This window comes from Prinia subflava, chromosome 26, assembly GCF_021018805.1.
Source record: "Prinia subflava isolate CZ2003 ecotype Zambia chromosome 26, Cam_Psub_1.2, whole genome shotgun sequence".
Taxonomy (NCBI): domain Eukaryota; kingdom Metazoa; phylum Chordata; class Aves; order Passeriformes; family Cisticolidae; genus Prinia; species Prinia subflava.
The window spans coordinates 1,936,203-2,006,361 of NC_086272.1; the positions used below are offsets into that span (position 1 = coordinate 1,936,203).

Below are 70,159 nucleotides of genomic sequence, written 5' to 3' on the forward strand. Positions count from 1 at the left end.
ACTGTTCAAACCTGTTCTGGACTGAAAAGCCAAAAAAACATCAGGAGCTCACACCTGTGACCCATCAGTGCCTGAGATGCAACATTTTCCAGTGCAAAAAGTCTGATAAGAGACTGAGCAAACCGAGCTATACCTCACAAAAAAAGATTATCTCTGAATTTGCTATCTCTTCAAAACAATGAAATGTTCCATTGTTTAATAGTATTCATTTTTCCATGTTTGTGAGTACTTTGCTTATTAAATAAATAGATTTTTCCATTTTTCTTGAAAGCAACTTTTGTCTCCCAAACCACAGAGGGGAGGGGCTACTTGAATTTGCATTCTAAAAAGAGCCCTTCAGAAATTTCCTCCCTAAATCTGCCCTAAACCAAAAAAATGTAGTCAGCAAGACTTTGCTTCTGCCTAGATCTATTGATATATTGCCAAAGAGAGAAGAGAAAAGAAAAATCCACTCTTGGATGTCTCAGGATTCTAAATCTATTTTTATGAGCCTTAAACATTACAGCTCTTTGCACCATGGAAATTTCAAAAGATCCTAACTGTGAAAAAGGCATATTGTGTGGCTCTACGCAGATATTTACTATATATGATATGCTAGGTAGAAAAGTGATGCTGTATTAACATTTGAATAATATAGTGAATGTAGTTTTGTAATTAACAGTGAGCTTTAGTAATTAAAATAGAAGCTATGTGTGTGAGATATTCTTTTTAGCTCAAGAAAGAGAGAAGAAATTCTTTGCACAGAGATAACAGTTACAAGAACTCCTAAATCTTCTAGTGAAGAAGAATTTATGGCTTCCTTATCAACAGAAGCAACCTCTTCAAGGACTTAAACCAGACTCGCAGATGCTAAAGAATTGAAAGACAAGTAACAGCTGAAAACGATTGTTTTAAATAAAATATGCATAGTCATGAGGAGGTTCCTGAAAAAGAGAGAGATTTCTCTCTAGGTGCCCTTCTCCTGACTAGCCTTTGTCTGGAAGTGGGAGGGGCTGTGGCCCGGGCTACCTTCTTTTGCTATTATTGTCTCATAAATTGTCCTACTCTAAATTGTTTAACTTTTATTATTGTATTTGTATTACTTTTTTTTTAATAACCATTTTTATTTTTATTAAATTTCCAAAAATCCCAAAAGCGAGTGATTGGTGTTTATTACACTAACCCACCATTTTTCCTCCTCACGTGGCTATTCTAAACCCAAAGTTTTCCTTTCCATGAATATCTTTAACCAGTAAGAACCTTCTTAGGCTTCTTCTTACGTCTCCCCTTTGTCAGGGAAGACACAAGAACTCCTGTGGCTCAGGAACTGAATGCATTCCTAAGGAGCACGTGGGTGAAACCCTGCTGTCCTGGCAATGCTGATCTGTAAAACTGACGCTGTCTGGAGCTGCAGCTTGGAGCTCCTGGCAGGAGCTGTGGGGACAGGGGGGTGCCAGGGCAAGTGCCAGGGCCAGCAGGGAGCTGGGATGGGGGCAGAGCCAGGGGAAGGGCTCTCCCAGAGCCCCTGGAATGTTGGGGCTTGGACCCTGGCAACCGTCAACAGCCCACGGAATGTTTGGGATTTGGACTCTGCAGCTGCCATCAGCTCTTGGACGTTGAGGTTTGGACCTTGCAAAGACCAAAGACCCTTGGACATCAGGGTTTGGACCTTGCAAAGGCCAAAGACCCTTGGACATCAGGGTTTGGACCTTGCAAAGGCCAAAGACCCTTGGACATCAGGGTTTGGACCTTGCAAAGGTCAAAGACCCTTGGACATCAGGGTTTGGATCAGAAAAGGCCAGTGGCCTTTGGACATTGGGGTTTGGACTCAGCAAAGGCCAGTGGCCTTTGGACATTGGGGTTTGGACTCAGCAAAGGCCAGTGGCCTTTGGACATTGACTTTTAACCTTGCTGCTGCCAACAACCCCTGGATATTGGCACTTGCCATGGCCCACGCTGCTCATGCCAAGGCGCAGATGGAGACCACCCCCTCAGCAGAGTTTTGCCTTCAGGGGAGCAGTGTCTCTGCTTGCTGCTTTCCCCAGCTCTCTGGGGCCTTCTTCCCTGCTCCTTCTTGGTCATTTGTGCTCTTTTCTTGCCTGTTCCTGCAGACCCCGAGAGAAAAGCTTGCTGCCAGGCAGGACTCAAGCAATCTCCAGCTAGCAGGCATCAAAGAGGAAATGAATCGCTTCCTTGAGCAGAGGGAGGCTCTGCAAAAGCAGGTGAGTGGAACAGCAGTGGCACCGCAGCCATCCAGCAGGTGCTCTGTGCCCTTCTGGCCTTGCCATGGCAGAGCAGCAGCTCAGGGGGTGATCCCTGGGGCTGCCTCACGCTGTGAGCGTGGCAGCTGCTCTGAAGGACACTTAGGGATCTGCTGGATCTCAGCTGCTGCCCTGGACAGCAGGGTTGGTCCTCTGGGCTCTTGAGCAGCAAGCACCAGCATGGATTTCTGCTGGCCCCTTCCTGCTGGCCTGGCTTTTGAGGTGCTTTTCCAGGTGCCCTTGGTGACCCAACGAGAGTTCAAAACAAGTTGTCCATATCCAGTGTGAGCCTGGTCCTTTCAGGACAGGGACATGTGGGAACTGACAGTGCTCAGATTTTAGGCTTTGGGCACTTGCTAAAAAGACAAGAGAGCAACTCTCTCATTCTGGCCTGGGAAAATCCAAAGGAGGAACCCAAACAATCCTTGGGAGGTGAAAAACAGTTAGCAGGTGGTGTTTTTCTAACCTGTTCAGTGGCAAAGATGTTTACAAAGAGGTGTAGGCTCTAAATGACCGGTCATTTTCATTGTACCAAAACACTGCATAAAAAGAGGGTTTTGAAGAACCAAGATTGCTCTCCACTTGCTGTAATAAGCTGAGAGTCGTGTCGTTATTATCGTGCCACCCTTAAAACAATAATGACGGGGACAAATGGAAAGTTGTCCTTTGCCTTTGCTCACAGTGTCTGCTGTGGCTGACAGGGACAGGCTGTAGCCTCTGACTGCTTTGCTCTGTTTGACTTGAGGTGGAAGAGTTGACAGCTCGGCTGGCAGCCTTCAGAGAGTGCCAGAAACCGATTGTGCACAAAGCTCAGCAAGATGGCAGTGAGGCTCTGGAGAGGGAAAAAGGCAGGTAAATGAAATCCTGTGGGACGCTGCCTTGTGATGAATGGATTCCCTCTCTCTGAGCTTTGCACCTGCCAGCATTTCCTGAGTGGCAGAGTTCTGAACTGTCCGTGCTGATGTGTTTCATTCCCTGGAGGTTGTGCTTCATTTCTTTGGAGCCCTCAGTTTCCCTGATGTAATAAACGCCAATCACTCGCTTTTGAAATTTATGAAAATTTAATAAAATTAAGAAATGGTTATATAAAAAATAGTAATACAAATATAATAATAAAGGTTAAACAATTTAGAGTTAGGACAAATTATGAGACAATAATAGCAAAGAGTTACAGCCCGGGCTGGGTCCCCTCTCCATAAACAAAAGTCAGCAGGAGAAGGACAACATTAAAAGAGAATTTACCCCTTAAGAGGAGTCACCCCATGATTATGCATATTTTGTTTAACACAAGAGATTTTGCCTGGTACTTGTCAAAAACTTTCTGCTAATCCCCCAGGCACCTTTGAGTCTAAGTCAGGCTTGAAGAGGTTGTTTCTGTTGATTAGGAAGCCATAAATCTCTTTCCTCTGGAAAATTTAGGGGTTTCTGCAATTGTTTTCTCTGTGCAAAGAATTTCCTGGTTATCTTCTCTTTCTCTTGAGCTAAAAAATCTCACACGCATAGGTTTTTTTTATTTTTGATTACTAAAGCTTAATGTTAATTACAAAACTCCATTCACTATATTATTCAAATGTTAATACTTAATACTTTAATAACTTTTCAATCTAGCATAATACATAAATATCTGCATAGAGCCATATAATATGCCTTTTTCACACCTGAGGACAAAGGCTTTTGGAGTAGCTCTTTCCCTCTAAGGGCTGTTGTGTTGTTAGGTTGGTGTCTTAACCCTGCCCAAGCTGCAGTGTAAGGAGCTGGACACATCCATCAGCTCCACCTTGGGTCTGGTACCTCGAACCCTTTGGGAGCTGGGTCAGCCTGGCATCCTGATTGCTTTGCTGGGCAGAACAATCTTAAACCTGTGATCTCTGATCTGAGCCAGATTCCCCTCTGAGGAGCCCAAGGGACACCAAAGTCTCTCCTGGCCATCTGTTGCCTTGCTCTGCAGGCCAACTCTAACTCTGAAGGGGAAGGAATGGAGCCTCAGAAACCTGGAAGGAAACAACCTGGCCTGGGTCAAGCAGGTGTCTCAGCTCCATTCTGCTTTTCACCGGGGTGAGCAGCTCCTCTCAGACCGCATAGGAGAACTGCAGGAGCTCAGCACCCAGGTAACCTGTGCAGGGCATCCTCTTCTCCAGGGACACACAACACCACCTTCGGCTGCAGCTTGGAGCCCCAAGTGCTTCCTTCTGCCAGCAGCATCCACTGCTGCCGTGTCCTGCCTGGGGCTGCTGCTGCGCCCTGGGGCCAAGGCTGGCTCTGGTGTCTTCTGATGAGGTTTTTCCCCGTTCTCTCCTGCAACAGGAACTCTCAGAGGAGAAGCAGGGGCAGACTCCTTTGGAGCTCCTCCATCCCTCTTAGCAGTGGAGTTGGTGCCTGGGCTGGGCACTGAGCAATGTGGGGAACACAGGCGTGGTTATGGCAGGCTGGGGAGGGCTCTTCCAGCACAGCCAGTCCATCCCGTGTTTGAGCTGCCCCACCAAGGATGCCCATTGCCTCCCTTGCTTTGTTTGGTCTTTGTCCCCGTTGGAATCCTTGGCTTTGCCCCTTCTGTGTCCAGTGTGGTTTTTTGTTGCTGTAGGACACGAAATGAACCACACAGATGCCGTGAATTCTCAGAAGGCTGGAAAAAGGTGTTTATTCAAAATGTGATTTCTTTATCTGCTATTTACAGAGACCAATATGATTGGGTGGCAAAGTAAACACCTCTTCAACCACACTGGTCAAGCCAGAGGGCCATCAAGAAATCCCTCCTCTAAAAGGAAGGAATAACATAGATATAGTTAGCAAAACATTTCTTTTTGTGTAGAGCAAAGCACCTGGGAAATTTCACAAACCAAAACATCTCAGACATGAAATCTACAGTTTTTTGCTTGAAGTCATTTCTCCCCCATTCCTCACCCTCCTGCTGCTCTGCTGCCCCAGCAGCAGCCCTGCCCCTGAGGCTGTGTGCATCCCTGTTGCAGATCCGCTCCCTGCAGGAAGCAGTGCAGCAGAAGGATGCTGCCCAGGCAACTCAAGAGGAGCAGCTGCTGCAGGAGCTGCAGGAGTCCCGGGCAGGCGAACGGCGCTGCAGGGACGCGGTGCAGCTGCTGCAGGCCGAGGTCTCGGAGCTGCGTCTGAGGCTCCGCAGCTCCGAGGACAGAGCAGAGGCCTTGGCCACACAGCGCCAGCAGGCCAGCGGTGCCCACCGCACAGCCCAGTGCCAGCTGGACAGACTGCTCCTGGCTGTCCACCGCATGGTCAGGGACAGCAGCCACTTGGTCACTCGCAGCTCAGGCAAGCGTGGCAGGGCTGGGCTGGCAGAGGTGCAGAGGCTGTGGGAGAGCAGGGGGAGTGACCAGCGGCCATGGTCAGCCTGGGGTGACAGGCTCAGCCTTTCAGCCTTTAGGCTGGCCCCAGCCTTGGCGAGTCCTGGCAGCCTGACAGCCCTGCAGGGTCACAGGTCTGTGTTTGGACAGGGAGAAATGATCAGCACCAGGAGGGAAAAGGGCCCGAGCCCTGTCGAGCCACAGGGCCCGTGCAGCTGTCCCTGGGGCAGTGCTGGCACCAGTGGTCATCAAATGAATGATGTGACACAGGCCCTGCTGCAAGGGCGGCTCTGGGACAGTGACAAAGGCACTGCCACCCTCTGGCCAGGAAGAGGCTTGGTCTGTTGTACACCCTGGCACTGAATCTTGAACCAGAACGGCTTCTCTTTTCAGAAGAGGGTCATGTTGTGGGCCTAACTGCTTCTCAGGCCAGGGATGACCCCGCAGAGCTCACGGTGGACACAGTGGAAGCAGCCCTGCAAGACCTGTGGCAGCACCTGGAGCATTCCCAGAAGGACCTGGTAACGTGTGCCCAGTGCACCCAGAAATCCTGTCCCACTGCTGGGCAGGCAGAGCACCAATGCCAGCCTGGGTGGCAGTCCTTGGAGGGGGTTTGCCGGGGGAGGCAGGAGGATCAGAGTCATATCTACCACTTCTGTCCAGCTGCCCTCTCCCACCTGGGCGATTTCTGCCTTAGTGTTTGTAGCCCTTTGTCTCCTGCCAGCAGTGGCCCCGTGAGGTGATTCTGCTCCTCTTACCTCTCCCAGAATGATGCAAGGAAGAAGATTCAGGCCTTGAAGCTGCAGCTGAGCACGACGCAGGCTCAGAGGGACTATTTGTGTGCCTGCAATCAGGAGCTGCAAAAACAGCTGGCTGAAAGACAGGAAGGTACAGCCTCTCCTCTCCTCTCCTCTCCTCTCCTCTCCTCTCCTCTCCTCTCCTCTCCTCTCCTCTCCTCTCCTCTCCTCTCCTCTCCTCTCCTCTCCTCTCCTCTCCTCTCCTCTCCTCTCCTCTCCTCTCCTCTCCTCTCCTCTCCTCTCCTCTCCTCTCCTCTCCTCTCCTCTCCTCTCCTCTCTCTCCTCTCCCACTGCCCCATTTCTCACCACTGGGGATCTCTGGTGCCACGCAGAGCAAAACTGCAGTGCCCTGAGATGGCGGAGGAGAAAAACCACCAGCAGACTTATCCCAAGCAGGGCCACTGAAAGCTTTTTTTGGAGGCAGACCCCGTGGCTGGCAGTGCACCTGGCTGTGCCACCAGTGAGCACCTGCAGAGCTGCTGCCTTTCAGGTGCCATGCCTCTGCCAAGGAACTGCAGCTGGACGATTCCTTGCCTTGACTCCTTCAAACTCCAGGCCAGCCCAGAGCCTCCAGGCTCTTGGCTCTCTGTGCCAGGGCTGGACAGGCTCCCCCCAGCTCCTCTCTCTCTCTTTGACTGCCTGCTCTGCATAAGCCTAAAAGCAAACACACTTTCCTCTTCCTCTCAACCCTGCCCTTTTCATTTGTTTTTTTTTCCTCTGCCCAGAAGTTTCCCTCATTCCTGTCAGCTGTGGGAGCCCTTGTGGGCTCAGGGCCCGGCAAACACAGCCAGGCAGAGATGCAGGATGCACATCAGTTTGCCTTTGCTTTGCTTTGCCCCTTCTCCCCCCTCCCTGGTGCAGCCATAGAGAGGGCAGAACGCAAGAACTCTCTAGAAACTGCCCTGAGGGAAGAGGCCACTGCAAGAAAGGAAGAGGCCATGACCCTTCACCAGGAGGTGGCATGTCTGCAGAGCAAACTGGAGAGCACGGAGAAGGAAAGGAAGGATGTGCTGGTGAGAGTGGCAGATACCATGAGGGGCCATTTCTTTGCTGTTTGGGGGCCTTCTCTCACTCTCTCCAAGGAGCTCCTTTCTCCAGTTACACTTTCCTCACTGCATTCTTTGGAACAGGGAGGAAAAGATGTCACAGCCGTGTCAAACCCAGTCAGGCCTGAGGCTGCTGACTTGCCTCCCTGCTGGAGCTTTCTGCCCTTGGAGCTGCAGCTCTCAGTGCCCACACCTGCAGCTCTGTTCCTCCCCAAAGGAACACCTGAGCAAGGCTCCAAGAGGTTGGGGAAGGGCAGGAAGGGACCTGGGACAGGCTGAGGGAGCTGGCAAAGATGCAGCAACAAGGGGGGCCCGGGAAAGATCTGCAGCATCCCGAGAGGCAGGGAGAGGAGGGGCAGCCCGTGCTGAAAAGCAAAGAGAGACACAATCACTGACTCTTCTTCTCCCTGTTTTGGAGCACGAACGGGACAGTCTGCAGGCAAATCAAGAAAAACTGGAGTGTCGGATCCAACTTCTGGAAGAATCAGTCACAGCCTCTGAAACCCGAGCAAACTCAGCCATGGAAAGGAATTGTGCCCTTCAAGAAGAACTCCAGACCATCATATCCATCTTTCAAATTAAAAAAGAAAAACTGGAATCACAGGAAAAGGAAATGGAGATGCTCCAGCAAGAGGCAGCAGAGGCCAAAGCTTTGCAGGGCCATCTCGCTGGCATGACTGCCGACCTGTCAGAAAGGGAGAGGGAAATCAGGTTGTACCAGGAGCAGATAAGAATGCTGGAAAAGAAGAATTCAATGCAAGCATCTTCCTTGAAAAGGAAGGAATTAAACCAAATGAGAAGAGAAGCTGAGAGGGAAGCCATGAAGGAAGAGCTGGAGCTTGTGGCTGCTACTTTGAAGCAGAGGGAAAATGGAGAACTTGAATGGAGAAAGAAGGCTCAAGCCCTGAGTGCTGCCCTTGCCAAGAGTGAAATGTCCAAAGGGAGTCTAAGGAAAAAATCAATCATCCTGCAGAGAACAGCTCCCGGCAGGGACACGGACCAGAGCTGTCTGCAGGTAGGCACTGGGATTGATCTTCAATCCACTCAAATGCCCCTGAAGGATTCCAGTGCTATTTCCCATCCAGAGGTGGGAATATATATCCCTGTCAGTCCATGGCCTGCTTGGGCAAAGCAGCCTTGTCTGGCTGACTCCAGCCAGTGGCCACTGGCCTGCAGGAAGGTTTCCTGGCACACCCGCAACGACTGACACAGCTCTGGAGCTTGCTGCTAAAATCAGCTCCACTCCAAGAGCTGGGCATGGGGAGCTGCTTCTCCCGTGCCTGGGCAAGGGCAGGCAACACGTGGTGGTTTGGATTTGGTGCAGGAAGGAACGCAGCAGCTGAGCCCAGTGATGGACTGAACTGAGCAGAGCTTTGTCCCCAGGGCTGAACAGCAGCTGCACTGCTGGTGCTCGCAGCATGCCTCCAGAGAGGGAGAGTTCTGAGGGACAGTTTTGTGATGCTTTCAAAGAATGGAGTCATCTCTGTTGCGGTGTGCGTTTTCCAGGACGCACAAGGCAGCATCGGGATGCGACACATTTCCCCCCGGGGAGACATTTCCTCCCCGCTCTGGACTTCGGTGGTCTCGGCAGTTGCTTTTGGGGCTCAGAGGTGTATCAGAGGCGAGACAGGTCTTGGGGTAAACTAAGGAGATTTATTACAGGTATAACTGAAGCATAACAACTAAAAGCTGGACCCCAAAGACAGGGAGCACATGGTCCCACCGTGGGTTTTATAGACGGGGCGATACAAAGCAAACAACCAATGAAAATGCACTCAGGGAAGAGTCTAGGGCAGGGAATACAGAACTAAATCCAATGGGAATAGCAAAAGCAGTGTAATGATATGAAACAGCAAATGATATATCAAGTTAGGGAAGATTGGCAAGGAAGGTTCTAGAAACAGAGGCAGGGACACAGAGAAATGACACATAACATGTATAATTTAAATCATAACACACAAATGAAATATAAAGCTAGCTTGAAAACTTAAAGCAGAAAATCCACACCACAACACATCTCCTCTCTGAATACCCAGCAGACTCCTGGAGCAGAAGGGGAGCGGCTGTCACAGCACTCAAGGAAAGGCCTGGAATGTGTGCTGAGTCTGCTTGCATCACCAGAAAAGAAGACAGAGTGGAGGGAACTCAACGCTGAGCCCAGCAGGAATCTTGGGCAGGTAAAATGGGCTTTCCCTGCCTCTGCAAAGCCTCAGGCTCCTCTGCAACACGACACTTTTCCCCAAGCAGCACTTTGAGGTGCTCTGCTTGTTTCCTTCCCTCTCCCTCTCCCCACTGAGGGCATCTCGGATTCTTGTCTCCGAGATTCGGTGGTAAAGTGTCTTTTGCCCTCTGAAACACCTGGCACCAGAAGCAGAAGAAGAGTCAGGAGTTGCCAGTTCTGGTTTTCCAAGGTTGTTTATTCTTTCTCATCTCACAGTTCTCTCTGTGCTCTGCCAAGGTTCCTGCTGCAGCAGAGAACTCGTGGCAGCTCCCCTCTGGTCAGGAGGTCTAACCCTTTTGTACCATTCCTCTGACCCAAACATGGTCCACAATGCATTCTCTATTTACAACTAATTGCCAATACCTATCACCTACCCTAACCATGTCACTCTAAACCAATCCCTTGTGACCCTGCACTGCAGAAGATGGAGGGCAAGAACAAGAAGGAAGAAGAACAGGTCCACGCCCTGATTCCTCCATCTTGGCTCTCCAGTCTCCATTCTAAGAAATCCCAAATTCTGCCTTTTCACCCTGTGATAAACCAACTACTACTCATTTCACACTCTTGAGACTTGTAATTCCTCTTTCACTCTGTGCCAAGGTTTCCAACCCCCTTGTAGAGGTTCCAAACCTCCTGCTCGGGTCCCAGACCCCTCTGCTGGGGTCCCAGACCCTCCAGGGTAGTCAGAGAGATGCCCTGGACTCTGACATGGGCACACACTTGTATTTTCTCTCTCTTGGCCTTCACAAATGCACTTCACTGTGGTGCCTCCCTCCTCGCCCCACACTTGACTCTCTTTCAGAGCCCACAGCAAGAGCTTCATGCCCCCAATGTCCTCTGGTGCAATTAAGGGTCTCTGAAGAGACATCTCCTTGCCTTGACATCCAGGGGTCCTTTTGCTCCATGTGACCCCTTCTCCCACCCTGTGTGCAGGCAGAACATCAGTGGAGGAGCTGGAAGGGCTGTAGGCGTCGGGAGAGTTTGCTCTCTGTGCGTGGGGCTTCCAAGGAGCTCGAGTAGAAGAGTTCTTCAGAGCCTTGGGTAAGCAGCAGCCTCCTGCTGAGGCACAGCCTGTGGAGAAGGGGTCAGTGCGCTGAGATCTGCTCAGGGCCAGTCTGGGAGCCTCTTCCTTCCCCTCCGACATGGACAAAGGGTTTGCCAGGGCTGGAGTGGGGGCTGTGTGGGGGCACAGCCTGTGCCGTGGGGCTGCGGGTGCTCCTCAAGTGTGGGCTTGTCTGAGCTGGGCCTCTGGGCCTCTTTCAGGTGTGCCCACTGCATCTGCAGCTGGCCCAAGACCAACAGCACCAGCAGGAGGACGTGGAGAGCTGTGCAGGGACCAGCCAGGAGCTCTCCTCTTCCTCACCACCTGCCAGCCATCATTCTGGAATAAAGAGTTTTTCAGCAGAAGATTAGATTCAGTTTTTCACTGGCACAATGAGGCTCCGGCGAGCTGTTGTGCGATTTCACCGCTCGAGGCCAGAGCTTGTCCCTGAGACAAGAAATGGGAATTTGAGGTGTCACCAAACTGCTTCTGGTCCGAGTTTTCCAGGAGAGAATGGGGAAAACCTCATCAGGAGACACCAGAGCCAGCCTTGGCCTCAGGGTGCAGCAGCAGCCCTGGGCAGGACATGGCAGCAGTGGATGCTGCTGGCAGAGGGAAGCACTTGGGGCTCCAAGCTGCAGCTGAAGGTGGTGTTGTGTGTCCCTGGAGAAGAGGATGCCCTGCACAGGTTACCTGGGTGCTGAGCTCCTGCAGTTCTGTGCTCGGAGTGGAGCTGCTCAGGAGCCTGCTGAGGAGCAGAAGGGAGCTGAGAGGCCTGGCTGATCTGTCACGGTGTCCCTCCAGCTGCTGAGGGTACCAGAGCTCCAGACCACCCACTCGTGGAACCAAGGGGCCACCGTGACACTGCGGGCTCTTGTGGAAGAAAGGGGCCACAGTGACACAGCAGGGAAAAAAAATGGGCCCAGGAGACTCTGGTCATGCTGTGGAACCTCATGGAACCAAGGGGCCTTTGTATCATAGTGGAGCTCTTTCAAACCAAGGAGATCATTGTGACATGATGGAAGATGATTGAACCAACAGGCAAGGCTGCATGGAGGCAAGGATTCCATTATGACTCTGACAAACCAAGGATTCCACTGTGACACTGACAAACCAAGGATTCCACTGTGACACTGAAAATCCAAGGATTCCATTGTGACTCTGACAAACCAAGGATTTCACTGTGACACTGAAAATCCAAGGATTCCATTGTGTCACTGAAGATCCAAGGATTCCATTGTGACTCTGACAAACCAAGGATTCCACTGTGACACTGAAAATCCAAGGATTCCACTGTGACACTGAAAATCCAAGGATTCCATTGTGTCACTGAAAATCCAAGGATTTCATTGTGTCACTGACAAACCAAGGATTCCACTGTGACACTGACAAGCCAAGGATTCCCAGCTCTACCCCTTTATAAATAAGAGTGTGTTCCCTGCTGCCAGTGACTGCCAGCACTTAGGAAAGACTCACACTTTTCACTCACAGTTTATGGTATAACATAAATTATTAATTTTATAATCATAAATCTATAATTAATATTAATAATTATTATTAAATTAATGTTAATTTATTAATATTAAATCATGACAGGTTAAGGTCCAAGGAGTGTCAGTGATAGTATCTGAGTGTAAAATTGCACTCAAATGAATACAGAGACAAGCTCTAATCCCCAATGAAACAATTAGTGTGCATCAAGTACGATTCTTACCCAACAGACATCCTTATAGGGAAGAAGAGAGGTTCAGCCCCTTGACTGATGCCAGCAGTTATCGAGGAGTCTTCCCTGACTTTTCTCTCATTCTTGATTTTAGTTTTATACTATTTCTTTCTGTTTATGTGGAGCTTGAGTCTGCCTCAAGTCAGACCTACAAATTTGCACAATGGTGCAGTCGATACAATCACTCCATGTATGAATGGCTGCATAATCTGATCCTTCGGATTTGAAGAAAATCCTGGCCTCAAATTTTACACCTATACCCTCTAAAATCAGCCTTCTCTCCACCTCTAAAATGCTGGAGAGAAGACTGATTTAGTGAGGTTGGAATTTTGTAACTGTTAGGTAGAAATTAATGAGGGATTCCATCTTTACACCCAATGGGAGGGTTTGGCCAGGTACTCTGAGGTGTACGAGGTTCTAACAACCAGACCTGCCTCGGGAGGAAATATAATTTACAGACAGAAGTGAGGAAAGCAGTCAGGACAGGCCATCTATGTTCAACCCTTACTCAGGACCAAATTATTCTGAATCTGACCAAGGTGGACAGGCCACCTACACTTGAAGGGGGACCATATAGGTAAATATATGCTCAATAAATAGCCAAATGCCTCATCATCTAATTACTCATGCACCTGGATGGAAGAATGAGATTCCCACAGCCCCTACCTACTATCCAATAAAACCACAGCCAAGGGAAGGGGCTTGGCAGAATCAGTGGGGAAAGAAGACCCTGTCAAGCCTGGTGCACTCTCAACAGTGTGGGATGACCTCCTGCTGGTGTCGCAGCCTTCGGTGAAATACCACTACTCTGATCATTTTGGTGAGCAAAAATGATGCCCAAATGATCTTCCTGGGTAGAGGAGGGGAAGGCAGACCATATCTGAGACCCCAGTGGGTAGACCTGGCCTTCTGTGACCAGGCTTGGCATGCTGGGGACACGGGGTACAGCTGGTCCCCTGCTCCAGTGGGGTGAGGTGGCCTCCCATCCCAGCAGAGAGAGAGCAGACCTGCTTCCTGTGACCAGACTTGGCCAGTGTGGGATGTAGAAAACGAGTTCCAAGTGTAAGTTCCTACATTTCCAGGGTGATGGGGTTGGTGACCAGTTAATTGCTGGTCATCTTCTTCTCGTGTCCCCTCCTGTTTGTTCAACTCCTTGAATTGCCTCTGCTGTTCCCAAAGATGGCACCTGTGACCATGAAGAGGGAAGTGACATCCAAGCCTTCATGCAAATTAAGAGACATTTAGCGCCATTAAAAGGAAGAAAGCCCTAGGAAAATGAGCCAACATGTATTTAGAGAAATTAGATCACAGTTTTTGCTGAGGAAGGAATAGGACTATCCCTCAGTTCCAGTTTGTAATCTTTACAGTCCCACCTTATGTTCAAAGGAGCAACACTAGAGGAAAGACCCTGGACCTGGAGCGGGCAAAGTGCCTTCCTGTGCACTCCCGTGAGGACAGAAGTCCCAGCTCTGCCGGCAGACAAAGCTGAACCCCTCCTCCTCCTCCGTGTCACCACTGGGAGCGGCGGCAGTGCACGCGACCCCTCGGGCCCCCGCTCGAGCTGACCCTTAATGAAGGGGTTCAGAGGAGCTGCTCTCCTGCCCTCATTCATTTCAGCTGGGACCTCATCCGGGATCAGCCACACCCAAAGAGGACTGAGGATGGGACAGGCACCCACCCTACCGGGCCTCCAGGCACAGCTGGATACACCTGGACCAAGGGACGGCTGGAGAGCGGCGACACGCAGGAGCACCGGACTGTTGGGAGCCCAGGGCATCCCTCTGGTCGCACTGGAGGGTCAGGGACCCTGTCAAAGGGGTCTGCGACCCAGGCAGGGGGGGTTGGAACATGTACAGGGGTTCTGGGATCTGTACAGGGGGGTTGTAGACCTTGGCACAGAGCCCAGAGAGACATGATCTTTGACTTCAGTCCATGGGAGAGACTACCTACATTGCAGGAAGAATTAAAAGTCACCAGGGTGTGAAGTAGATAGCAGTTAGTTTATCACTGGGGGTGAATGTATTTTGGGTGTGTGGGCTTGAGAAGAAAAAATGGAGGATTGGGGACGTGGTCCTGTCCTCCTGCTTCTTCTTCTTGTCCGACATTTCTGCTGTGAAGGTGGCACGTTTGGATAGGGTCAAAGCAGATATGACCTGTCTAAGCATAGGTGTTGGGTATTGGTGATTGATTGTAAATAATGGAAACGCAATATGTAGTATAAGAGGTCAAGACCCTCCCAGGCAGGAGGAGTCCATGTGTGATCCTGCTGCTGCACGGAGCTCCTCAGGGCACGAGAAGAGCTGGAGAGATAAGACCTAATAAACAAAGAGCAAGACCTTGAAAAACTAAAAACCTGAAGACTCCGTGTTTTTCTTTGCATCCTGCTGGCGATGCCTGAAAGGGCAGAGACATTTTACCACCCTGACCTCAGGGGGTTAAACCTGAGACTGGACTGGTGAGTGAGACCGGTGGTGGGAGTAGGAGGCGAGTGAGGTGTGAGTGAGATGGGGGCCGGCAGCTCAGACCCCAAAGCGACTGTGGACCCCTTACTACCGCGGTTCTGGGCTCCTGAGGGGGCTGGCTGGGAATGGGGGGAAGCATCACCGCGAGGCCTGACCAGAGAGAGGCTCGGGACACAGTTCTGTGTTCAGCAGAGCAGGGCAGGAAGAGAACTTTATTTACAAAAACCCACTCTTATACCTTTCCTATGAGGCCTGTGGATTGGAGGATGGAATTCCACCTCTCAATCCACATTTGTCAAGCCAACTGTCAATCACCTTTCTCCTCCCACCTAGAAATATGTAAACAATGAAAGACAGATAGCAAAACATGGCCAGTGTTTACATTAACGAGCGCGAGAAACTGCACGTTTCTCCTTCAACATGAACGCTTGGCAAACCAGGAAAAAACCTCATGGCAACAGGGAAGTGAGAGGAAATAAGGAGTACTCTAGGTGCCTCCAAGGGGGATAAAGAGGGGCGCCCACTGGGTGTGTGGAGGTAACTAGAGAGTGAGTGACACACAGAAAAAGGGGGAGGCCCCTCTCTCAGGGCTTAGCGGCCCAGGCCCTTGCAGAGTGCAAAGAGCCTAGGTGTAGAGGGGGTGGTGTAAGCTTACAGGGTGTCCCCAGGCGCTGCTGGCACCAGGGTCCACGAGGAGCCCGGTCCCCTGGGTCACACCAGATGTGCCGTAAGTGTTGTGTTGGTGCAGTCCTGGGAGGGGGCCGTAAACCTGCCCAGAGCACAGGGGTGGGGGGCCAGGGATCAGACAAGAAGGAAAGAACAGTGGGACCTGAAGTCAAAAATAATTGGAGAAGAATGCATCATGAGGGCAGAGGAAGAGTGTAAGACCTCAGTAGGAAAAACAGCTTGTAAAAGATATTTAATAACAAAAACTTTAGGCCCTAAGTACATTTCCCAAGAACCCAGTCATTACTGGTCCTTTGAGAAGAAAGAGAAAGGGTGCATCTGTCATGAGGGTATGGGCTGCATGAACGTGCTGATAAAGAGATAAATCCCTTTTGGGGAGTAAAGAGAAGTGTCCAAATATTGGGAATGTCCACCAGAAACAAGCGGTACCTTTTGGGAGGCTCCTGAACAATTCTTTGGGATCTGCAGAAATACAGCTTACACCAAACTGCCAGGGGACTGGGCTGGGAGTTGCACCATAGGAATTATTAAACCTGCCTTCTTCTTACTCATAAAGAAATCAGGATCAAATTGGGGAGTTCCAGGATATTACGACCTGAGAAAGACTAACCAGAAAAAGAGAAGCATAGTTGAGATAGGGGGGACCCAAAAGTGGAAAAGTAAAGTATGGACCCTAGAAGAAATCATTGAAACTTATGGGCCTGTCACCTGGGCTCAAGATGGGTCCTGGGGACACCATACCCCGATTTATTTGTTGAATCAGATCATCAGACTCCAAGCAGTACTTGAAAAAGTTTCCAACAGAACAGCCCTCGCCCTTGATCATATATCTATATGGCACCAGCAAAGGGACAGCAGGGACAGGGTGGTGGCACCTGCGAGGGGACAGAAGCAATGGGATGGTGGCACTTGGGAGGACAGTGAGGATGAGGTGGAGGTGCCAGCAGAGGGACGGGGGGACAGGGTGGTGGCACCTGTCAAGGGACAGAGGGGATGGCCCCTGCGGGGGGGATAGTGAGGACGGGGTGGCAGCACCTGCAAGGGGACCGCAGGAACAGGGTAGTGGCACCTACAAGGGGACAGAAGGAATGGGGTGGTGGCAATTGGGGGGGACAGCGAGGAGAAGGTGGTGGCACCTGCGAGGGGACAGTGGGGACAAACACACATGTCCACAAGGCTGGCAGTGTTCTGAGGACACACACGTCTCCCAAGCCTACCTGTGCCCCCAGTGACACAGCTGTCCCCTGTTGTCCCCAGGGCCAGAGCACGGAGCAAGGCCTCCAGCAGGTGGACGCCTTGGTGGCCCTGTACCGTCATGGCTGCCTCTGGTGGGGGCTTCCCTGGCTGCCCGTCCTGCGCCTCTTCCACCCCAGCACCCTCCAGCCACTCCTCAGTGCCTCAGGTAGGACATGGGACACCAGATGGGTCCCCAGGGCCACCCATGAGTGTCACCACACCTGGCACAGAGACCTGGCAGGGCCCAGGCAGTGGCCACCAACCCAATCCCAGCGGTGTCACCACAGCAAGGCCAAATGCCACCCTATAGTGGCCACCAACCTGTCCATGGGATTCCCCAAGGCCACCCAAAGGTGTCACCATGTCCAGCTCTGGTTTTCCCCCAACCCCCATCCTTAGTGGCCATGGGTGCTGGGAGAGGGTCCCCACCCCAGGGTCCCCACCTGAGGGTTAATGGGTGCAGACAGGGTGGCCTCATCCCCAGTGTCCCCACCCAGGGGACCCAATGCCACCCCAGTGAATCCCTGCCCACCCCGTCCTTGTACCCTGCAGCTTTCGTGGTCCCCAAGGACAAAATTTTCTACGGCTTCCTCAAGGCCTGGCTGGGTGAGTGCAGGGGGCTAGGGTGGGGACAGCACCCCTGGGTGCCCTGCAAATGGAGCTGGGTGTCACAGCACCCCTGGGTGGCCCCACAGATGGATCTGGCTGTGTCACAGGGGCAGTGGAGGATGGAAACATCACCCCTGGGTTCCCCCAGGATGGATTTGGGTGTGTCACAGGGGACATGGGAGGTGGGGGACAGGGTCAGACCCCCTGGGTGCCCCCAGGATGGATTCGGGTGTGTCACAAGGGACAGGGGAGGTGGGGGACAGGGTCAGCTCCCCTGGGTGCCCTCGGCGGACCCCGGTGTCCCCTCGCCAGGGGAGGGGCTGCTGCTGAGCGGCGGGCAGCGCTGGGCGTGGCACCGGCGGCTCCTGACGCCCGCCTTCCACGGGGACGTGCTCCGGAATTACCTGGGAATCTTCAACCAGAGCACCCGCATGCTGCTCGTGAGAGATCCGAGATGGGCACGAGTCCCCCACCTCCACCCCAAATCCTGACCTGCACCCCCAACCCTGACCTGCACCCCAAATCCTGACCTGCACCCCAAATCCTGAGTCCCGCACCCACAATTCTGTCCTGCACCCACTGCTGCACTCCGAGTCCCGTCCTGTATCCCAAATCCTGTACTGTCCCACACCCCAAACCCAACTCTGCCCCCTCTCCCACCCCTGTCCCACACCCAAATTCACCCCCTGCCCCCATCCTTTGTCCCTGACCCCCTCCCTGTTCCCTCCCTGACCCAGTCCGTCCCCACAGGCCAAGTGCGAGGCAGCAGCAGCAGCAGCTGGCGGGGGGCCGGTGGAGTTGGAGGTGCTGCAGCCCCTGAGCCTCCTCACCCTGGACACGCTCCAGAAGTGCATCATCAGCCACGAGAGCCACTGCCAGGAGCGAGTGTCACCTGTCCCCACTGACCATCCTGGTGGCTGTGGTGGCCTCACCATGGTCCCTTCTGACCATCACGGTGACCGTATAGGCCCCACCATGGCCCCCACTGGCCATCCTGTGGGCCATGGTGGCCCCGCTGTCATCCCTGTTGGCCATCCTGGTCCCACCATTGCCCCCTGGCCATCCTGCACTTGTCTTCATTGGTCATTCTGGTGGCCCCAATGTCCCCACCATCGTCCCTGTTGGCCATCCTGGTCCCACCATTGTCCCGATTTGGACATCCTGGCCCTGCAATTGTCCCCACTGGTCATTCTGGTGGCCCTAATGTCCCCGCCGTCATCCCTGTTGGCCATCCTGGTCTCACCGTTGCCCCTTGGCCACACCGCAATTGTCCCCATTGGTCATTCTAGTGGCCCAAATGGCCCCAATGTTGGCCATGCTGGTGGCCACGGTGTCCCCCGCTGTCCCCATTTCCTGCAGACGGCCCAGCGAGTACATCCAGGCCATCCTGGAGCTGAGCTCGTTGGTGGTCCAGCACCAGCTCCAGCCACTCCTCCACCCGTGGTGGCTCTACAGCCTCTCCTCTGACAGCCGGCGCTTCGCCCATGCCTGCGCCACCGTCCACGCCTTCACCGCCAACGTGGTGCAGCGCTGGCACCGCACACTCGCCTCCCTGGGCCAGCAGGCCTGGCTGGATGGCCACCTGGGACACAGCATGGACTTCATCGACCTCCTGCTGCTCACCAAGGTGGGGCTGGGATGGTGGCCATGGAGGCCTGAGGGTGGTCAAGAGGGTGGTGGTGGCCATGGGGTGGTGGCCATGGGGCATGAAGGTGGTCAAGAGGGTGGTGGTGGCCATGGAGAGGTAGCCATGGGGAGATGGTGGTCAAGAGGATGGTGGTGGCCGTGGAAGGCTTGGTCATAGACCAGTGGCCAGTGGGGTGCTGGTGGCCACAGGGAGGTTGGGCATAGACTGGTGGCCACAGGAGAACAGTGGTGGCCATGGGCAGCATTGACCATAGAGCTGGTGGCTAGTAGGATGGTGGTGCCTGTAGGGTGGTGGCCATGGGGGTAGAGTGGTGGCCATGAGTGGGATTTGGCCATAGACTGGTGGCCCCAGGTGGCCCGGGGCTCATCTCATCCCCACAGGACGAGAACGGCCACACCCTGTCAGATGAGGACATAGCAGCTGAGGCTGACACCTTCATGTTTGAGGGTGAGCACGAGCTCCCAGGTGCCACTGCAGGGGAGCCACTCCAGTGTCCCCTCACTCTCCCAATGTCCCCACAGGCCACGACACCACGGCCAGTGGCCTGGCATGGCTCTTCTACAACCTGGCCAGCCACCCTGAGCACCAGGAGAGGTGCTGCCAGGAGGTCCAGCAGCTCCTGGCTGGCCAGGACACTGCAGACATTGAATGGTGAGATGTCCCCAGGGCCACCCCTGGCCATGTGGCTCTGGGACACGGTGCCACCCCTGCTTGTCCCCAGGGAGGACCTGTCCCAGCTGCCCTTCACCACCATGTGCATCAAGGAGAGCCTTCGGCTGCACCCTCCTGTCACTGCTGTGTCCGGCACTGCACCGAGGACATCCCCCTGTGTGATGGCCGTGTCATCCCCAAGGGTATGGCATGGTCAGGGTGTCCCCAGTGTCACCACCCACCCTCATCTGCTGTCCCTAAAGTGGCCATTCCCATCCCACCAGGGGTCATCTGCCTGATGAGCATCTACGGGACCCACCACAACCCAGACCTCTGGCCCAAGCCCAAGGTAGGGCCACGCTACGAGGTGTCCCTGTCACCATGGTGGTGACAGCTGTGTCCCCTCGGCATGACGGTGTCGGTGTCCCCCCAGGTGTTCAACCCCCTGAGGTTCAGCCCAGAGAACAGCAAGGGATGGTCCCCATCATCCTTCATCCCCTTCTCTGCTGAGCCCAGGTACGCGCTGCGGAGGGGACAGGAGTGTCCCCAAGTGCCACCCCTGTCCCTGGCTGGGTTCACAGTGGGGTGACAGTGACAGTGGGGCCGTGGTGGCAGGAACTGCATTGGGCAGAGCTTTGCCATGGCTGAGATGAAGGTGGTAGTGGCACTGACCCTGGCCCGGTTTGTGCTGCCGAGGGACGCAGCGAGGCCACCCCCGCGCCGCAAGCCCGAGCTGATCCTGCGTGCCGAGGACGGGATCTGGCTGCTGCTGGAGCCACTGGTGGGACTGGCCTGAGGGACACGGGCCACCAGGACATGGGGACACTCTGCAAGGTATCTGGAGGAAGAGCAGGGAATTAACGGTAGCATGAAGGGGACAGTATCGTGGTGGTGGTGGGGATGTGTTGTCCTTGGTCATGGCAAACCTCATGGCATGGACATGGACACCCACGGACTTGTCCCCTAGGCCACTTGACACCATCCATGGCCACGTCCCTCATGTCCTCATGCATGGCCATACATGCCCATGTCACCATCTGTGTCTGTGACCCCCCATGCCCAATATCCCCATCCACAGCCCTTTCCCCACCCATGTCCATGTCCCAGGCCCCCTGCCCACCATGTCCCCATCCATGTCCTACAATGTCCCCAGCAATGACCCACAATATCTCCAACTGTGTCTTAGATCAAGGTTTTTATTTTTACCCCAGTGTTGGGTGAAAGGATGAAGAACAATGAACAACGAACAATGAACAATGAACAACGAAAGAAAATCAAGGCCACAATAAAAGGATTTATGTGTCCATGCTGGCTGAGTATCCATGTGCTTGGGTGGCTGGAAAGAACCCTTCTTAGAGGAGTTTCCACTCCATTGTCTCCAAAATCTTCATTTTTTGTCCCACTCAGTCACCATTTGGCTCTGGAAGACGCCTGTGGAAGGGTCAGAAAGAATTAGAATCATGGAATGATTTAGGTTGGAAAAGACTCTTAAGACATCCCAGTATTCCTTGATGCCTAGAGAAGAAACAATAGGATGCAAAAGGTGGGATTTCTTGAGGTCAAAAGTAAAAAAATTCACTGTCGCTAATGAATTCCTGACGCTGGTCTACATCCCAATAGATTTTTGTCCTGCTGCGCCCAGGTGCCCCCAGGGGCCCAGGAAGATGTGGAGACCACCAGCCAGCTGTCTTCCCACCATGGATCACCAGGACCGTGGATCCCCAAGGCTCTGCCCAATGGGGCTCACTGGGGATCATCCAATGGGCTCCTCCAACGGGGGATGGAGTTGGAGCAGCGCACAAAGCTCTTCCCGCACGCGGGGCACTTGTAGGGCTTCCCTTCCTGGTGCCTCCATTGCTCTTGGGTCACGGCACAGCTCTGGGACAAGCTCTTCCCACACTCAGGACACTGTTAGGGCCTCTCTCCACTGTGCATCTGCCGGTGGACAAACAGCTTGGAGTGCTGGATGAAGCTCTTCCCACATTCTGAGCACGTGTAGGGGCATTCCCCAGTGTGCACTGTCTGCTGCATGATCAGGCCAGAGCTGTCACAGAAGCTGTTCCCGCTCTCCCCACACACACAGGGTCAGATTCCAGTGCACAGCATCTGGTGGTGTTTGAGGTGGGAGCTCTTCATGAAGCCTTTCCCACATTCTCCACATTTCTAGGGCCGTTCAACAGTGTGGATCCTCCTGTGCTTGTATAAAGTGGAGTTCTCAGTGAAGCTCTTCCCACACTGCCCACACTCATAGGGCTCTTCCCCAGTGTGGATCCTCTTGTGGACGATCAGTCTGGAGCTCGTAGTGAAGCTCTTCCCACACTCCCCACACTCATAGGGCCGTTCCCCAGTGTGGACTCTCTGGTGGATCATCAGGTCAGAGGTGTCTCTGAAGCGCTTCCCACATTTCCCACACTCGTAGCGCCGTTCCCCAGTGTGGATCTTCTGGTGCCGGAGCAGGCCAGAGTTTGTGTAGAAACTCTTCCCACATTCCGAGCACTGGTGCAGCTTCTTGCCATTGTGAAGCTGTTCATGCACCACCAGCTCAGAGCTCTGGCCACATCTCTGGCTGCCTTCCTGGCACAGGGTGGGTCCTTCCTCCTCGGAGCACCCTGGCATGGGTTTGGAGCCCCTCCTCGGGCAGGATCTCCACGCCTTTTCCTCCCCATTGCATTCCTGTGCCATGGGGCTGCTCAAAACAGCCTCTTCCACGAGGTTCTGCTGAGGGGATTTGTCCTCCCTGGCCTCCTTGTCTGGGGGAGGAAGGACAAGGACAGGATGGGATTTGACTCCGTGCCAGAGGGAAGGGCAAGGAGATCCCCCCAGTGCATCCCCGGCAGGACGGCGTCGGCAGCGGGGTTGTCCTGCAGCCGGGGCCAGGCTGGGCTGGGAGATGGAGCAGGAGAGAGGGGAAAAGGGGCACTGACTTCCTCCTCACCTGCCTGGGGGTCCTGGGGCATCCTCCTCTTCCTCACAGCCTTCTCCTCTACCCAGCCAAAGTCTGGCACTGGGAATTCCTGGTGTGGGAAAGACATTCTGTGAGTGCAGTGGCTTTGAAGGTCCTGCTGTTCAAGTCCATCTCCAGAAGTCACCGCCTGTCTGGTGTCCATAAAATCCTCCAAAAATCGAGAAGAAGTCCAAAAACACTCTCTCAGGGCTTCCCTGTTTCCAGTGTCCTTCCTTTGGGGTTACGGGGGTCCCTCTTCTCAGAGCTGCTGGGGGGCCCGTGGGTCCTGGGGATCCCCCCTCTCCCGCCTCCTGCTTCGGCTCGCTCAGGGGGTTTTGGGGCTGCCAGGGCTCATCCTGCCCTGATTCTGACTCGGCTCCCAGCTGTCCCAGGGTCCCCTTCCTCAGCATTCCCCCACTCCAGCCACTCAGCGCTTCTTCCCCCACTCCCCGACAACACTTTCACGCTCGGGGGGCCCGGACCCCCCTCATCTCCAGCCTCCACCACCCCTCCAGGCTGCCGGAGCTGCCCCAGCTCTGCCATCGCCCCGCTCCCCCCTCCGGGCCTCCCGCCCTTCATCCCCGCCTCTCCCGGGATCCCCAAAACCAACGTCCCGCCCCGCCGGCACCGCGCGATCGCTTCGTGGGACCCCAAAATCCCCCCAGGGGCAACTACGGCTCAGCTTTGCACTCCTGCAAGATCTGAAAATATCCCCATCTCCTCCCCCAAACCTCCCAGGAACATGCAAAGATATTTGCGGCGCGATTCTGGAATCTCTTAGCTCCCAACGCCATTCCAAAAAAAAACCCCCAACCTCTCGGGGACCCCCGGACAGATTTGGGGTGAGCTCCCTCTCCCTGGTCACCGGCAATGCTGCGGGGGCCGGAGGTGCGGTGCGCTCTGCGCGTCCCTGGTCGAACTCCGTCGCTCTTTTCCTGTTCCGGCTCCTCCTCCTCCTTTCTCCCTCCTCCTCCTCCTCCTCCTCCTCCACCACCAGCACGACCCCCCTTCCCCCCATTTCCCCGGACCGCGGCCGCTGCAGCACCGGCGTTTGGGTGGGGAGACCCCGCCAGGGATGGGTAGGGGGCTTGGGGACAGTGTGCATCCTTATTATCATTTATTAAAACGCTTAACAGTTTAAGAGGAGTGTGCTTCGTTTCTCCCATTGAACCAGAAGTGTGTGGTAGAGAAATAGGAAAGCGGTGTCAGAGAGAAAAAGCAATGGGAAACACCTCTGGCTTGCAGCTGCCCCCGCAGCGCCCAGCGCTCCCCACTCCCACCCCCCTGTGCCACCCCTGGCAGCCAGGCACCCCCGGGAGCGGAGTTTGGGCTCGGGAGGCAGGGGGACGGCACGGCCGGGTCTGCCCTGGGGGGAGCCCCGAGCCCCCCGCCCATCCCCGGGGGCTCCTGGGGGCTCCCCCTGTTAAAAATAAGACACTTGACACGGCCAATATATGAAGCAGCAATTTAATAATTAATTAATTAACATGGTAAAGTGTGAGCAAAAGGCAGCGCTGGGTACAGTGGTAGGGGTTTTCCCTTCCAACTGCACACCCATTGCTGGATGTGATGATATTTTATTTGCTATATTCATACATATTCATAAACTTTCTCAGCAGTTTCCATTTCTAGTTTTAACATCACAATTCAATACCTAACAGCCATAAATCTATAGATTGTCCTGTATAATTCTATAGACCACTGTGATCTATTCTGATATTTCAATACTCCAGGATGTACTTCCAGGATATGTTTTTCCAGGTGGTGGGATCTGGCTTCCAGATGTGGGGTCCCCCATCTCTATTTTCAAGTCCTTCAATCTCCAATAGTGATGTCCAGTTTCTCTCTCCAGGAGCCATAAATCAGTGAGCTGAAGTCATATCTTCATGTCCAGGATGTTTTCCCAGCTTGTGTGAAGCCTGAGCCCCCTCCTTATTTCCTTCTTTTGTCTAAAAAAAACCTTTTTGCACTCTAAAACTACAGTTTAAAATTCTTTAATACAAAGCAAGCTTCTAAAGTTATAATTAAAGGACACTTATTGCAGAATAGCTTGAGACTTATAATAGATAATTGCAAGCAAAAGATTTATTCAAAAACTTCCTTCTATGCTTTCCTCAGCTGTTTATTAGAACTCATCTTTTATAACTGTCCCATTGCTGTGTTCTACAACTACAATTACACAGATTTTCTTCATTTCCCTGACACGAAACATAACTTTGTATTTCACAGTCCCCACTCTGCTTGTATAAATTTTTATTTATCTTACTTATTCGTGTCTGGGTTTCGAATCTGGCCAAAACTTCAGAAACTTTTCCTTCTTTGTCCTTTTTCTTCAGTTTCATTATTTTGGATATTTTAGATGTTTTCTCAAAATGGCTAAATTCCCCTGTAGCTAGTTCAGGGTCTACAGGCATCACAGCGACCTGCATACCTTGTATTACAGAGTGGATAAGCTGAACAAAGCATGGAATTAAGCAAGGTAAAAACAACAGTCCAGTCAATGAACACAATATTATAAATACTATTTTCTTCCACCAAGCCCCTCTTCCAAACAACTGGTCTCACCATGGAGCTGAAGGATAGAATTCTATTGTTAAACAGGCATTTGTTTGTTACTTAAATATCCTTCAGGGTTTTGTGGCTACCACCGATTTTAGAGAAATTTGTGGTATACATTTTCCTGCAAGGGGTTTCCCCTACCTTTGTCCCAAAAGCTTTCCCTTTCTTGGCTATGCATTCTTGGCCTATCACTACATTTGTCAATACCCATCCTTCTGTCCGCTCTTCAGGTTTTGTAATTCCTGTTCGCTTCTACTTTAAAATTTGTGCTACTTCTAACCCTTCTCCTCTCTAAGGCTATTGCCCTGTCATTTGGGTCCCACCACAAATCCAGCACTTGGAAATATTTAATTCTATTACAATTCATTGCATTAAATCCATAAAAAATTTCTCCAAAAGTGGAAAGGTCTAACTCTGGCAGCTGTTTCTTTAATTTCTCATACAAATTTGGGGAAGCAACTTTAGATTCAGAGTGGGTTTTCAACCCTTCTACTGCTTTCTGCACTAAATTCTCCCCATATTAAACTCCTCCCCCATCAGTGTATCCCCACATACTTGCTTTGGTAAAACATATATATTCTTCTCTTCTTGGACATGTCTGGTAATTACAGCCAGCTCCTCCTCTTGCTCTTAAATTCCTTTACATCCAAAACTCCCTTGCTCTTCACAAACCCTTAACTGACTTTCATCATAACCACCTTTGTTTATATGGGTGTGACCAACAAAGGATACCGTTGTGACTCCTCTCCATTTCACCGCCTGGTGACACGGGTGACAATTGTCAATTGCCATGGCAATGCTTACACACATGATCAGGTATATAATGAGAGGTCCAGTATGACATGCCTTTCCACCCCTCCAACCTATTGGGTTGCTGCCAACAGTTGGGATTTTCATCTTCTTGGTGGCAAAGGCAGAGGTCAATCTGGTCTTGCCCTCTATTTATTCTTACCTGAGAATTGTTGGCAGGCCCACTGAAGCTCTGTGCCACTCCTTTACTTTAGTTCAGTATCTGTCTGGTATCCAATTGTTGTAATCACACTCAATTCTTTCGAATTTTGCTTTTGCTTCTTCCTGCAGATCAATCCCAGCCCGTGTCCCGTGCAACCAGATCCTCCACCAATCCTCATCACCTACTTTGATGTATCCTTTCTCTACTGCAGCCCTTAGTGTTCTATCTGTCTCTTTCTCTATCTCATCCCTACAACTCCAGCAAAGGGTACTAGGGATCCTTGCCCCCACCAAGTTTGTATACCACAATTTCTGACACTCAATGCACCTGAAACAACCCCAGGGAAAACATTTACAGTTTTGGGTAGGACATTTCACTTTCCTTGGAAGGTTTTGATTCTGAAACCTCAGGTACAAGAGTTTCTGAAACATGCATCAATCCTTTTTAAGTCTTATTTTCAGTTCTCTAGGAGCAGATGAGATTTTCCACTGAAGCTCGGCCGGTGCCTCTGTTGGTGGTCCCACTGGTCCTTTAAGCGTGATGTGTGGGTCCAGCCTTTCTCTGCAGTCCAGATGGCTGTATCAGTGGTTAAGGGGTTAAAAATGGGCCTTCCCATTTAGAAGATAAGGTCTCCTCTTTGCAGCTTTTAACCAGCACTCAATCACTTGGTTTTATTTTATGTATGCTAAATCCTAGAGGGGTAGATTGAGCCAATATTCCTTTTCTCTCAACTCTAATACATGTTGTCTAATTGTTTGGATATATTTTCTGAATAGTCATATCTTCAACTATTACTGATGTTTGGGGTATCTCCTGGGAATATGACATTCCATAAAGCATTTCGTATGCTGATAGCCCAGTATCTGCATTAGGAAGTGTTCTTATATTAAGCAATGCTAAAGGTAAACATTTTTTCAGGACATTCTGGTTTCAGTCATTAATTTGGTTAAATGCTGTTTTATAGTTTGGTCCTTCTTTTCTACCTTCACAGAGCTCTGAGGGTGCCAAGGGGGTATGGTATTCTCAGGAAATACCCATGGCTTGTGTTACCCCTTTGATGACACTAGAGGTAAAATGGGAGCCTTAATCAGAATCACTGGCTCGAATAACCCCAAATTGGGGAATAATTTGTTCTAATAGTATTTTAATTACAAATTTGGCCGTGGCCCTTACAGCTGGGTAAGCTTCTACCCAGCGAATTAGTTGATCTACTACTACTAACAGATACTTCCACTTACTGACTTTTGGAAGCTCAGCATAATCCACCTGAACTCTTTCAAGAGGTTCATAGGCTATTTTCTTACCGGCCTCCCCCCGCTGAAGTTTGCCTCATTACCTTTTTGTTGACTCTCTGACAAGTAACACGCTTCTGTGTTACTTGCTTTGCTATTTCAAAAAAAATCCCAATACACCCATCATATTTTTAAAAAATGATCACACAAGGCTCTGGTTCGTCAATGAGTATGCTGATGTAATTGGCTCAAAATCTTTTGTGCATAGGCTTTGGACAAAATTTCCCACCTATCTAAGAGTACTCCTTTTCTTTGTTCTTTCTTAGTATCTAATTTCTTTATAGCTTCTTGGGAGCTATAAAATTTTTTTGGACTTCTCTTTGAACTTTTGTTATAATATTCAACTGAATTGTTTCTTTCAATTCAAAAGCTGCCTCTTTTTGCAGCTTGGTCAGCTATGTTATTTCCTCTTGCTAAATAGCTTGTGTTTCTTTGGTGACCTTTTACATGTGTAACAGCTATTTTTTTCTGGTCTTTTTAATGATACAAGCACTTTAAGTATTAATTCTTGATAGATCAACCATTTTCTTTGGGTATTGATCAAACTTCTCTCTTTCCAAATCTTCCTAAAAGTATGTACAATTCTAAAAGTATACTTTGTATAAACAGTCTCCACTTTGTCTTTTAACAGTTCTAAAGCCTGGTATAATGCATATAACTCCCGGGCTTGTGCGGGCCAGCTGGAACGTAACCTTTTCTTTCTACTATCAACATGTTTCCTCCCTTTACAATTGCATATCCTGACCTCTGCTTCCTTTCTAATACTTTGGAGGAGCTATTGATGAAATATTTCTCCCCTTCAAATAATTTTTTTTTTTTTCAGTTAAATCTGGTCTTACTTTAGTTTGTAATTCAATTAACTCTACAAAATCATGAATCTGTTCTCCAGTTAACTTCTGATATAAAAATTTTGCTTTTTGACTATACTTTTTTTATCTACTGCCTACAATACTTTAATAGCCTTACCAGCTGTCTTACCTCTCCCTTTGTTCTGGGAGAAGGTAAGGCAAGTATGCCCGATACTCATTCAGGGTCCAGTTTCTTTGTTCTTTTACTTAACTAATGACCCAAATACTTCATTTCTGCTTCTACAATTGCAACTTGGACATTGAAGCTTTCAAACCCTTTTTCTCTAAGAAGTGTAATAGCTTAATTGTGGCTTCTCTTGGGCCCCAGGAACTGATCTAGTTTATCAGACATCCCCATTTCCTTTTTAAGGGCTCTCACATCCCCAGTGTTCAGTGGTACTAATACATATCTAATAGCTGTCCTCCCCTTCCCCCCTTGGTATCTTGCTATCAGTACCTTCTTTAATGGATACAACTGGCCCCTTTTGCTCTCATCATCACTGTCCTTGCGCCTTTCTGCCCGAACTGTCTCCCTGCTTCTATGTGCAGGTGCTGAATCTGGAGGACGAGGCAGAGCCACAGGGGCTTGAGGTGCATGCGGTGCCATAGGGGCTTGAGGTGCTGGGGGTGCTGGATTAGGCACCTCTGGTGGGGCAGCTGGTTGTGGTAGATAAGGGGGGAGGTTGTGTAAGTGGCCTCATGGATTCTTCTCCTTTTTTGGTTTTTAAAGCATACAAGGGAGAAGGCCAGGACTTCTGCTATAAAGCAGCATAATCGCTCTCTTGGTTAATTGGATCCTTTTTATTTACACAGGCATTCAGGGCCTGACAGATCCACTCCTCAGATGACCTGTACATTGGCCAGTACAAATTATCAGGTCGTGTAATTTCTTTAGTCTATTCCATCATACAGTATTTTATCATTTTCTCTTTACTTTTTCCTTTCTTGGATTTACATTCATCCTAAAATTTTAACATTAACCCCAGGGGACTGTCCTGTGGTAAAAAGCTCCCTCCTTTCCCAGTACCTTTAGTACTTCTATTTGCCTGTTGGTTTATACCAACCCCTGGGTCCTTGCCTTGGCATTGACCCACCCTAAGAAACGGGTATTCCCTCACTTGCCTCGACCACACTCTTTCTGACTTCAGTAATGAAAGGCCTTCCTATTTTCTCACTTGTCTAGGATTTCTTTAATAAAAAGTCCCTTCAACCAATACCGCTTCCCGCCTCTGATTTACTGTAAAGAAATCCCCCCCAGCTATTGCCGCATCCCGCCCCCGACCTTTTTATATGAAAGAATTCCCTTTACCAACACTCGCTTTGTTCCTTCACCTGCCGCTCCCCTCGCGGAGACACGGAACCGAGGTTAGAAGAACTCCACAATCACTTCGTGGCCAGGCCACGTCTCACACACACACCACTCACACTCTCACTCGTGTGTACCCGTTCTTAGCCCACCTAACCAAGCGATACTTACAGCCTCCTTTTCTCGCCTGGGTCTCTGTGCACGAGTTATTACAGGTGAATTTCACTGCAGCTTTATCCGGGAGCTCAAAATCCTTTGCTCACAATTTACCTCGAGGATCTCCTTCTCCCTGAAAGATTCCCCAGTCACTCAGGGCCACCTGAGGCAAAAGCCTGCAAGGTGGGGCGCCTCCCCGAGATCAGGGGCCTCCCTCAATGGATTGGAGATGCCCGCATTCTCCACCAAATTGTTAAAAATGAGACGCTTGACACGGCCAATATATCAAGCAGCAATTTAATAATTAATTAATTAACATGGTAAAGTGTGAGCAAAGAGGCAGCGCTGGGTACAGTGGTAGGGGTTTTCCCTTCCAACTGCACACCCATTGCTGGGCTTGCTGGTATTTTATTTGCTATATTCATACATATTCATAAACTTTCTCAGCAGTTTCCATTTCTAGTTTTAACGTCACAATTCAATACCTAACAGCCATAAATCTATAGATTGTCCTGTATAATTCTATAGACCATTGTGATCTATTCCGATATTTCAATACTCCAGGATGTACTTCCAGGATATGTTTTTCCAGGTGGTGGGATCTGGCTTCCAGATGTGGGGGTCCCGTCTCTATTTTCAAGTCCTTCAATCTCCAATAGTGATGTCCAGCTTCTCTCTCCAGGAGCCATAAATCAGTGAGCTGAAGTCATATCTTCATGTCCAGGATGTTTTCCCAGCTTGTGTGAAGCCTGAGCCCCCTCCTTATTTCCTTCTTTTGTCTAAAAAAAACCTTTTTGCACTCTAAAACTACAGTTTAAAATTCTTTATACATAGCAAGCTTCTAAAGTTATAATTAAAGGACACTTATTGCAGAATAGCTTGAGACTTATAATAGATAATTGCAAGCAAAAGATTTATTCAAAAACTTCCTTCTATGCTTTCCTCAGCTGTTTATTAGAACTCATCTTTTATAACTGTCCCATTGCTGTGTTCTACAACTACAATTACACAGATTTTCTTCATTTCCCTGACACGAAACATAACTTTGTATTTCACAGTCCCCACTCTGCTTGTATAAATTTTTATTTATCTTACTTATTCGTGTCTGGGTTTCGAATCTGGCCAAAACTTCAGAAACTTTTCCTTCTTTGTCCTTTTTCTTCAGTTTCATTATTTTGGATATTTTAGATGTTTTCTCAAAATGGCTAAATTCCCCTGTAGCTAGTTCAGGGTCTACAGGCATCACAGCGACCTGCATACCTTGTATTACAGAGTGGATAAGCTGAACAAAGCATGGAATTAAGCAAGGTAAAAACAACAGTCCAGTCAATGAACACAATAGTATAAATACTATTTTCTTCCACCAAGCCCCTCTTCCAAACAACTGGTCTCACCATGGAGCTTGAAGGATAGAATTCTATTGTTAAACAGGCATTTGTTGGTTACTTAAATATCCTTCAGGGTTTTGTGGCTACCACCGATTTTAGAGAAATTTGTGGTATACATTTTCCTGCAAGGGGTTTCCCCTACCTTTGTCCCAAAAGCTTTCCCTTTCTTGGCTATGCATTCTTGGCCTATCACTACATTTGTCAATACCCATCCTTCTGTCCGTTCTTCAGGTTTTGTAATTCCTGTTCGCTTCTACTTTAAAATTTGTGCTACTTCTACCCCTTCTCCTCTCTAAGGCTATTGCCCTGTCATTTGGGTCCCACCACAAATCCAGCACTTGGAAATATTTAATTCTATTACAATTCATTGCATTAAATCCATAAACAAATTCTCTAAAAGTGGAAAGGTCTAACTCTGGCAGCTGTTTCTTTAATTTCTCATACAAATTTGGGGAAGCAACTTTAGATTCAGAGTGGGTTTTCAACCCTTCTACTGCTTTCTGCACTAAATTCTCCCCATATTGAACTCCTCCCCCATCAGTGTATCCCCACATACTTGCTTTGGTAAAACATATATATTCTTCTCTTCTTGGACGTGTCTGGTAATTACAGCCAGCTCCTCCTCTTGCTCCTAAATTCCTTGCCATCCAAAATTCTCTTCCTTGCTCTTCACAAACCCTTAACTGACTTTCATCATAACCACCTTTGTTTATATGGGTGTGACCAACAAAGGATACCGTTGTGACTCCTCTCCATTTCACCGCCTGGTGACACGGGTGACAATTGTCAATTGCCATGGCAATGCTTACACACATGATCAGGTATATAACGAGAGGTCCAGTATGACATGCCTTTCCACCCCTCCAACCTATCGGGTTCCTGCCAACAGTTGGGAATTTCATCTTCTTGGTGGCAAAGGCAGAGGTCAATCTGGTCTTGCCCTCTATTTGTTCTTACCTGTGAATTGTTGCCAGGCCCACTGAAGCTTAGCTCTGTGCCACTCCCTTATTTCAATTTGGTATCCGTCTGGTATCCAATTGTTGTAATCACACTCAATTCTTTCCAATTTTGCTTTTGCTTCTTCCTGCAGATCGATCTCAGCCCGTGTCCCGTGCAACCAGGTCTCCTACCAATCCTTATCACCTACTTTGATGTATCCTTTCTCTACTGCAGCCCTTAGTGTTCTATCTGTCTCTTTCTCTCTCATCCCTACAACTCCAGCAAAGGGTACTAGGGATCCTTGCCCCCACCAAGTTTGTATACCACAATTTCTGACACTCAATGCACCTGAAACAACCCCAGGGAAAACATTTACAGTTTTGGGTAGGACATTTCACTTTCCTTGGAAGGTTTTGATTCTGAAACCTCAGGTACAAGAGTTTCTGAAACATGCATCAATCCTTTTTAAGTCTTATTTTCAGTTCTCTAGGAGCAGATGAGATTTTCCACTGAAGCTCGGCCGGTGCCTCTGTTGGTGGTCCCACTGGTCCTTTAAGCGTGATGTGTGGGTCCAGCCTTTCTCTGCAGTCCAGATGGCTGTATCAGTGGTTAAGGGGTTAAAAATGGGCCTTCCCATTTAGAAGATAAGGTCTCCTCTTTGCAGCTTTTAACCAGCACTCAATCACTTGGTTTTATTTTATGTATGCTAAATCCTAGAGGGGTAGATTGAGCCAATATTCCTTTTCTCTCAACTCTAATACTTGTTGTCTAATTGTTTGGATATATTTCTGAATAGTCATATCTTCAACTATTACTGATGTTTGGGGTATCTCCTGGGAATATGACATTCCATAAAGCATTTCGTATGCTGATAGCCCAGTATCTGCATTAGGAAGTGTTCTTATATTAAGCAATGCTAAAGGTAAACATTTTTTCCAGGACATTCTGGTTTCAGTCATTAATTTGGTTAAATGCTGTTTTATAGTTTGGTCCTTCTTTTCTACCTTCACAGAGCTCTGAGGGTGCCAAGGGGGTATGGTATTCTCAGGAAATACCCATGGCTTGTGTTACCCCTTTGATGACACTAGAGGTAAAATGGGAGCCTTAATCAGAATCACTGGCTCGAATAACCCCAAATCGGGGAATAATTTGTTCTAATAGTATTTTAATTACAAATTTGGCCGTGGCCCTTACAGCTGGGTAAGCTTCTAGCCAGTGAATTAGTTGATCTACTACTACTAACAGATACTTCCACTTACTGACATTTGGAAGCTCAGCATAATCCACCTGAACTCTTTCAAAAGGTCTATAGGCTATTTTCTTACCGCCCCCCCCCCCGTTGAAGTTTGCCTCATTACCTTTTTGTTGACTCTCTGACAAGTAACACGCCTCTGCGTTACTTGCTTTGCTATTTCAAAAAAATCCCAATATACCCATTATATTTTAAAAAAATGATCACACAAGGCTCTGGTTCTTCAATGACTATGCTGATGTAATTGGCTCAAAATCTTTTGTGCACAAGCTTTGGACAAAATTTCCCACCTATCTAAGAGTACTCCTTTTCTTTGTTCTTTCTTAGTATCTAATTTCTTTATAGCTTCTTGGGAGCTATAAAATTTTTTTGGACTTCTCTTTGAACTTTTGTTATAATATTCAACTGAATTGTTTCTTTCAATTCAAAAGCTGCCTCTTTTTGCAGCTTGGTCAGCTATGTCATTTCCTCTTGCTAAATAGCTTGTGTTTCTTTGGTGACCTTTTACATGTGTAACAGCTATTTTTTTTTCTGGTCTTTTTCATGATACAAGCACTTTAAGTATTAATTCTTGATAGATCAACCATTTTCTTTGGGTATTGATCAAACTTCTCTCTTTCCAAATCTTCCTAAAAGTATGTACAATTCTAAAAGTATACTTTGTATAAATAGTCTCCACTTTGTCTTTTAACAGTTCTAAAGCCTGGTATAACGCATATAACTCCCGGGCTTGTGCGGGCCAGCTGGAACTTAACCTTTTCCTTTCTACTATCAACATGTTTCCTCCCTTTACAATTGCATATCCTGACCTCTGCTTCCTTTCTAATACTTTGGAGGAGCTATTGATGAAATATTTCTCCCCTTCAGATAATTTTATTTTTTTTTATTTCAGTTAAATCTGGTCGTACTTTAGTTTGTAATTCAATTAACTCTACAAAATCATGAATCTGTTCTCCAGTTAACTTCTGATATACAAATTTTGCTTTTTGACTATACTTTTTTATCTACTGCCTACAATACTTTAATAGCTTTACCAGCTGTCTTATCTCTCCCTTTGTTCTGGGAGAAGGTAAGGCAAGTATGCCCGATACTCATTCGGGGTCCAGTTTCTTTGTTCTTTTACTTAACTAATGACCCAAATACTTCATTTGTGCTTCTACAAATTGCAACTTGGACATTGAAGCTTTCAAACCCTTTTTCTCTAAGAAGTTTAATAGCTTAATTGTGGCTTCTTGGGCCCCAGGAACTGATCTAGGTTATCAGACATCCCCATTTCCTTTTTAAGGGCTCTCACATCCCCAGTGGTCAGTGGTACTGATACATATCTAATAGCTGTCCCCTCCACTCCCCCCGTGGTATCTTACTATCAGTACCTTCCTTAATGGATACAACTGGTCCCTTTTGCTCTCATCATCACTGTCCTTGTGCCTTTCTGCCCGAACTGTCTCCCTGCTTCTACGTGCAGGTGGTGAATCTGGAGGACGAGGCAGAGCCACAGGGGCTTGAGGTGCAAGCGGTGCCATAGGGGCTTGGGGTGCTGGGTTAGGCACCTCTGGTGGGGCAGCTGGTTGTGGTAGATAAGGGGGGAGGTTGTGTAAGTGGCCTCATGGATTCTTCTCCTTTTTGGTTTTTAAAGCATACAGGGGAGAAGGCCAGGACTTGTGCCATAAAGCAGCATAATCGCTCTCTTCTCGGTTAATTGGATCCTTTTTATTTACACAGGCATTTAGGGCCTGACAGATCCACCCCTCAGATGACCCGTACATTGGCCAGTACAAATTATCAGGTCATGTCATTTCTTTAGTCCATTCCATCATACAGTATTTCATCATTTTCTCTTTACTTTTTCCTTTCCTGGATTTACATTCATCTTAAAATTTTAACATTAACCCCAGGGGACTGTCCTGTGGTAAAAAGCTCCCTCCTTTCCCAGTACCTTTAGTACTTCTATTTGCCTGTTGGTTTATACCAACCCCCGGGTCCTTGCCTTGGCATTGACCCACCCTAAGGAACGGGTATTCCCTCACTTGCCTTGACCACACTCTTTCTGACTTCAGTAATGAAAGGCCTTCCTATTTTCTCACTTGTCTAGGATTTCTTTAATAAAAAGTCCCTTCAACCAATACCGCTTCCCGCCTCTGATTTACTGTGAAGAAATCCTCCCCAGCTATTGCCGCATCCCGCCCCCGACCTTTTTATATGAAAGAATTCCCTTTACCAACACTCGCTTTGTTCCTTCACCTGCCGCTCCCCTCGCGGAGACACGGAACCGAGGTTAGAAGAACTCCACAATCACTTCGTGGCCAGGCCACGTCTCACACACACACCACTCACACTCTCACACGTGTGTACCCGTTCTTAGCCCACCTAACCAAGCGATACTTACAGCCTCCTTTTCTCGCCTGCGTCTCTGTGCACGAGTTATTACAGGTGAATTTCACTGCAGCTTTATCCGGGAGCTCACAGTTCCTTTGCTCACAATTTACCTCGAGGATCTCCTTCTCCCTGAAAGATTCCCCAGTCACTCAGGGCCACCTGAGGCAAAAGCCTGCAAGGTGGGGCGCCTCCCCGAGATCAGGGGCCTCCCTCAATGGATTGGAGGTGCCCGCATTCTCCACCAAATTGTTAAAAATAAGACGCTTGACACGGCCAATATATCAAGCAGCAATTTAATAATTTATTAATTATCATGGTAAAGTGTGAGCAAAAGGCAGCGCTGGGTACAGTGGTAGGGGTTTTCCCTTCTGACTGCACACCCATTGCTGGGCTTGCTGGTATTTTATTTGCTATATTCATACATATTCATAAACTTTCTCAGCAGTTTCCATTTCTAGTTTTAACGTCACAATTCAATACCTAACAGCCATAAATCTATAGATTGTCCTGTATAATTCTATAGACCATTGTGATCTATTCCGATATTTCAATACTCCAGGATGTACTTCCAGGATATGTTTTTCCAGGTGGTGGGATCTGGCTTCCAGATGTGGGGGTCCCATCTCTATTTTCAAGTCCATCAATCTCCAATGCTGATGTCCAGTTTCTCTCTCCAGGAGCCATAAATCAGTGAGCTGAAGTCATATCTTCATGTCCAGGATGTTTTCCCAGCTTGTGTGAAGCCTGAGCCCCCTCCTTATTTCCTTCTTTTGTCTAAAAAAACCTTTTTGCACTCTAAAACTACAGTTTAAAATTCTTTAATACAAAGCAAGCTTCTAAAGTTATAATTAAAGGACACATTGCAGAATAGCTTGAGACTTATAATAGATAATTGCAAGCAAAAGATTTATTCAAAAACTTCCTTCTATGCTTTCCTCAGCTGTTTATTAGAACTCATCTTTATAACTGTCTCATTGCTGTGTTCCACAACTACAATTACACAGATTTTCTTCATTTCCCTGACACGAAACATAACTTTGTATTTCACAATCTCTCCACTTTGGGGTCCTGGAGGCCCCCCTGTCAGTGTTGCCCAGGGTCAAGTTTGTATTGGTGTTGGCCCTCTCTGGGCTGCTGTGGCTCCTGAGAATCCAGGAGGTTCCCCTTCTCTGGGCTCACCACTTGGGGATCACAGGTGTCCCTGGGCTCAGCACTATCCAGGGTCCCTCTTTCAGAGTCCTGGGGTATCCATGGGTCCCCCTTGTCCTTGCTCCCAACCTGTCCAGGCTTCTGGAACAGCCCCAGCTCTCGCACTGCCCGTTTCTGCTCCCCCCATTCCCGGGTTTGCCTCCCAGCGCTGCTGGTACCGGGCGATCCCCACGTGTCTCTGGGCTGACAGTGCAGCCCCTGAGCCGGGCAGAGCAAGCCCCACCACGGGGGGACCCTGCATGCCCCGCTCCCTGGGCAGCCGCGCCCAGCCCCGGGCACAGAGCTCCGCCAGCCCCCGCCGCCCCCTCCCCAGGGCCCCCGGGGACCCCCGCAGCCGGGGCCGGGTCTGAGCGAGGCGGCCCCCGAGCCCGGCTGCGTGGCCAGGGGGGCACGGGGAGCCCGGGGCCTCTGTGCCAACGCTTCCCCCGCTCTCCCTCAGCCTTTGCCCGGCCCAGCCCGGCCCCCCGAGCCCCAACAGGCCCCGCACGGCCACGGCCGGGCCGCTCCGCTCCCCTGCGAGCCCGGCCACACGGACCCACCTGCGCCGGGGCCCACGGGCCACCGAGAGCTCCCCGGGCCGCCCGGGCCTGGGCCCCGAGCACAGAGCTCTGCCCGGGGGGCTCCCGGCCCAAGGCGGCGGCTCCGGGCCCGGGCGGCCGCTCCCGGCTCCCACAGCCCGCCCGGGGCCGCCCCGCCCGTGCCGGGGCTGCGCCAGCGCTCCCCGCACCCAAGGGGGTTCAAACTGCCGGGGGCATCTCACAAAAAAACATTGCCCGTATCCCCTCCCAAAACAATAAAATCCCAACCAGCCATCAACCCCCACAAAAAATAATCCAAAACCAAACCCACAAACCAACCCCTTCCACCCTGCCCTCCTGCGCCTTCGCAGGGACCCCGACCCCGCGGGAATGACCCCGGGCCGGGACAAAAAGCTGCTCCCCTGGAGGCGCTTTGAACACCCACCCGCGGCCCGGCCCTGGCACACGGCTCCCGGCAGCTGCCCCGCTGTCCCAGCCGGGCCTTTGCAGCAGGGAGGCTCTGCGGGACCCCCGGGCTGTGCCCCCTCCCAGGCCCTGCCCGCCCCGGGGCTGACCTTCAGCCCGGGCTCTCTCGCTGTCCCGGCTCCTGCAGAGTCCCCGCTCGCAGCTCCTTGGGCCCCTGGGCTCTCCTCTGGGGGTTGGGGAACAGCCGGCAATGCAACCTTGCTCTCTAAAGGAATCATTTTGGTGCTCCCTAGAGAGGCCAGAACTGAAACTTTGTTCCTTTTGCCTGGGTGCAGAGACCATCAGGGCATTTTCTGCACAGAGTTCCAGCCCCCAGCTTTTGTTGAAGGAGCTGCCTACCAATGTCACGCTGCCAGGAGCCTGTCCTTGCTGTCACCTGCTGTGGCTGGGCATGAACAGAGCTCCTGCACTTGCATTTCCAGCTGCTGTGCAACCAAAGCTGAGGGATCTGCAGCTGCCTGAATGCAAAAACTGCAATATGAGCCACTCTCAAGGGGGATATCTCCCCCTGGTGTGCCAGCCCATGGCAATGCTGCCATTCTCTGCTGTTGCTGGGGCGCTCTTGGGTCTGGCTGAGCAGGAAAGGTGACCCTGAGCCAGGAGATTTCTTTGGCTGCAGCAAAGCCTTGGAATGCAAAGACCTTCCTGATGCTGTGCCCTGGGCCAGGATGGAATGAGCCACCAGAGCTGAGCCTAAATTTCTTACAGAATTCACAGAATGACTGGGTAGGATGAGACCTTCAAGATCATCAAATCCAACCCATGCCCCAACACCTCAACTAAACCATGGCTCTGAGTGCCTCATCCAATCTTTTTTTAAACACATCCAGGGATGGTGACTCCACCACCTCCCCAGGCAGACCATTCCAATACTTTATCACTCTCTCTGTGAAAAACTTCTTCCTAATATCCATCCTGTATTTCCCTTGGGGCAGCTGAAGACTGTGTCCTTTTGTTGTGTCAGCTGCTGTCTGGAGAAAGAGACCAAACCCCACCTGACTACAGCTACCCTTCAGGGAACTGTAGAGAGCGATTAGGTCACCTCTGAGTCTCCTTTTCTTCAGGCGAAACAACCACAGCTCCCTCAGCCGTTCTTAACAGGGTTTTTGTTCCAAGCCCCTCACCAGCCTTGTTGCCCTCTCCTGGACGTGCTCAAGCGTCTCAATGTCCTTCCTAAATTGGGGGCCCAGAACTGGACACGGCACTCGAGGTGCAGCCTCACCAGTGCCGAGTACAGGAGAAGAAACACTGCCCTGCTCCTGCTGGCCACACCATTCCTGATCCAGGCCAGGAGCCATTGGCCTTCTTGCCCACCTGCCCACACTGCTGCCTCATGTCCAGCCTGCTGTCCAGCAGTGCCCCAGGTCCCCTTCCCTGGCTGCTGTCCAGCCACTCTGTCCCCAGCCTAGAGTGCTGCAGGAAGTTTTTGTGGCCAAAATGCAGGACTCAGCACTTGCACTTATTAAACTTCATCCTATTGGACTCTGCCCATCCATCCAGTCATTCCAGGTCTCTGCAGAGCCCTCCTACCCTCCAATAGATGGACACACGGTCCAAGCTTAGTGTCAGCTGCAAATTTACTAATGAAAGACTCAATCCCCTCATCCATGTCGTCAATAAAAATATTGAACAGAACTGGCCCCAGCACAGACCCCAGGGGAACACCACTGGTGCCAGCAGCTGGATGCAGAACCTTCAGCAGCACTCTCTGGGCCCAGCCATGCAGGCAGTTCTTAACCCAGCACAGAGTGCTCCTGTCCAAGCTGTGGGCTGCCAGCTTTTCCAGGAGGGTGCTGTGGGAGACAGTGTCCAAGGCCTTGCTGAAATCCAGGTACACAACATCCACTGCCTTTCCCGCACCCACCTGGCGGGTCACCTGGTCATAAACGGAGACCAGGTTGGTCAAACACGACCTTCTGTTCTTAAACCCATGCTGGCCGGGTCTGATAGCCTGGCCATCCTGTAGGTGCTGTGTGATGACACTCAGTATAAGCTGCTGCAGTACCCTACTGGGTACTGAGTTCAGGCTGACTTGAGTTGTGGGATAAGGATTTACAATTCAAACTGTAAAGCAGGTATGTTTTATTTCCATCTGGGACACAAGGGGGATTTTCCACCATACCTGCGTACCTGGTTGAGACAGGTTTAAGGTTTAAATACACTCAGATCCCACAAAACAACCCCTCCCTCCCCGCCCATTCTCTGCCCACTCTCCGCCTCCTTGCACTTCCTATTATAATTAGCCTTCTCTGGTGCCACATCTCCTGGTGGTTGCAGGCTGGGGTCTTCTGATGAAGTAAGAGGTCTTCCTCAGTTGTTCACTGTTTGACCTTTTCCTCTGGGCAGGTGCAGTGAAGGTTTGGCTAACTCTCAGGTCACTTTGTCCTGGCCAAAACCACGAGCCTGGTTCTTTCTGATTTCTTAAGCCACAGGTTCTGCTTTATGGGGTTTTCACTATACCTAAGTCTTGCTTTACTGAGTTTTCACAATATACACAATATACATCTTATCTCTATGGCCTTTACCTAGCAACTAAAACCTCATGTGTTCTGCTACAAGTTGTTTTTCTGCTTTTACAGGATTGCTAAATAAGCTGTATATTTCTGCTTCCCCTCCATCTGCTTAAGCACATTAAATGCTTCTAAAATTCTGAATTTTAGATATGTTTCCCATATCAAACTGGCCTATAATTACCAGGATCCTCCTTTCTACCCTTATGGTGTAGGGGTCACACAACACATTGGCCAACCTCCAGTCCTCTGGAACCTCACCAGTGAGCCAGGACTGTTGGGAAATGATGGAGAGTGGCTTCACAAGCTCATCTGCCAGCTCCCTCAACACCCTGGGCTGGATCCCATCTGGGCCCACGGATTTTGAACATCCAAGTGGCTCAGCAGTTCTCTGACTGCCTCCTCCTGGATAACAGGGGCACCATTCTGCTCCCTGACACCATCTACCAGCCCAGGACGGCAGCTGTCCTGAGGACAAGCTGTCTTCGCCTCATCTGCAGTTCCTAAGTTCCCTCCCACATCCAGAAGAGAACAAAGGTTGGTCCTACCCTTCCTTTTGCCATTAATTTATTTGTAAAAACATATTTTATTATCCTTTACAAAAGTTGTCAAAATGACTTCAAACTGAGCTTTGGCCTCCCTAATATTTTTTTTCCTACATGTTCCCTTAAATACTTCCTGAGACACCTGACCCTCCTTCCAAAAATGATACATCCTCTTTTTATTCCTAAGTTCCTTTGAAATCTCCTTGCCCATCCAGGCTGGACGTTTGCCTTGTCAGCTCATCTTTCAGCACACAGGGACAGTCTGTTCCTGTGCCCTAGAGATCTCTGCATTGAAGCACACCCACCTTTCCTGGACTCCTCTGTTTTTAAGGGCTCCTTCCCAAGGAACTCTCTGAGTAAGTCTCCTAAAACGGCCAAAGTCTGCCCTCCAGAAGTCCAATGTAAAAATCTTTTTGATGTCCCTCCTGAATTCACCACATATTGAGAACTCTGTAATTTCATGATCCCTGTGCCCCAAGCAGCCTCCAAGCACCACATCTCCCACCAGCCTTTCTCTATTTGCAAACAACAGGTCGAACATAGTCCCTCCCCTGCTGGCCTCACTCATCCGCTGTCACAAAAAGTTGTCCTCCATCCACTCCAAAACCTTCCTGCACTGCCTCTTTGCCGCTGTACTGAGTTCCCAGCAGATGTCTGGTAGGTTAAAGTCACCTACGAGAACAAGGGCTGGTGATCCTGAAACATTCTCCAGCTTCTTAGAGAAGAAGTTGTCCACCTCCTCTTCCTGCTTGGGTGGACGATAACAGACTCCTAGCAGGTACCCCTGGTAGCCCGTTCTGTTTGCTTCGGGTAGAACAGGAACAATGAAAACCATCCCAATGGCACAACTCCCCAGCCCACATGGGGAAAGAAAAGAAAAAGTTGTCAAGTTCTCAAAACCTTTCTCCTGCTTTGCTGCAAGACTCCTGCTTCACACATGTTGTGGAAAGTCAAGAGAAGCTGCATGGGTGGGATATCTTGTGACAGATGATGCAACTCGTTCTCCAGGAAAGGTTCTTGGAAAGAGCAGACAGGACTGTGGAGAAGATTCTGGGAAAGCTGAAACAGCTTTTCGGAAATGAAATGAAAGTGGAAAGAAACAACCCAAGATATTTTCCTCTGTTTATTTCTCTGTCCCACTTTCCATCTTAAACTACTTCTTCATCTCATTAATTCTAAATGGGTCTCACCTCTGACATCCAAGACTTGGCAAGATTTAGACACTGTAAAATACCATGAGCTACATCCAGTTTGCCTTCCCGTTTTTCTTGGAAAGCAATGCCGGAGACACAAGTGCAGTGCTTGGGTCAGGTTCAAATTCTGCATTCAGGGAATGTGCTGTGACAGTGTCTGACCCTCAGCAGGGACAATGCACAGCAACAGCCAAGGGGATTCCTCTGTCACTGTGCAGGAGTCAAGACTGGGCCCTGACTGAAAACGGCGAAGTTCCCGTGTTTGGACAGGCTCAGGGGCTGCCCCGGGGAGTGCAGGGCTCGGTGCGAGGCAGAGGGGGCAACGGAAAAAACTGACAAGGGGACAAACGGCCCTGGAGCTTCAGTTGCAGCGGCAGCAGCGGCAGCAGCGGCAGCAGCGGCAGCAGCGGCAGCAGCGGCAGCAGCAGAGAAGAAAAAAGCGGTTTTGTTGACCAACCCGTGCTTCCCCTCTCCCTCTCCCACAGTCCCGCAGCCTCTCCTTTTCCCAGTGTCCCCCTCCCAACCCAGTCTCCCTCTCCCCTGCTGGGCCGGGCCATGCCTCGGGCCCACCCCCGGCCCCGGGCGGGGCTGCCCCGTCCCTGCCCCCGGGCGTCCCGCCGCGGTCTCGCCTTCGCCCGGCTCTGGCAGTGCTGGCGATGGCGCTGCTGGGCGGGCATCAGTGCCTGGGGCTGGGGCAGCATTGCTGGCCTTTGGCTGCGCCTGTGCCGAGCCCAGCCCAGGTCCCGGCCCCAGCCCCGGCACCGGCACCGGCACCGGCCCCAGCCCCAGCCCCAGCCCCAGCCCCAGCCCCAGCCCCGGCCCCGGCCCCGGCCCCGTCCCCGTCCCCGTCCCCGGCCCCGGCCCCGGCCCCGGCCCCAGCTCGTCCCTGGGCCCGCAGAGGACACAGGCGGTGCGGCTGCTCCCGCCGCCTCCACTGTGGCTTCCCCGGCCCAAGCTCCTCCGCTTGGCAGCGCAGCCGCTGGCCCTGAGCCGCTGCTGTCCCGTTGCCAGGAGCAAATGCCTGGGGATGCCCAGCCCGGGCCGCTCGAGGGGCGCTCGGGGGCCGTTCCTGGCCCCGGGCCGAGCGCTGACAGCCGCGTCTCGCCGGCAGGGAAGGCGCAGCAGGCCCTCCAGGAGCAGTACCGCCTGGGTTCGCTGCTGGGCCACGGCGGCTTCGGCAGCGTCTGGGCGGCCACACGGCTCTCAGACCGTGCCCCGGTGAGCGGCAGGGCCGGTGGTGGGTGCACAAGGAAGGGGCGCAGGAGGAGGAGGAGGGCGGAGGAGGAGGAGGGCGAAGGAGAAGGAGGCTGGGGCTGGGCAGGGCAGGCAGTGAGCTCAGCCTGCTGCTCCCCTTGGCTTGCAGGTGGCCATCAAAAGGGTGCCACGGAACCGTGTCCGGCATTGGGGTGAGCTGGTGAGTGAGCGGGGCCAGCAGGAGAAGCTGGGCCATGCCGGGCAGGGATGAGCTGAGGCCTGGCAGGGTGGAAGCCGCCAGGACGCCTGGAGGGAGAGCGGGCGTGGGGCCAGCAAAGGGTGCAGAGCATCCCGGGCTGGCTGAGGGGTCCCCGACCCCTGGCACGGCCTCAGCCCCACTGACAACATTGTGCTCCTCCCACAGCCCAACGGCACCAGCGCACCACTGGAGATCGTGCTGCTGCACAAGGTCTCCACTGGCTTCCCTGGTGTCGTCCAGCTGCTGGAGTGGCTGGAGCTCCCCAACGACATCATTATCATCATGGAGCGCCCGGAGCGTTCTCAGGACCTCCAGCATTTCATTCGGGCACGGCGGTTCCTGTGCGAGGATGTGGCGCGGGAGCTGTTCCGCCAGGTGCTGGAGGCCGTGCGGCACTGCACCAGCTGCGGGGTCCTGCACCGCGACCTCAAGCCAGGGAACATCCTGCTTGACCTGGCCACCGGGCAGGCCAAATTGATTGATTTTGGCTGTGGCACCTACCTACAAGACACAGCCTATACTCACTTTGCAGGTGAGCCCTCGCAGGGGTGTGCTTCCCATTCCAGACATCTCCTGGCCCAACATCTCACAGCCCAGCCTGGGTGTGGCACTGGGGTTCCCTGCCACTCATGGCACTGAGTCTTCAGCCCAGCTGCTTTTGAACACAAGTGGGTGGGGGGACCAGCTTCCAGCCCTGCTGGCAGCCTTTGCCAGCCACTCTGCCTGGGACTGGGGCTGCGGCTGGGGCAGCCAGCCCAACAGAAGCACCCGTGGGTGGGGGTGGCTGAGAGGGGAGCCAGAACATGTCCACCAGCCAGTTTGGGGAGCAGGTGAGAAAGGGCTTGGACTGCTGTGATTGCCTGGTTTGCTTTGGGTTCATAATGGTTTTTGGGGCAATGCAGGCAGGGACGAGTAAGGCATGGTTTTTGCCCAGCACTGAGTGGGTTTTGCTTGTCATGGTTGGGCCTTGCCAGGGCTTCCACTGCCACCTTCCTACACCAGTGGCTTCTTTTCCAACCCTAAGTTCGTACACAAGTCCCAGGTGCTGGCCAGAGGGCAGCAGGTCACACCACGTGCCACTGGGGCAGCCCCTGCACGCCCAGGGATGCTGGGGCCAGGCTCTGGGAGCAGCAGCATCCCCCTGATGAACTCCATCTGTATTCCATAGGAACACCATCATACAGTCCCCCGGAATGGAACCAGTTTGGCTGGTACTATGGACAGCCAGCTACCGTCTGGTCCCTGGGCATCCTGCTGCACCAGATGGTGTGTGGGGAGCACCCTTTCAGGAGGGGCCACAAGATCAGCTGGGACCATCAGCTCTCGCTGCCACCACGGCTCTCTCAAGGTGAATCCTCATGTCTGGGCATGGGGGGAATGCCAGTGCTGGGAGAGAGCAGTGGGCTCTGGCAGCTGCTGAGGAGGTGGCACGTGTCCTGCTGTCCTGCTTTCCTCCAAAACAGGGAATTCCTGGGAAAGTTTAGGCCCAGCTCTGAGCAAATGCAGCATGGCCTGAGAATGGGAACAGTGGGACAGACAGGAGCCTTCTCCAACTGACCAGCGGTTTCTGGTTTCTCTCGCCAGAGTGCCAAGATGTCATCCGGCGGTGTTTATCCATGCTGGATGTGGACCGGCCTTCAGTAGAAGACCTGTTCAGTCATCCCTGGATGCAGGATAGTCATCTGCCATAGAAGAAGGGAGAGAGCCACAGAAACAGCGATGCAGGGCCCTGGTAAGTTCCAGCTCCACACATGCCTTGGCAATCCGAAGCAAAGAACCCAGACTTTTTTGTCCTGCCTGTGTCACTGCACAGGGGTCATCAGATGGGAAGACACAGCCCCTGTGCTGGAGCTGAGCTGCTCTGCCCAGCACTGCTGGCTGCCATCCCAGCTGCTTTGGCTTGTCCTGGTTCACTGCCAGCTGGGGCCCTGGGCAGAACACTGACAGCCTGGTCTCACTCCCAGGGAAAGAGAAGCAGCCCCTGGAGAAGCTGTGCCAGGTGGGGCTGCTGCTGCTGGAGACAGCCAGGACAACATCAAGGATGAAAACCTCTTCCTCGACCAGGCCACCACAAAGCTGAAGATGATGGACTTTGATTCTGGCACCTTCTTCAAAGCCAGGCTCCACAGTGAATTTGCAGATGAGTGCACACACAGGGGGATGCTCCCAGATTTGGGCATTGCACAGGCTGGCTGGGAAACAAAGGTTCCCCCTTTTGCTGGGGTGGAAGCAACTGATTTTTCAGTGGGCGCCAAGCTGCATTTTGGCAGGGCTGGGGGGCATGAGCTGGGGTGGGTGTGAAATGGGAGTGGGCTCCTGACCCTGCCAACAGCCCCCAGTATCCACTGTGCCTTTTCCCTCATTTTCCCTTTTTGTCTGTAGTCTATTTTCGTTAATTTGCTGTTTGTTTCTCTAAAGGAAGCGTTCTAGGTGGTGTCCAGTCTGGATGGGGAAGTGCTTGGGACCAGCCGTGCCGTGGATGGGCCGTGCCCTTGGAGAAGGCTGAGGACATCGTTTGGGAGCAGCTTTTCTTCCAGCGGCGGATGGCGTCAGGTGGGTCCCGTCTTCTTGGCCTGGGTGGGATCAGAGCTTTTGGGAGATGGCAGCCAGCACAGGAGCATCCTGCTGTGGGCAGCTGCTGAGGAGGTGGATGTGCCATGGCTGGCTGCAGGCTGGGCACATGTCCTGCCCGCTGCTCTGCTGCCAAGGGCAGCAATGATGGGCAGCTCTGGGCACCGCTCTGGGCACGGCCAGCATGGCCTGGGCATGGTGGGCACTGGGACAAGGGGGACAGGAGCCTTCAGCTGACGGGCGGGTTCTGGTTTCTCTCATTGCAGCCGGGCTCTGTGGATGCTGAGGCTGCTCTGGGCTCTGCCAGGGCTCTGCTGGAGCTCAGCCCCAGGCCAGAATCAGCCAAAGAAGAAATGGTGTGACCTGCAGCAGAGACTTGCTTGAGCACTTGGGCAATGCAGCTCAAGTTTGCAGAGTGTACATCTCCGAGGGAAAACATCACACCCTCCAAAATTAAACTTGATCAAGAACTTCTGAAATGCAATCAATCTGGGATGACCCCAAATGACATTTATCAACTTGCCCAAGGTGTAGCTCAGCCCTTCCCTGAAGATTTCTCTCCTCCACCTACTTTTAAATTTCACAACTGCTCCCTCCTTTCCCCCAGTGAGTTCCCAGCCCATCACAGTCTCCGTCACACTGTTGCCTTCCTTGATGGCCTTCACCACAAGGAAGACCAAACCCCAGGTTTAGGGCCTCATCCTGTCACTGGCTGAAGAGCAGCAATATCTCCGCGGTCCCGTGGCATTTTAGTGTCAGTGAGAGCTGCTGTCCAGCCCTCAGCTCTCCTCAGTGCTCAGTTCCCACTCCCTTTTCCTTGTCCTTTCAGCAGGATGAGCTCTGTGAATCCCCTTGAGCCTCCTCACTCTCCCAGCCCACCCACCCACCTCACTAAGGTTAAGCTGAAGCTTCTTTGTCTCCTCTGGCACACCAGTGCAGTCCCCTCTGCAGGGAGCCCCAGCCCCAGGGCACAGCACACAGCAGTGCAGTGCGGGCTGGAGCAGCTGCCCTGCACCCCTGGCTTGGCTGTTTGTGGCAAGGAAATGCTCCCTGTTTGCAGCTCTCCCTGCAGGATGGCCCCAGGGCAGAGCCCAGCCGGGCTCCCACTGCATCCCCTGAAGCCTGGGGCAGGCAGTGGTGACAGGGCTGAGGTTCATGGGCTGTCTCTGGGAGCCTCGCCTGAAAAGACACACAGAGCCACGAATCTGGGGAGATCAGAGCAGCAGGGAGAATCTCCTGCTTTGTTTATTACTTCCTATTGTATACTTTTAGCAAGGTGCCCATGGATTGGAGAGTGGCATTCCCACTGCTCAACCACATTGGTCAGAGGGACTGTCATTCAACCTCCCCTTCTCTTGGACAAGGCATTCAAAACAATAGCAATATTTACAAAACACAATCTCCTTGTTTACATGAATGAGCGTGAGAAGGTGCACACTTCTACTTTAGTATGAACGCTCAGAATACTGGGAGAATCTCATGGTGACAATGGGGAGCACCCAGAGCTGTGCCTTGCAGTCAGTGTTTGCAAGGGTTGTGTTCTCATCTCCTGCAGCCTGTGGGGGAAACAAACTGTGCTGCCAGGCCAGCAGTGCTCCTGTGGGCAGGGACAAGGCTGAAGGGCTTTCCCATTGCAGAGGAGGTGGCACTGAGCCTTGTCAGGGCCTGGCAGGGCTGGAGCCGGGTCTGGCCTGCTGTGCAGGACTCGCTGACACCAACCGGCTCCACCCGCTGCGCTGCGTCCTCCAGGGACAGAGGGGTCTGTGTGTACCAGGGGCTCTGGGATGTCTCTGTGTGCATGGACAGAAGGGTCTGTGTGTGCCAGGGGCTCTGGGATGTCTCTGCCTGCATGGTCAGAAGGGTCTGTGTGTGCCAGGGGCTCTGGGATGTCTCTGTCTGCATGGACAGAAGGGTCTGTGTGTGCCAGGGGCTCTGGGATGTCTCTGCCTGCAGGGACAGAAGGGTGTGTGTGTGCCAGGGGCTCTGGGATGTCTCTGTGTGCAGGGACAGAAGGGTCTGTGTGTGCCAGGGTTTCCATAATGTCTTTGTACCCATGGGTATGGAATGAACACAGAGTGAAAGTGTCAGTCACGTTGCTTGCACACTCCTTCCTCTTTGCACAAGACACATCCATGCACACCCCCATGTATGGATATACTAAAAGGATAGGGATGAATAGAGATTTCCCACAGAGTTCTAAGTTTGGAATAACTCACTTGTAAGCTAGTGGCCAGGGCAATTTTTTCCCAGCTCAGTGTGAGTAGGTGTCCAAGAGCTGAAGGGAGCATCATTCAGAAGCAGTTTCAGGATTTCTAGGCAGGAAGTTACACCATCCGTGTAACTCACTGTATTTATCGGGATGGACTCTGCTGGTTCTTTAGGAATATGGAGCAATTGAGACACGAGACTTGGGAAAATCCCTGCTCTGTGGATTTGTGTCAAGGGGGTAGCAGCAGAAACACTTTGTGTCTGCTTTGGGGGATACAGCGTCCAAGGAGCTGGGGTGGCAGAACGTGACCTGGCATGTTGGCAGGTGAAGTCCTGTTTCATGACATCCCAGAGTGGAACAGGACAAAGCTCCAAGCACCCCCAAGCCCACTGATGAAGTCTTTGTGATGCTGCACATCCTCGAGGAAAGGCTGCTGTCACACAATCCACTGGGATTTACAACTTTCAGTTGCAACTCTTTAGGTCGAAGTGTCAAACTGTAGTATTTTTTACCCTCAAGATACAGTCATGCACAATCCATCTGTCAGTTTCTTAATGCTTCAACAACAATTTCAAATAACTTAATATTGGAAAGAAAACCCATAATCTTTTAAAAGAGGATACTGAGGTCAGTGAGATGGACCCATGCCATCAAAACATTCACAAATTAAGTAATTTAGTTGTCTTTTTAAGAAGATCAGCTACCTCTTAATCTAAAGTTACAGAAGATTTTTCACTACATGTTTGTTTTTTGTTCTCCCTTTCTTTTCCTGCTTTTTCCTTTTTTCTTTTCCTTGTTAAGCAGATAACACATCCTAAAAGAGGAATGTACAGCAAAATGAGAGACATTTTGGATAAACAGTGAAAATGTAGGCTCCTCCTCTGTTTGCTTTTGTCTGGAAACCCTGAAGAAAAAGATCTAGCAGAGACCAGCAGAGGTGTAAAGTGGTTGCTTTGGGCTAAACTGGAGTTCAGCACTGGTGACATCCTGATCCAGTCAAGAGTTGCAGAATTCCTTTGCACATCTCGAACCATGTGTTTGCAGGCACAGCACCTGCAGTGCTGACGCACCAATGCACGTGAATAACTCTGTTATTCCCTCCCAGAATTTGGGCTGTGCCCAAGAACGAGGTGCTCCAGTGCTTTGCTGCTGGTTCCCGTGTGGAGGAGCTCCCTTCCTGCTGGCTGAGCTGCTCAGGCACAGCCTGGCAGCTCCTGGCCCTGCAGGGCTGAGGCTTTTCCCCATTGCTGGGCACAGACTGATGGAGCAGCTCTGCTGGACACGGGGACACACAGAGGGAGCAGAAGCAGCTGCCTTTGTGCACCTGCAGCTCCAAGGCCCAAACTCTGAGCAGACAGGGCTGCAGGAGTCTGGCAGGCTCCCTGTTTGCTGTGCTGCCCCACTTGTGCCCAGCCCAGCTCTGCAGGGCAGAGGGAGAACAAGGGGCAGCTCCCTGCCAGCCCCAGCCCAGGGACCCCTGCGGCCCCAGGGCTTGGGGCACTGTCAGCACCCGCTGCTGCAGCCACCGCCTCTGCTGGCACTGCCAGCAACAACCAACCTGGGGCTGAGCCCAGGGAGCAGCAGCAGGGCCTGGAGCTGATCCCTCCCTCTGGGCAGGGCTGCACAAATGACCCCCACAGCAGCAGCAGCACATGGAGCTGACTTTGAGCACAGCCCTGCCACTCTTCCCTTCCGTGTGCAGGGTTGTCACAGCAGCCTGAGGCACCTGGGAGCCCTCAGGGCCAGCAGGGACTTGAGATGGCAGCCCTGGGCTCCTGGGGGCTGTGCAAGGAACAGAGGTGGGGACTCCCTCTCCATGTGCAGCTTCCAGATGGAAAAGGCTGCTGTGCCCAGGCAGCTCTAAGGGCAGAGAAAGGAGGGGCTTGACCACTGGATCTGTGCCAGTCCCACAGTCCTGGGCAGCAGCCATCGAGCACAGGGGAACAGAGGGCACAGCACGAGGGACAAAAGCAGGCAAGGTCAGAGCCTGGGAAGAGCCAGAGCTGGGAGCAGGAACAGCTGCTCCATTGCACTCTTGGAGAAAGCTCTGGGCTGCTTCAAAGCGCTGAAAGGTGTGAAGGGCAGAGGGGAGGCCACACCAAACAATGTTTCTGTTTCCACACCCTCCCCTCTCAGTGTCCATGAAGGAATTGCATGAACTCTGTTCTTCTCTCTGAGTCATCTCGTTCAGCATGAGCAGCTTAGCACCAGGAGCTGAAGGAACTGAAGCCTTAGGCCACAAGAGCTGAGCAAGAGGAAACTTTTTGACCAAAGTAATGCTGCTAACATGGTCTTGGATGAATCCAGCAGATGGAATCCTGGATTTATGGAATCCTTTCTGTTGGGAAAGACCTCTGAGCACATCCAGTTCCGCTGTTCACCAGCAGTATCAAGCCCAGCACTAAACCATGTCCCTGAAGTGCCAAGGCCTGGACAACAGGCCCTGAGTGAGGCCTGAACAACAGGCCCTGAGCCAAAGGTGACCTCTGGATGAACCTTCTAACCAAAGGTTATCTTTGTATCTGCTCCATAATGAAATATGCATGGTCATTAGTGCTGTGATAAATTGATCACTCATCACTTAAACATGGATTGACCTTTCTGTAGTTAGAAACCAGACAAGGCCATGAAATCCGACATCTGGCCTTGTTTGGGGCTGTATGGTCAGAGTCAGCTCCCTTGGTTCCTCCTTGAGCCCCGGCCAGGCTTTGGGAGGAACCCAAGAGGAGAATGAAACCAGATGTTCCTGCACTAGAAGTGCTGTCAGTTTGTTTATTCAGCACTGTCAGAGCTGGGCCCTCTCCCAGCCAGGTTGGAGCCTCACCTGTGGCTGGAGGCCCCTGCAGGAATTCCCAGTGTCCGGGAGGGGCTCTGCAGTCCTTGGCTGTGACAGCTCCCACAGCTGATGTGTGGGTCTGGGTGATGGCAAAGTCTGAGGGTGACTGCTGCTGTCTCTTTCTTAATCACTGCAGGCAATCCTTGGTAGTGATGATTGGGTGCATTGCTGAGCTTCTCCTTTTGTGATTCTTTGCAGTTTTGCATTAGAATAAATCACACCGCTTAGTGTCTGTGTCTTTGGTGCTGACCCTGCTCAGGGGCAGAACAGACACTGCAGGCCCAGAGAACCAAAGGTGCCTTGTGACACTGCGGGGCCTGGTGTGAGCAAGGGGACCAGAGTGACACTGTGGGGCCACATGGAACCAAGGGGACCAGAGTGACACTGTGAGGCCACATGGAACCAAGGGGACCAGAGTGACACTGTGGGGCCACATGGAACCAAGGGGACCAGAGTGAGACTGTGGGGACACATGGAACCAAGGGGACCAGAGTGACACTGTGGGGCCACATGGAACCAAGGGGACCAGAGTGACACTGTGGGGACACATGGAACCAAGGGGACCAGAGTGATACTTTTACAAACGAGGCCAGGACTCAGATGGAAAAATAAAAAAAATATTCCTCGTTTCTTCTATTAACTACCAAAGACGGGAGCCCAGGATAAGCCCACGCTCCTCACCACAAGCCAGAGAACACATCCAAAACAACAGTGTAACAATTCAGTACACCGGATGCTCCTTGGCATAGGTTGTGTCCGCCAGAGAACGCTGGCAGAGCTCCAACACTCCCTTTTATCCGCTCCTGTCCTCCTCTGATTGGGGCGCTCAGGATCCTCTCTCTGACTGGCCAGTTGTCTAGGGTTTGATTGGTTTATAATGAGAGTCATCCTGGACCAATCATTCTGCCAGGGCGTTGAGTGATTGGTCCGTTGCCATTACCAATCCAGGCTCGTGGTTTTGATGCTGCCTGCATCATTCTTCTACATTTACATATAACTCAAACAAATTTTTTAAATCTGGCAAACTTAACACTGGAGCTGTAACTAACTTCTCTTTCAGTTCCTTCAGTTTCTCTTCATCTTCTTCACTCCATGTCACAGGTTCACTCCCTACTAGCTTTTCATATAAAAATTTTACTAATTGAGTGTGCCTATCGATCCACATTTTACAGTACCAAATTAGACCTAATAATTTTCTTATATCTGTTTTGGGTTTTGGTGTTGGTAATGATAGAATGCCCTGTACTCAGTTTACATCTAACTTTTTATAACCTCTCCCAATTAAGTGTCCTAAATACCGAACCTCGGGCTCTACAAATTGCAACTTCTTTTTAGAGACTTTCAACCCTTTTTCGCCTAGGAAATTTAGCAGTTTAACGGTTGTCTGTTTAACTTCTTCTTCTAATTTTCCTGAGACTAAAAGATTATCTACATACTGTAGAATTTGGACTTCCCCAATTGGAACAAATGGTTGCAGTATCTCTTCTAATGCCTGACAGAATAAATTAGGGGATTCAGTAAACCCCTGAGGGAGTCGGGTCCACTGTAGTTGTTGTTTTCTTCCCGTGCTCTCGTCATGCCATTCAAAGGCAAACCAACTTCGGCCTTGTTTTTCGAGGGGGCAGGCCCAAAAGGCATCTTTTAAATCTATAGCACTGAACCATGCATGATCTGATGGGTCTCTGCTCAATAACGTATAGGGATTGGTTACTACTGGATAACGAGCAATGGTTTGCTTGTTTACTTCCCTCGGATCTTGCACTAAGCGATAGGTACCATCTGGTTTCTTAACTGGTAAAATTGGTGTCTTATGAGGGGACATGCATGGTTCTAAGATTTCATCTTTTATTAATTCTTTTATTACTGGGTTCAACCCTTGTTTTCCTTCTGCTGAGATAGGGTATTGCTTCTTCCTAATTGGGGGTATATTAGGTTTCATCTTGACCTCTATTGGGGGAATTTCCAGTAATCCTCGACCCCCTTCTTCTGCCCATACCCTTGGATCTATTTCTCCCTCATCTTCTTGTTTTAAAACCATCATTTTTGCCACCATCTGACCTTCTTCTGGCACTACACCAATATTTAGTTGTATTTGCAAATCTTGCCCTAGAAGACCGACCCTCTCCCTCTCCCTCCTCTCGGTGCTCCTCGTGTTTCTGCTCTTCCCCTTCATCTCTCCCTCCTCTTCCTCCCGCCCCTCCTCCGCCCACAGCCCGGGCCCCCCTTTCCCGCCCGCTCTGCCCCGCGGCCGCCGCAGCGCCGCTGTTGGGTAGGGGGGAGCCAAGATTGGGGGCATGGTGGGGATACGGGCATGGGTGGGGACATCAGGGCACACGGACATGGGTGGGGACATGGGGTGAACTTCCAGGGAATGTGGGGGATGATGGGTTTGAGTGAACTCAGGGCTCTTGGGAGGGTCGTGGCGTGTTGTGTCATGAAACTGAAATTCCAGATCATCCCAGCATGGTCCATGGATCCCAGAGGGGAATTCCCAAGGCTCCCAGGGTGGTCCCCAAAAAGAGAATGAGCCTGTTTATTTCTTTCATTTTTATGCATTTGTGGGTCTGGTTGTGGGTTGGCTTCTGGGGTTACTACCCCTTCACCCCACCACCCAGACCAGCTGTCAACCAACATTATTTTCAGGCTAGAAAGATGGAAACAAAGGACAGTGAACAAAAACAAGAAAGGTTATCTATGGTCTAAAGTGTGAGAAAGTGAAAAGCTGACCCTTAATATTGTACAGAAACTAAAGAACTGACTCCATCTTATGAACACCTAGAAGGCTTTAAAAAACCTCCGAAAAACCAGGCCAACACAGCACAGGTCGTTTTTCTCTCTTTTTTCCTTGGGACAGGTCATTCCCTCCTGCCCATCGTGTGCTGTGGCCACTCCGTGTCCATCTGCAAACCCCTGTGGTCACTCTGGGACCCTGCTGGGCAGCAGAGCCGGTGCCTGCAGGGCAGCAGCTGCCCGGGCCAGTGCCTTTCTGTCTGCCCTGCTTCTCACAGCCAGGTGTCTTGGGTTGAAAAATGGAACCAAAAATGTGTATTCTATTTTCATCTGTTGAAGTCAGTTGGGAGATATTGTTCTTTATCTCTTGTAACTCTAGGGGTAGAAAGAGGGCAGATGCCTTCTGTTAATGGGACACCTGATAACACCAGATGAGGCAGTGCCTTCTTATCTCTTCTTCCTTTCCTCCTCTTCTGAGGGACATCACCCGTGAATGGGCCATTTAAGGCCTCTCACATGACTGATGACATCACCTCATCCCACTGTGAGATGCTCCACCCAGTGGGAGGAGCCAAAGCCTTTCCACCAGCATAAAACCTGCAGTCTAATCATTTATCTAAACTCTAATTTAGCTGGTTTTCTCCTGTATCTTTGGAGGAAGATGGGACCCATCTCGCCAGCACTGGACCCATTTTCCTACAGGATCATCTCTACTCCACAGAACATCTGCTACTCCAGGATTTTTTTGGTCTGCTTCCAACAGCCTGACAACAGGGTGTCAGGTTGTGTCTCTGACTCTGTCAGGGTTTTCTGGGACTTTTGTTTGTTTGCTTGTTTGTGGTTTTTTCTACTACTGCATTTGTATTTTTCAATATTCCTAGTAAACAACTGTTATTCCTATTCCCATCTTTTTGCCTGAAAACTCCAAAAGGCAAACTTGTATTAATTTGGTGGGAAGGGGTTTTATGTTCTCCATTCCAAGGGAAACTCCAGTTTTCCCTGGCAGATCCCTGTCTCTCCAAACCAAGACACCAGGACATTTCCTGGGACCCTCTGCACGGGCAAAGCCCTGGGCCAGTTCTGCTCTGAGGCGTCCCCGGGGCGCTGCCGGGGCCAGCGACTCCCTCAATGCAGGAACTGGAGGCAGAGTGTTATATGTACACATCACCTTATTGGCTTTTTGCAAATATTAAAATGAAAGCTGTATGTAGAATGTTGAAAAATTCTGCATTAATATAGTTTCCTTTATTTCTGCTATTAATGAAACTTAGAAATAAAGTAGTGTGATGAATATATATATATTTCTTAGGCTGTAGCAGGATATTAAAGTAAAAACTGCTTTTGGTCCTGAAGGAAACCCCCCCACATTCCTGAATTATCTTATCCAGATGAAGATGGCAACGACCAGAGGTCGGGGGGGGAATTTATTGAACCTCTGTTCTCAGTATCTTACCCAGCTGCTATCAGTAACTTATTCTGATGAAGATGGCAGTGACCAGAGCTCCAGGGGAGGAATTTGTTGAACCTCTGCTATCAGAGAAGGCCAGATGGAATGGAGCTACTCACAGATTGATCTGCAAGATTAAATGGTTGGGGGGAATTGAAACCGAACAGAGAAACATTCAAACCCAGGAGGAATGTTTGAATCCTGTATGTGGGTTTATGAATACACAACGAAACGGTGCTTTGAAGGAACGAGCCTTTCCCTTGGCGGGTGTGCTTGTGGCTGAATGCCAAGTCACCTAGCTGTAATTGCTGATTAAATATTTGCTTTATTTCCGCCTCTGAATTGTCTTTTTATCAAACCTATAAACTGTACCAGGAGAACGACCCTTGTTTTTCACCCAGAGAGATCCAGCGAGCCCTCGGGCAGCGTCGGCCACGCCCGCCTCCCCTGCTCTCCCTGCCTGCCCTGGGATGGTCCCGGTGCCGCGGCCGCTCTCGCCCGTTCTCATTTTCTCCTCGCGCCGCACCGGGGCAGCCCCGACACCTCTGGGCAGGGCTAGGACCTCCCCAGGGCCCCGGGGAGACCTCGCGGCCGGCCAGGGCCACCCTCTGCGGCCGGCCGGACATGGGCACCCAGGAAGGCCCCGGTCAGGGAGAGCGGGCACCGTCCTTCCAGCCCAGAGCCGGGGACAGCCACAGCCCCGTTCCACCACGGGGCCGGGGACACCCAGCAGCCCCGCCCAGCCCAGGAACCAGATTGCAGCACCAACAGATACTGGTGACACAAAGAGACTGGTTTATAAAAAATAGCTGCTGGTTTCTTATCTCCTTTTCTTCATGTTAGAGCCGGGATTAATGCACGGGATTAATACAGGCAGTTCCGTGATCAGACTCAGAGTTTATAATTCTTACCTGGAATTCAGTCTCACAAGGCACAAGCTCAAGCCAGAAAATCAGAAAATGGAGGTGCCTCTAACTCTTCCCATGGTTAATTAAACACTAATGACCCAATACCGAGATGACACCTGTATTATTTATACTTTTAACCGAATAATTGGCCACCCCAGGCCCGCAATGCAGACTTTTTTCATCCATTTACAAAAAACCACCCAAAATCATGAGGAAGAAGGTGAAGAAGAAGGACTTAGACAATGCCCTAAATCCTCCATATATCCTCATGGACATCATCATTCACTAAAATCCCGAACTCAAGTTTTTCACCCTGTGAGGTCATGCAATGCCCTTCAAACTGCACACCCAGAACCCCAGTGCCACCGCCCAACTTCGGACGCCAGTTCCACCGCCTCGGGTCAAATGCAGAGCCTGCCTGAGGGTCAGCGCCTCTTAGCACAGAAACTCTGACATTTTCAGCTTCCAGAATTCCAAAAAAGAGGTGTATTTTTTTGTTGAAGAAAGAAACTCATTTGGAAATAAACTGTATTTTTTAAACTGTTTCTATATTGGAGCCACAACAGCCCCATGGTGATCACAGCCAGCACCTGCTCCTGGCTCTCCCTGCGCACCCACCCACCCCCCCAAACTGTCCCCAGTGCACCCCGCAGCACCCACAGCCCACAGCCGCGGTGTGGGGTGCGCCGTGGGGGCGGCAGAGCCCGGCAGGAAGGGAGCAGAGCCCCAGGCGAGCCGCCCCACATGGCAGGAGAGCAGAAACCCGGACACACGGACAGACGCACCCAGAGGGACAGACAGACAGAGAGGGCAGCTCTGCTGAAAGGGTTTATTGATTATTGAGGGGAAATGGCCCCGGGCTCAGAGGGGATCGGGGAGCTCCTCCAGGGACGATCATCTCCTCGTGCCGCCGGAGGTGGACAGGACACGGACGGCACCGATGCTGCCGACCCTAAAACACCAAGGGCGGAACGTCACCGCCCTGCTGGCACCGGGACACCGGAGGGGCCCTGTCCCCAGCCCTGTCCCTGCTGGCACCGGGACACCGGATAGGCCCTGTCCCCAGCCCTGTCCCTGCAGGCTCTGCTCACCTAGGCATCCAGAGAGGCCGCCAGGCGCTTCTGCCGCAGGAGCTGGCGCACCCGCAGGTTTTGACCAAGCCCGACCTGGGAACAAGGACAGCGTCAGGGACACGCTGGGGGCACTGGGATGGACTGGGGGGACAGGGGAAAGGAGGGGGGCCCATGGGGAAGGGCCCCGCGGCAGTAGTGGGGTACAGGAGCTGCTGCACTCCTGCCCTGAGGCGCGGGGTCCTGGCCAAGGGTTTATTAATTCTTATCTGTAATTCAGTCTCATGAGGTGTGAGCTCTAGCCAGAAAATCAGAAAATGGAGGTGCCTCTAACTCTTCCCATGGTTAATTAAACACTAATCACCCAGTACCGAGATGACACCTGTATTATTTATACTTTTAACCGAATAATTGGTCACCCAAGGCCCACAGTGCAGACCTTTTCCACCCAATTACAAAAAACCACCCAAAATCATGAGGAAGAAGGTGAAGAAGAAGGACTTAGACAACACCCTAAATCCTCCCTATTGCCCCATGGACATCACCATCCACTAAAATCCCAAACCCCGAGTTTTTCGTCCTGTGAGATCACACAATGCCCTTAAAACTGCACACCCATAACCCCAGTGCCTCTGTGTCCCCCGGGTGAGGGGAGCCCTGCCGAGGGTCCAGGGGGCAGGGGGGCTGCCGGGGCTGTCGGCAGGGCTGCGCTGGCCCGTGCTGGCACACGCCGGCACGGCCTGGCCGCGGTGGCCGCGCAGGGCGAGGCTCTGGCGGCGGCACAGCTCCTGGTACCCACCACGGTCGGCTCCGGGATCTCGACCTTGCCCAAGTCCAGCTGCGGAGAGAGCAGGAGACCCGGCCGGTCACTGGGGAGTCCCCGGTGCCAGCAGGGCAGGGGGGACACGGGTGCCCCCCAATCCCCACAGGGGACGCCCTCCAACCCCAGCCCCTCACTCACCTCCTCCAGATCATCCTGGGTTCCTTCCAGGAGTGCCTGGGAAGGAGAGCAAAGGCTGGAGCTGCGCTGGGCCTGGGGGGGACAGGGGACAGGGGGCAGGGCAGGGGCAGAGGGAGGGGAACTCAGGGCCCCCAGGGAGATCTGCTGGAGCTGGGGGAGAGCCAGAGACACCGAGCTGGGGAAAAGGGAGAGCCCGAGGGGCTGGGCTGGGGCTGTGGAACAGGCACGGGGGGAGGCACGGGGCAGGAGAAAGGAATTGGGGTATGGGGACACAGGAGAGGCAGGGAGGGCCTGGGTGGGCACAGAAGGAGCAGACCGGGTGAGGACAGAAGGGACAGGACTGAGACAGGGTCTGTGAGGCATGGGGTGGATCAGGGAATGGGACAGGGGGACCCCGCTGCAGTGGCCAGGATGAAAGGCAAAGGACAAAGGGGGGACACGGAAGGAAAGGCCTCGGGAATGGGGGGTGGGAGGGGGTTTGGGGGCCTGGACAGGACACAGGGGAGGGAGCAGGGAGGAAATGAGTGAAGGGACCCAAAGGGTGGGCTGGGAGGGCAGAGAGGGCAGGATGTGGGGCCAGCGTTGTGCTGGTGCCTCACCTTGGCCTGTGCCGGGGTGCACAGCAGCATGGAGAAGAGCAGGGCCACGCCGAGCACAGCCACCTTCATCTTCCTCTGGCACTGGGCAGCGCTGCCTGAGGCTGCAGCAGGGCACCGGCACCTTTATCCCTGCCGGGACTCCTCCCTGCGCCCTCCCCAACAGCCCCCAGGCCAAAGCCCGGCTTGGCACAGCCCCCAGCCCTGGCCACAAGCCCAGCCCTGCCCAGAGTCCATCCCAGCCGCGGCAGGGATCCAGTCCCCCTGCCCGCATCCCTGCAGCTTCCCGCACGGGGCAGCTGCCCCTGCAAGGGCCCAGGAAACCCGGGGGGGCCAAGGGGGGCCACGGGGATCCAAAGGCAGCTGGGGACCCTGTGGGGACAAGCCCTGCTCCAACACCATCCATCCTCCAGCAGCCCCCAGTGCCACATCCCCCATCTCCCGCTGGCCCTGCCCTGCCAGAGCCTTCCTTGCAGCACAGCCTGGAGCTGAGCCCGGCCCCAAACCCCACATGTGAGAGAACAGGGGGAGCCAGGGCCGAGTGCTTAGGGCAGGGACTGGGATCTGCACTCCCTGTGGGCACTGGGAGCACTGGGCAGTGCGGGTCCCCTGCAGACAGGTCTGAGGGCTGGGCAATGCCTCAGCTGTGCCAAATCCCAGCTCCACAACACCCCGCAGGTCCCCGGTGGGTTCAATTTGCAGCCCCATGGCAGAGCCCAGAGGGGAATGTCCCCTGCCCCGACCCCTGCCCTGTCCCCCCACAGCCACCGTGCCCACTCACAGCCCCTGGGCCCCGCTCTGTGCAGCTGCCCCACGCGCAGGGGCCCAGGGACCCCAGCCCCAACCAGGCTCCCACCCCAGCCCTGCCCCTGCCTGGGCCGTGCCCGCAGCCCCCCATGGCCCTTGTCCCCACAGAGGGGCTCTGCAGTGCCCCGGCCCCGGCCCAGCCCAGCGCTGGCCCCGGCGCCGATGCTGGGCCCAGGGTGTGCCCGTCCCCAGGGACGTGGACAAGGGGACTTTTGTCCCCAGGCAGCCACGGGGAGCTGATTGGGCAAACAGAGGTGCCCAGGGAGCAGGGGGGGCCTGGGTGCCCTGCCAGCAGCTCTGGTGAGCCCTGTCTGCCCAGCGCCCCAGGCACCAGCAATGCCTTCATCAACCAGGGACTTCCCCAGGCCTGCGGCTCCTTGGGGAGGCTCCAGAGCAAACAATCAAGGCAGTGACCTGAAAGGTTTTCCCAGCTGGGCCAAGATTTCTGCTGGATCCCCGGGGAAAGAGAGGAGCAGAACCCTTCACTAATGCCCTGGAATGTCAAACAGGAATCTCAGCCAGGGACAGCTTCCAGCAACCACTGCTCGGTGCATTTTTCCTTCTTGAAAGCGCACCTGGATCCACCTGGGAACTAAATCCAGGGCACCTGGGATTCTCTGAGGCTCAGGAAAACCTCCCGTGGGCCTGGGACCCCAAACCAGGTTTTCAGCCCTTTGATGCCCAGCTTGGATCTCCTCCAAAGATTCTCCTCCCTTCCCTGCAGGCAGAGCAGCAAAGCTGAGCAGGATTTTCCTGGGTGGATTTGGGAGTGGAGGGGTTTGGGAAGCACAGCTGGGGCCCTGGACCGGGGAGTGTCTCCTGGCACCCTTCCATGGACACAGACACTCTCCAATGCCTCGCTGCAGGGTCCCAAATCTCCAGGGAGGGGAAGGAAACCCAAAGACCGAGAGATTCTGTGCAACTGTGTGACTCTTGGGTGGCCCAGAGCGATCAGAGGGATGGCTCCATGCTTGGAGAGCAGTTGGGAATTCTCGGGGTTGTTTTTCCCCGAGATACCTGAGGTTTGGTTTTTTCTTCCCAAAAACCCCGCGCCCAAACCAGAAAAGAAGGACGGAGTCTGCGAGCTGAGGTTTCTAACTTTGTTTATTCTTCCTGATCCCTCTGTTCTCTCTCTGCCCTGCTCAGTGTCCTGCTGCAGAGCAGAGCATCAGTAGACTCCCCAGGGCAGGAGGTCCCAGACCTTTTCCTATCACTTCTCTGACCCAACCACCTTCCACAACGTATTTTTATTTACAATTGTATACCAATTAATTCATTTCACTATTCTAAACACGTCAGTGCCACCTAAACCAATCTTGTGTGCCCTGTCACAGCCCAAGATCGAGTCTGAGGAAGAGGAAGAAGAGGAAGAAGAGGAAGAAGAGGAAGAAGAAGAAGAAGAAGAAGAGGAAGAAGAAGAAGAAGAAGAAGAACAAGAAGAAGAAGAAGGAGAAGAAGAAGAAGAAGAAGAAGAAGAAGAAGAAGAAGAAGAAGAAGAAGAAGAAGAAGAAGAAGAAGAAGAAGAAGAAGAAGAAGAAGAAGAAGAAGAAGAAGAAGAAGAAGAAGAAGAAGAAGAAGAAGAAGAAGAAGAAGAAGAAGAAGAAGAAGAAGAAGAAGAAGGAGAACAAGGACAAGAACAAGGACAAGGACAAGAACAAGAACAAGAACAAGAACAAGAACAAGAACAAGAACAAGAACAAGAACAAGAACAAGAACAAGAACAAGAATTCCCCGAGGTGCCTGAGTTTTGGGTTTTTCTCCCTGAAAACCTCGTGCAGCCATGGGGAGCTGATTGGGCAAACAGAGGTGCCCAGGGGGCAGGGGGTCCCTGCCCGCAGCTCTGATGAGCCCTGTCTGCCCAGCGCCCCAGGCTCCAGGAGGATGCTCAGCCCTCCTGTTCCTGCTGGCAGTGCCTGCCGTGGGGCAGAGGGAGCTTCGGGCAGGGCTGGGGGCGCTGGCTGGGGGCTCCCCACACCCTTGGTGCCCCCCTGCTGCCACCAGCAGAGGCTGCAGCCCCGAGCTGGGGGTGGTGGGCAAAGCCTGCCCAGCTCCAGGCTCGGAAATTCCGCTCCCTTCATCCATGCCAGGCGCTGTCGGATCAGGGAAGGAACTCCTGGTGGCCAACAATCCTTTGGTCAGCCCGTGCTGACCGCTGCTGGCCACCTGCCTGGTGTCCCTGTGGCCAGGTGGGCTCCAGGATGAGCCCAGGGCAGGGAGGGAGGGGACCCTGCCTGGCCTGGGGTGCCTTGGGATCACAGGAGGCCATTATTTTTATATTTAGTATATATATTTATTATAGTGTAATGTAATGTAATGTAATGTAATATAATATAATATAAATGTGTAGCCATATAATAATATATATTACATTTAATTATTATCTTTATTATATACCTGTGTATACGTTGGGGTTTCTTTTTATTTTATTATATTGTATTTTTCTATATTATATATTTAGCTTTTTTTTTTTTCTTCATATATTTGTAAGCCACTTTTTAGCGTCTAACTCTAAACTACACACACAGTGTTAGCTACTCTCTTCTTATTTTGGTCAGACAAAACAATTCCTCTCCAGGCCTGGGATCAGAGTGAAAAGAACAGGGCATATGCCTTTATTAATATTCAGCTCTTTATTAAAGTGATCAGCTCATTATTAAAATCATCAGCAGGATTGCAAAGTCCGATCGGAGTTTTCCACACTACTGTAGCCATCTGAAGGAGCAGGTGCTGTCCCAGTGGATGCTGAGTCCTTGTTCCCATAGAAACTGCTGGCAGTTCTCTCTGGTCAACCATCAGAAGGCAGAGCAGTGGCAGTCAGCTCTTTGCTCTCAGGGAAAAGTTTCAAGAGTTTCCCATTCTCTACATCAGTCAGCTCAGCTGGCCAGTTCCCATTCCATTCAGGCTCCTCACAGGTCATGGCCAATCTTCAAACCAGGCCAGGAGGTGCACCCACTCCCCGCTCAGCCAGGGCACTATCCAATTCTCTTCTGACGAATCCAGCTTCCTGTCCTGGGGTGCAGTTTCCCCAAAAAAACCTCCCAGGATCCACGGGGGCGGCCCTGCCCTATCTGCATATCCAAATGCATATGCATTTGTCCTGGTCATAGCCGAAGTTACTCTTGCTAAATGAGGTAGTTACAAAGGACAATAGGGCTATCTAGGTGTGGGCAGCTTCTTTTCACATTTCAATTAGGTAGGGAAAAGTTGCCAGGCAACTTTCCTTCAGGGCAGCTCTCCCTACTCAGATTGTCTGGGGTGTGGGGGGTGTTACTCTAGCCAGGAGAGGGTCAGTTGTGGGGTGGTTGTTTTGGTTGTTTTTTTTTTTTTTTTTTTTTTCCGTTCATAACAAATCCCTCCTCTATTTCTTTGATCGGGCTGTAGCCCGCATCAACTTGCAGCTTCCTACTGTGTATCCTCTCAGTAGACACTGCTCAAAGAAATTTAGGAGTTCTCTAGGGGAATTGCCCAGCAGGAGACTGAGCAGATGTGGGAGGGGTGCCTTTAAACTTGGGTTTTTTATCAGGAATTAAGACACACTCGATAACAATTTAACTAGGGATAGGTCTCTTGGTCTCTCAATTGTTATCTACGTAGAAGAGGTGGCAGGTGGTCCTGTTGGGTCTGGTTCGGCATCAGGGGCGGTACTGGTCCTGTGACTCCGGTAACGTGGGTCTGACTTCTCTCTGGAGTTCGCACTGCGGTATGTGTGGTGAGCAGCACCTGGAAGAGACTTTCATAATTTTCCTCTTTTTAGTTACAGAATTACAGAATCACTAGGCTGGAAGAGACTTCTAGGATTAAGTCTAACTCTAATTACACGATGTCACTAAGTGCTACATCTACTCTCTTCTTACACACGTCTAGGAATGGTGACTTCAGCTCTTCCAGCTAGTATTTATAGGGCTGGTGTTCTAAGCTTCTCACTAGCTTTGTTGCTTTCTTTTGACACGCTCAAGCATCTTAATGTCTTTTTTAAACTGAGGGGCTCAGAACTGGGCACAGTACTCAAGGAGTGGCCTCACTAATGCTAAGTGGTCTCACCAATGCTATGTGTAAGGAAAGGATGACCTTTCTGCTTCTGCTGGCCACATTATTCTCAATACAGCCTACGATATTGTTAGCTTTGGCCATCAGGGCATACTGCTGGCTCATATTTAGTTGGTTATCACCTAGCACTTTCAGGTCTTTTTCTGCTTGGGTACTGTCTAGCTACACTACCTTCAACTTGTAAGGTTGCAGGGGGTTATTGTGGCTAAAATGCAACACCTGGGATTTGGACTTATTAAACGTTATCTTCTTGGATTTTGCTTATCTATCTAATCATTTTAGGTTTCTCTACAGAGTCTTCTTACACTCTAACAGATGGACACGTGCTCTCAGCTTAGTGTCATCTGTAAATTTACTAATGAAGGACTCAATACTTTCATCTGTGTTATTAATAAATATAATAAATAGAACTGGCTTCAGCACAGACTTTTGAGGGACACCACTGGTGGCTGGTTGCCTGCTGGATGCAGCACTATTCGTTACTACCCTCTGGGCTCGGGTATCTAGCCAGTTCTTAACTTAGCAAAGAGTGTTCTTGTATAAGCTGTGGGAAACAGTGTCAAAGACTTTGCTGAAGTCTGAATAGACAACATAAACAACTTTTCATGTATCTACCAGGCAGGTCACCTGGTCATAAAAGGAGGCTAGTGGGGTCGAACACTACTTACTTCTCTTAAACTCATGCTGGCTGGGTCTGATACTCTGTCTATCTCGTCAGTGCTGCACAATAGCTCTCAGTATAAACTGCTTTATCATCTTACTCGGTACTTTGGTCAGGCTAACTGGCATATAATTACTAGGCTCTTCTCTACTCTTTATGAATGGGAATTACATTGGCTAGCTCTCAGTCATCTAGAACTTCACTAGTGAGTTGAGACTGTTGGTAGATGATAGAGTGGCTTTGCAAACTTATCAGTTAGCTCTCTTATCTCTTTGGGATGGATTTCATGTGAGTGGGCATTCAAGCAAATTACTACTTCTCTGACTACTTTGTTTTTGATAACAGGAGGACTATTCTGTTCTTTAAAAATATCTACTGACTCAGTATGACCACTGTCTTGAAGACAAGCTGTCTTCTCACTAAAGACAGCAGCAAAACAAAGCATAAAGTACTTCTGCTTTCTCTTTGTCTGCAATTACTAATTTTCTTCTTACTTTGAATCATGTTCTAGATTGGCTAGGGGTTCTCTAGCGAGAAACTGCATAGGGTGATTAATTCTAAGTCACTTGTGTTCATTATTTTAGAGTCAGTCAACTAGTGTAAAGTCTTCTGGCTTAGCAATTTTTCTTTTGCAGGATCAACCTTTTAGACTTCTTTTATTAGGGTAGCTGTTACTGCAACTGTTTGCAGGCAAGTTGGTTATCCCTTAACTACTGGGTCTAGTAGTTTTGAGAGATAGACCGTAGACTTTGATTCTCACTATCAGGGATCTATAGTCTCTCATGCTTTGCTTTTTTTTTTTTTTTTTCTTGGTCTGAATTTTAGCTGGTGTCTATTAAGGGCATCTTATGGTCTCTTGGGTGTCACAGTCTATATTTTTCTTTATTTTTGCTATCTGGACTATCCGGGCTTCTTCTGGAGTGAACAGAACTATTAGAATAGAGTTTAACTCTCTCTAGAAATAACTATTTGGCCTCAGAAGCTGGTCTAGCTGGTTAGACATTCCAATGGGGTCTTCTACTAAACCCTCTCTCTTTCTTAGAGTCTTGGGCTTCAGGGGCTGTCAAAGGTGCATTTATAAATTTTAATCTTTTTAATTAATCTATAGGAACTTTTCTAAGGGGAAAGACCTCCTCTGTTCTTGGTGCTTTGGATTGAGTGTTGTAATCTGTCTCTTCCTCTAAAACACCAGGTAGAGGGAGCAGTAGTGGAGACAGGCCAAGAGAAACACTGGGCAGGGGTGGTTCCCACTCCCAAGTGGGGAAGTGAGGGTATCACAATTGGTGAAGGGGAACTGTTGGAGAGGTTAAGGAAGAGACTGGAGGTACAGCTGGGGTAGGAGGGAGAGTTTGCATATTTTCACATTTACATGACTTATAGTTTTTTAGCCAGCAGGCTGCATAAGATAGTGGTTTTACATCAGGGTCTTCTTGGGCTTAGAGATGTTGGTTTAAGTGGTTACACATTTACTGAATTCAGGTCTTACACTATGACTACTCTCTTTGTAATTTTAATCTCAGCTATATTCTTTTACTATAATATGTCATCTTAACTTTATCTGGACTCATTGTGGTCTTTTAAGGATATTATTGGTCTGACAATTGTTCTAGGGGGATGTTAGGGAGAATCTTCTTTACTGTCCTTTTGGAAGGGTCTGCTTGTTTACTATAACATCATCTCAGTTTTTAGGCCTTAAAATAAAAGGAAAAACGAAGTACTTTAACAGTGCTTCAATCTAAACTGGAATATTCTGATTGGCAATCTAAACTTTAAGATAACTAAAGGTTGTCTGATCTCTCACAACTAAACATTCTGAATCTCTTTGCTGAACTTTAAAGGGTCAGAATCTAATTTCTTGGCAACCCACTTTTGACACTTTTTCGTCTGTCTCTTTTTAAAACTCTCTCTTGGCTATGACACTTACTACTATGAATCACACCCATTGTTTTCTGCTAAGGGTATCTCTCTTAACTTTTCGACTTAAGCCTGAACTTCTTTCTAGGCTTTCTAGGCTTGGACCCCTGCTGAGTCTTGTTTGAACTCTCTAACTTCACAAGGCTTAGGAGGCTTGAACTCCCTGCCAGGCTGAGGTCAAACGTCCTGCCGAGCCTCACACCTGAACTCCGGCCAAGCCCCCCTTGCCCCCTAGGCTTAGGAGACTCGAACTCCCTGCCGGGGTGAGGTCGAACGTCCTGCCTAGCCTCACACCCGAACTCCGGCCGAGTCCCCTTCGCCTCCCTTTCCTACAAGGCTTAGGAGGCTTGAACTCCCTGCCAGGCTGAGGTCGAACGTCCTGCCGAGCCTCACACCTGAACTCCGGCCAAGCCCCCCTTGCCCCCTAGGCTTAGGAGACTCGAACTCCCTGCCGGGGTGAGGTCGAACGTCCTGCCGAGCCTCACACCCGAACTCCGGCCGAGTCCCCTTCGCCTCCCTTTCTTACAAGGCTTAGGAGGCTTGAACTCCCTGCCAGGCTGAGGTCGAACATCCTGCCGAGCCTCACACCTGAACTCCGGCCAAGCCCCCCTTGCCCCCTAGGCTTAGGAGACTCGAACTCCCTGCCGGGGTGAGGTCGAACGTCCTGCCGAGCCTCACACCCGAACTCTGGCCGAGTCCCCTTCGCCTCCCTTTCCTACAAGGCTTAGGAGACTCGAACTCCCTGCCGGGATGAGGTCGAACGTCCTGCCGAGCCTCACACCCGAACTCCGGCCGAGTCCCCTTCGCCTCCCTTTCCTACAAGGCTTAGGAGGCTTGAACTCCCTGCCAGGCTGAGGTCGAATGTCCTGCCGAGCCTCACACCTGAACTCCGGCCAAGCCCCCCTTGCCCCCTAGGCTTAGGAGACTCGAACTCCCTGCCGGGATGAGGTCGATTGTCCTGCTGAGCCTCACACCCGAACTCCGGCCGAGTCCCCTTCGCCTCCCTTTCCTACAAGGCTTAGGAGGCTTGAACTCCCTGCCAGGCCAAGGTCGAACGTCCTCCGAGCCTCACACCTGAACTCCGGCCAAGCCCCCCTTGCCCCCTAGGCTTAGGAGACTCGAACTCCCTGCCGGGGTGAGGTCGAACGTCCTGCCGAGCCTCACACCCGAACTCCGGCCGAGTCCCCTTCGCCTCCCTTTTTGTTTATCTGGCTGCTCTTTTTGTTTGCCTTTTTTTGCTCATAAATCTTGCTTTCCTTCTTGCTTGCCTGTCTGCTTTCTTGTCTGTTTCCTCACCTTTATGCCTGCTTTCCTGCTTGCTAATGATATCTTACTTGCTTGCCCGGATATGCTTAAACTCTCTTGGGGACAGCCCACCTGCCTCCTGGGACATCATGCCCTATCCTGCCAGGGACTTCCCACTTGCCCTATTAGGGATCTTCCTTGCCTGCCTGTCAGGGCATCCTGCCCTGCCCGAGACTTTCTACCTGCCCTGCCAGGGACTTTTTCTCACCTGCCTACTGGGGCATCTTGTTTTGCCATGCCGGGGACATTACCTTGCACCTGCTCTGCCGGGGATCATCCCTCGCCTGCCTGATGGGGCATCCTGCTGTGCCAGGGATCTTCTTTCACTTGCTTTCTGGAGCAGCCCTGCCAGAGACCTCTCACCTGCCCTGCTGGGGATCTTCTCTCATCTGCCTTCTGGAGTAACCCTGCCAGGGGCCTCTCACTTGCCCTGCTGGGGATCTTCTCTTGCCTGCCTACTGGAGCATCTTGTCTTGTTATGCCAGGGACATTACCTTGCACCTGCTCTGCCGGGGATCATCCCTCGCCTGCCTGATGGGGCATCCTGCTGTGCCAGGGATCTTCTTTTACTTGCCTTCTGGAGCAGCCCTGCCAGAGACCTCTCACCTGCTCTGCTGGGGTCTCCTCTCACCTGCCTTCTGGGGCAGCCCTGCCAGGGACATTACCTTCCCTGGTGGGGATCTCTCATCTGCCTTCTGGGGCAGCCCTGCCAGGGACATTATCTTCCCTGTTGGGGATCTCTTATCTGCCTTCTGGGGCAGCCCTGCCAGGGACATTACCTTCCCTGTTGGGGATCTCCTCTCATCTGCCTTCTGGGGCAGCCCTGCCAGGGACCTCTCACCTGCCCTGCCAAGGATCTTACCTCACACCTCAAGAGCCTTTGCACGCTCGATGGGGCCCTCCCCCAAGGAGGCGCCTCAGTCACTCTTCTATGCCATTCGCTTCCCGCCCGTTCTCGGCCGGCACCCTCTCGGGAGACCGGAAACGCGATACTAGGGGGTCCACTTTTGCTCTGGGGTCCGAGCTGCCGGCCCCCATCTCACTCAAGCACTCATTCACTCGCCTCCCATTTCCGCCATGGATTTATCTCACCCATCTGGCGTTCTTCTGCTTTGCTTGGTCTCACGATGATCCCAGGGCCGATCCAGCGCTGATCCCAGGGCCAATCCTGCGTTCTTCTGTGCTGCTTGGTCCCACGCTGATGCCAAGGTCTGGGGGTAGCCAGCGATTCCCAAGGATCCCTCGAAGCAGATGATCGTCTTCTTCGGGGGTGGTCCTTTGTGGGCGTGGCTATCCCGGACGAGTCCCCAATTGAAAAGAACAAGGGCATATGCCTTTATTAATATTCAGCTCTTTATTAAAGTGATCAGCTCATTATTAAAATCATCAGCAGGACTGCAAAGTCCGATCGGAGTTTTCCACACTACTGCAGCCATCTGAAGGAGCAGGTGCTGTCCCAGTGGATGCTGAGTCCTTGTTCCCATAGAAACAGCTGGCAGTTCTCTCTGGTCAACCATCAGAAGGCAGAGCACTGGCAGTCAGCTCTTTGCCCTCAGGGAAAAGTTTCAAGGGTTTCCCATTCTCTGCATCAGTCAGCTCAGCTGGCCGGTTCCCATTCCATTCAGGCTCCTCACAGGTCATGGCCAATCTTCAAACCAGGCCAGGAGGTGCACCCACTCCCCGCTCAGCCAGGGCACTATCCAATTCTCTTCTGACGAATCCAGCTTCCTGTCCTGGGGTGCAGTTTCCCCAAAAAAACCTCCCAGGATCCACGGGGGCGGCCCTGCCCTATCTGCATATCCAAATGCATATGCATTTGTCCTGGTCATAGCCGAAGTTACTCTTGCTAAATGAGGTAGTTACAAAGGACAATAGGGCTATCTAGGTGTGGGCAGCTTCTTTTCACATTTCAATTAGGTAGGGAAAAGTTGCCAGGCAACTTTCCTTCAGGGCAGCTCTCCCTACTCAGATTGTCTGGGGTGTGGGGGGGGGGGGTGTTACTCTAGCCAGGAGAGGGTCAGTTGTGGGGTGGGGGTTTTTTTTGTTTTTTTGTTTTTTTTTCTTTTCTTTCGTTCCTTACAAGCCCACACTGCCATGCCCAAACCCAGCCCATTTCCTGCACGCTTTTCCACAGGATCAGTTCATTCCCGTTCCCATTGCCCCATCCCTCTCCTTTCCTCCCAGCACATACGTAGCCTCCCTCACACACCGTCATTACCACGGACCCGTAACAAGGAACTCTGGCTCGAGGCATGAGAAATAAGGATTCACTTTAGTCTTTCTTGAGATCTGGCTGTTGAAAGGCTCCAAACCTACAGTGTTTCCTGTGGATCTTGGGAACTGGGGCCCTGGAGCCTAAGTGCCACAGCCAGCTGGGCCCTTCCACAGGAGGAAAACTCAGGGATTTTTTAAGTTCCCTGAGGCTGATCCAGTTGCCATCACCTAAGCCCCAGGAATAATCAAAGCGAGTGGATCAGTGCCATTAAAAACATGGAAAC

The 70,159-nt window shown here is 51.5% G+C and overlaps 2 protein-coding genes and 1 long non-coding RNA gene across 3 annotated transcripts; 2 read left to right on the forward strand and 1 right to left on the reverse strand.

Annotated features, from left to right (window-relative positions):
• Window positions 1–2,159: 2,159 nt before the first annotated feature.
• On the forward strand, window positions 2,160–21,504 carry LOC134562185 (cytochrome P450 4F3-like). The gene is given in 19 exon segments (XM_063419608.1): window positions 2,160–2,201; window positions 3,956–4,027; window positions 5,207–5,482; window positions 5,980–6,072; window positions 6,319–6,439; window positions 7,210–7,361; window positions 16,787–16,931; window positions 17,318–17,371; window positions 17,687–17,814; window positions 18,125–18,255; window positions 18,734–19,001; window positions 19,403–19,469; window positions 19,544–19,673; window positions 19,744–19,817; window positions 19,820–19,876; window positions 19,958–20,022; window positions 20,107–20,189; window positions 20,289–20,354; window positions 21,294–21,504. Coding segments are annotated over 19 exon segments (2,235 nt in total).
• Window positions 21,505–23,487: 1,983 nt separating this feature from the next.
• On the forward strand, window positions 23,488–45,290 carry LOC134562186 (serine/threonine-protein kinase pim-1-like). The gene is made up of 7 exons (XM_063419609.1): window positions 23,488–23,505; window positions 42,675–42,876; window positions 42,985–43,364; window positions 43,510–43,560; window positions 43,765–44,131; window positions 44,768–44,947; window positions 45,184–45,290. Exons 1-7 carry the CDS (start codon window positions 23,488–23,490, stop codon window positions 45,288–45,290), a joined length of 1,305 nt encoding a protein of 434 aa, XP_063275679.1.
• A 12,878-nt stretch (window positions 45,291–58,168) lies between these two features.
• On the reverse strand, window positions 58,169–59,018 carry LOC134562147 (uncharacterized). The gene is made up of 3 exons (XR_010083100.1): window positions 58,931–59,018; window positions 58,332–58,367; window positions 58,169–58,208 (listed from the first exon to the last, which is right to left on the reverse strand). It is a non-coding gene; the product is annotated as an uncharacterized LOC134562147 (long non-coding RNA).
• Window positions 59,019–70,159: the final 11,141 nt, after the last annotated feature.

Excerpts from the sequence above, each read along its gene's own strand:
- LOC134562186 (XM_063419609.1), top strand. Across the intron at positions 43,561-43,764 it reads TCCGGCATTGGGGTGAGCTG|CCCAACGGCACCAGCGCACC; the intron begins GTGAGTGAGCGG and ends CTCCTCCCACAG. Across the intron at positions 44,948-45,183 it reads GCCACCACGGCTCTCTCAAG|AGTGCCAAGATGTCATCCGG; the intron begins GTGAATCCTCAT and ends TTCTCTCGCCAG.